A 72,089-nucleotide genomic window follows, 5' to 3' on the forward strand; every position below is an offset into this window, starting at 1 on the left:
AGGATTAAGACTTTTTAATAGAAGTAATTTACAAATCTGTTGAACTTTCTGGAGCCAGTTGATATATAAAAAAAAGGTTTTTTTCCTGGAATACCCCTTTACGTTAAGACTCAATGCTTGTCTTATGGTTCAGACATCATCCCAAGGGTCTCTGAATGGTAGTTTTTTTTTTTTTTTGGCTTTGTAACTCTATCGCACAGCAACGGAACGACATGATATAGTAACGTATGACTACAAATACAATTAACCCTATTGCAATAATTATGAGCCCTTTTAACAGAAGATATTCCTAAACCAATCAGGGAGACAGTTTAACCCCTTAAGGACCAGACCAATTTTATTTTTGCATTTTTGTTTTTTCCTCCCTGCCTTCTAATAATCATAACTCTCTTATATTTCCATCCACAGACCCGTATGGGGGCTTGTTTTTTGCATCACTAATTGTACTTTGTAATTAAATCACTTATTTTACCATAAAACGTATGGCACAACCAAACAAATATTATTTATGTGGGAAAATTGAAAAGAAAACCGCAATTTAGCAAATTTTGGAAGGTTTTGTTTTCACGCTGTTCACTTTCCGGTAAACATGACATGTTTTCTTTATTCTCTGGGTCAATATGATTAAAATGATACCCATGATTATATTCTTTTCTATAATTGTATCACTTAAAAAAATCTCAAACCATTTTAACAAAATTAGTATGTTTGAAATTGCCCTATTTTGACTACCTATAACTTTCTCATTTTTCCGTATACAGGGTGATATGAGGGCTCATTTTTTGCGCCATGATCTGTAGTTTTTATCAGTGTCACTTTTGCTTAGGTTTTACTTTTTATAAATTTTTTATAAAAATTTTTTAGAATAAAATGTGACAAAAAAGCAGCAATTTTGGACTTTTTAATTTTTTTTACGTTTACGCCGTTCACCGTACGGGATGATTAACAATATATTTTAATAGTCCAGATTTTTACGCACGCGGCGATACCAAATATGTGTTAACATTTTTTTTCTTATGCTTTTTTGGGGGTAAAATGGGAAAAACTGACGTTTTACTTTTTTATTGGGGGAGGGGATTTTTCACATTTTTTTTTACTTTTTTGTTTTACCTTTTTTTCCTTTTTTTTGCAACTTTTTATGTCCCCACAGGGGACTATTCATTGCAATCAGTTGATTGCTAATACTGTTCAGTGCTATGCATAGGACATAGCACTGATCAGTATTATCGGTCATCTTCTGTTCTGGTCTGCTTGATCTCAGACCCGAGCAGAAGACCCCAGGAGACGGCTGGAGCCAGGTGAGGGGACCTCCGGCCGCCATTCTGGATTATCGGATCCCCGCGGCAGAGCCGCGGGTGATCCGATCATCCATTCAAAGTACCGCACTGCTGCAGATGCCGTGATCTGTATCCGCGATCGCGGATGTCTGCCATTACCGGTGGGTCCCTGGCTGCTGATAGCAGCCGGGACCTGCCGGGCATGACGCGAGCACCGCTCCGGTGCTCGCGATCATGCCGGCGCGTAAATGTACGTCATGGTGCGTTAAGTACCACGTCACCATGACGTCCATTTACGTCCATTCACGTCCATGTGTCCCTGAATGAGTGTAGAATGACGTGTGATTGATGCTACTGACTATTTGCTTATAGACCAAGCATTATACACTGCAAGGCCTGGGACCGCTACTAGTGAGATTCTTAAAGGGGTACTCCGCTGCTCAGTAGTGATGAGCGGCAGGGGCCATATTCGAATTCGCGATATTTTGCAAATATATTGACGATTATTCCTCCTATGTTTGCGAAATTCGCATATTCGCTATGTTCGTTCACTTTTTTCGTCATTATGAATATATAGCACGATATTCTAAATATTCGCGAAATCACGAAGTGCCGATATTCGTGCCCAACACTACTGCTCAGCGTTTGGGACACACTGTTCCGAATGCTGGAGCCGCCGCCGGCAGCTTGTGATGTCATAGCCCCACCCCCTCATGATGTCACGCCCCACCCCCTCAATGCAAGTCTATGGGAAGGGGCGTGGCAGCCGTCACGCCCCCTCCAATAGACTAGCATTGAGGGGGCGTGGTGTGATGTCATGAGTGGGCGGGGCTATGACATCACAAGCTCCCGGCTCCTGCGTTCGGAAAAGGCTGTCACGCCCCCTCCCATAGACTTGCATTGAGGGGGCAGGCGTGAACAGGGAAGCCCACACACAGCATTCACAATTCGTTCTGGACGCTGGCTAGCGGAGTAACCCTTTAATTGTTCACACCTGGGTATATCATTCGGGTTACATGTCATTTCATAGCAAAGTTACCTTTTGTTACATTAGCTCAGCGCAATGAAGCAGGGAAGCAGCCCATGCGCAATGAAATGCGTTGCATGACGAAAAATAAAAATGTATCCTACCTTTCCTGATGCGTTGGTCCTGGTCAGCGCCGAAATATTCCTGCATTTGTTGTGAAGTTTGTTCGTGCTCCTGTATATACCCTTGGCAGGAAGGCTGCACATAGGACCCAATTATACCTCTACATACGAGTACCATTGTTGTGTATGAGGTCACACAACCATCTCTGGCAAGCGGGTTCAATACAGATTTGCTCATCTGCTTGGAAGTTGTCACAATATGGAGCGCTTCTCTTTTGTTTTCTACCCTAGTCTCATCAGACAGGGTGGATCCTTAAAGGGGTTATCCAGGAATAGAAAAACAGAGCTAATTTCTTTCAAAAACAGCTCCACGTCTGTCCCCAGGTTGGGTGTGGTATTACCACTTGGCTCCATTCATTTCGATGGAACGAAGCTTCAGAACCACACCCAACCTGGAGACAGACGGGGTGTGGTTTTTGAAAGAAAGAAAGCTCTGTTTTTCTATTCGTGGATAACCCCTTTAGATGAGCAGTCTTTCTTTGATCAGAGTAGTGAGAAGACATGTGTCCTCCTGTCCCATACCTCATGGTAGCAGGCCTCAAGTCCAGTCATCTTTCAGCTGTTCCAGAGTGACTGTACACCCCTTACACTGATCCCGCCACCAACATAATTATCCACATCACACTTCTGGCGTCACGAACATTCCACATATCCGTGTCACTGTAGTCTGCATTTCACGTCACACTATAAAGACTGATCATGGATCATACACTCTGCCGCCAACATCTGGTATCAAACGTATCATCCAGTATTACATTCCTATACTGGAGCAGGATGACACTGTGGGAAAGATCATCCATGATGGGATTAATGTGTTTGGTATGAGGTATGAGCTCCCACCCTTGATCATTTGTTGAGTCCAGCCGCGTGAAGAGTAAGACGGGTCAGACATGGCGGCTCATGTGTACTGGTAACCACAAATGCCATAGCACTAGATGCCTAAGGCTGTGTTCATATACGTCCGCCATCTGGCATAGGTAAACTCAAATCTCGATGCAACTGATGCCGCAACTAGTGACAAAGTGCATCAGTTGTGTAGCATCCGGCGTCCATTGTTTCTGGACACCAGACAGGGGAGTGCAGCAAGATTCATTCCCCTGTCTGGTGTGCCCAAACATCCGGCATCAAAATTGAGACGCTGAATGATTGTGAACTGTCCCATTCAAATTAATGGGATCAGTTCTAGCATCAGTTTCCCTCCAGTGCACGCCGGACATATCTGAACCCAGCCTTACCTGATCGGTAATGGAAAAGACCATGGACTTCAGTTCATTAACAACATGAGAAATGTTTACACTAAAAAGTTTTATTAAAGGGGTACTCCGCTGTTCATTAAAGGGTTACTCCACTGTTCATTAAAGGGGTACTCCGCTGTTTTTGAACAAACTGTTCCGAACGCTGGAGCCGGCGCCTGGAGCTTGTGATGTCATAGCCCCGCCCCCTCATGACGCACGCGCGCCCCCTCAATGCAAGTTTATGGGAGGGGGCGTGACGACTGTCACGCCCCCTCCCATAGACTTGCATTGAGGGGGCAGGGCGTGATGTCATGAGGGGGTAGGGCTATGACATCACGAGCTCCAGGTGCCGGCTCCAGCGTTCGGAACAGTTTGTTCCAAACGCTGAGCAGCGGAGTACCCCTTTAATTGTCACACGTAATGTGTCTTATATTTGCCACAAACCATATGTAGGCTGCAGGATGAATTGTCTAAAAACAGGTATCCGCAGATACATAGGAGACATTTCTAACCTCAGCCTCACTGGAATTGAATAAATGATTCCCCTAGGAGAGGTAGTGACATCCATAGGAACCTTCTCACCAGGGAGGCCATCTGGATGTTCATTTTGGCCACATGATGTCTATCGGGTCCTAAGACACAATTTGATTCTTACTGATCACTGATCTATAATATTTTTCAGTACAGATCTCTCTCTAGATGGTATATGATGTGTTACGGTTTATGCCTAGGGATCCGATCTATAGAAAAATATGATCCAAAAATACACTTTATATGATGGCCGCCATCAGAGCCACACGCGCTTAAAGGAGTGACGAGGACACGTACCCGCAAGGAAAGCTCTAAAACATCCCTGAAGAATTAGAATGGAGGAAACGCGTAGGACAATGAGCAAAGACGTGTGAATACCCATCAGACCGAAATGCAGCGTTCTTCACAGCAGGATAAGCTAAGTGGATATTACGCTTGTGGAATATGTGCAATATACCAAAATAAGAGACTGTGTGCAATGTATGAAGTCATAGAAGTGCAATAAGGACTACATGCTGTCAGGATCGGCTGGCTGGAGGTGGATCCTCTGTGCCAGAGAGGGATTGGCGTGGACCGTGCTAGTGGATCGGTTCTAAGTCACTACTGGTTTTCACCAGAGCCCGCCGCAAAGCGGGATGGTCTTGCAGCGGCGGTAGCAACCAGGTCGTATCCACCGGCAACGGCTCAACCTCTCTGACTGCTGAGATAGGCGCGGTACAAGGGATAAGGCAAGAGCAAGGTCGGACGTAGCAGAAGGTCAGGGCAGGCAGCAAGGATCGTAGTCAGGGGCAACGGCAGGAGGTCTGGAACACAGGCTAGGAACACACAAGGAAACGCTTTCTCTGGCACAATGGCAACAAGATCCGGCGAGGGAGTGCAGGGGAAGTGAGGTATAAGTAGGGAGTGCACAGATGAACAACCTAATTACAAACCCATGTGCCAATCAGTGGCGCACCGGCCCTTTAAATCGCAAAGACCCGGCGCGCGCACGCCCTAGGGAGCGGGGCCGCGCAAGCCGGGACAGCACAGACGGGGAGCGAGTCTGGTAAGCGGGTCGGGATGCGCACCGCGAGCGGGCGCGTCCCGCATCGCGAATCGCATCCCGGCTAGGGACATTATCGCAGCGCACCCGGTCAGCGGGTCTGACCGGGACACTGTGAACAGGAGAATGCTGTGAGCGCTCCGGGGAGGAGCGGGGACCCGGAGCGCTCGGCGTAACACATGCAATATTACAGTGTGCAATATATAGGTGCTATTTAAGAAGGTGCAATATACAATTTGTTTAGCACAACAAGGACTAATGTGCAATAAATACTGGTGCAATATACACTAAATGCAATAAGTATGGACAGTGCAATATTATCCACAGTTACAGGATATGTATAAATAGGTGCATTATCACTACATAGGAGACTATCCTTAAGACGCTACATCCACATCCCGACTTTAAAAATAAAACCAATAAAGCACTGGTTACCTACAAAACTGCACCGACCTAAGGCTACAGTCTGAATACAGGCCTATGAATGTGAACAACGTCCTAACAAAAGACGCACATGCACGCTAATACTGCTATACTGGACTGGAGCTAATTTTGCACTATTTAGCACATTCCACTTCATCCACAGCTATTGCAATACTGGACACCGCAGCAGACACGCAATAGGCTGAAGAGTTTGCCAGTACAAGACACTATACGCATGAAGAAACTGCACCTGCGTTACTGATGGGACAATTAAGAATAAATATGTGTGATTTTTAAACAGTGTTAAAAGGTTCCCTTACTCTGCATAAGAATTTGTGACCAATCTGGGAGACCTCAACAATACAGTGACCCCCCGACTTATGATGCCCCGACATATGATCATTTCAACATATGATGGCCTCTCAGAGCCCATGGTATGTTGAAGGCAGCCTCGACATATGATGCTGCTGTGTGTCGGGGCCATCGTACAAACAGCTGACATCTGACAGCGCTGACAACTTCAGTAACTGACAGATAGTTGTTTAATGTCCCCGTGTGCCCCGTTCTCCCTCCTGTTACTCACATGCTGTCCTGCTAACTCATACAGGCTTCCACTGTGAGCTCTGTGTAAGCCCCGCCCCCCAGTGCAGCCATAGCCAATAGCAGGCAGCATCTTGCTGCAGGCATCCAATGAGCTGCTGGCTGCCCTCCCCTTCCTTTCCTATAGAGCTGTAGTCGGCAGGATGGTAATGGAGGACATTCTGTCCCCCCTGAAGGTATTTAAAGAACTGTACAGTACTGTATGCGATGTCACACATCACATACAATACATATACACACTATACACCCCATACATCAATGTTTCCCTATCAGTGTGCCTCCTGCTGTTGCAAAACTATAACTCCCAGCATGCCCAGACAGTCAATGGCTGTACATGCATGCTGGGAGTTGTAGTTGTGCAACAGCTGGAGGCACCCTGATTTGTTAAACACTCCCCATACACTCCACATACAATGGTCATCCCAGAACCAATTAGCAGTTTCCCATAGAGATATGTATTCAACATACAATGGTTCCGAGGCCCCAGAACCAATTACCATTTTTACATAGACATATGTACTCGACATATGATGGTTTCAACATATGATGGTTCTCCTGGAACCAATTAATATCATATGTTGAGGGACCACTGTACTAAGGTTATATATAACTGGTCAGTGTAATATATATATATATATATATATATATATATATATATATATATATGTCTGCTGTTTATTCTTTGTGCTATATTTCATGTCATGGTATTTTACACAACTTTTACATCATCTTCTTGTGGCCACTGGGAAATTAGCGATCATCATGGATTCCTTGTAAGCAGCTTCTCAAGGTGATGGATGACCAGGTCCTTTCATGGAGCTTTTATTGAAGTGTATAAGTTGGCTAGTACGAGCCAAACAAAAGAAAAATAGCCCAATCAGGCACAGAATGAACATCAAAATACCAATATAAATGCACAAAAACATAGTGGTAAGGCCACAATATAAAGAATCATTAAATACAGAGACCTAATTATAAAATCAGTCACAAAAGAAAAATATGTGGTGTCCCGGTACTGTACCTTGTGTTGTAAGTCCCCAAAGTCAGAGTATCCCCGTCCTGATAGGAGTCTCTTAATGGGATAACCCCTAGTCGCCTCTTCCTTCTTTAATTTAATGTGTACATTTTATATATTTTATATTATAAAGGTTACTTCCAGGACCTTAGGTCATGTGATCTACAGTACATGTGCTATGCTAAGGTTAACCCCTTAAGGACCAGGCCCATTTTGGCCTTAAGGACCAGACCAATTTTATTTTTGCATTTTCATTTTTTCCTCCCTGCCTTCTAAAAATCATAACTCTCTTATATTTCCATCCACAGACCCATATAAGGGCTTGTTTTTTGCGTCACCAATTGTACTTTGTAATTAAATCGCTTATTTTACCATAAAACGTACGGCGCAACCAAACAAATATTATTTATGTGGGAAAATTGAAAAGAAAACCGCAATTTAGCAAATTTTGGAAGGTTTTGTTTTCACGCTGTTCACTTTCCGGTAAAAATGACATGTTTTATTTATTCTCTGGGTCAATATGATTAAAATGATCCCCATGATTATATTCTTTTCTATAATTGTATCACTTAAAAAAAATCTCAAACCATTTTAACAAAATTAGCATGTTTGAAATTGCCCTATTTTGACCACCTATAACATTCTCATATTTCCGTATACGGGGCGTTATGAGGGCTCATTTTTTGCGACATGATCTGTAGATTTTATCAGTATCCCTTTTGCTTAGGTTTAACTTTTTATACATTTTTATAAATTTTTTAGAATAAAATGTGACAAAAAAGCAGCAATTTTGGACTTTATTTTTTATTTTTTACGTTTACGCTGTTCACCGTACGGGATAATTAACAATATATTTTAATAGTTCAGACTTTTATGCACGCGGCGATGCCAAATATGTGTATTAATTATTTTTTTTACGCTTTTTGGGGGGTAAAATTGGAAAAACTGACGTTTTACTTTTTTATTGGGGGAGGGGATTTTTCAAATTTTTGTAACTTTTTTATTTGACATTTTTTTACAGTTTTTTTTACACTTTTTATGTCCCCATAGAGGACTATTCATAGTAATCCTTTGATTGCTCATACTGTTCATTACTATGCATAGGACACAGCACTGCTCAGTATTATCGGTCATCTTCTGCTCAATCTCAGACCAGAGCAGAAGACCCCGGAGACGGCCGGAGCCAGGTGAGGGGACCTCCGGCCGCCATGCTGGATGATCGGATCGCCGCGGCAGCGCTGTGGGCGATCCAATCATCTGTGCAAAGTACCGCACGGGATCGCGGATGTCCGCAATTACCGGCAGGTCCCTGGCTGCTGATAGCAGCCGGGACCTGCCGGGCATGATGCGAGCACCGCTCCGGTGCTCGCGACCATGTCGGCGCGTAAATGTACGTCATGGTGCGCTAAGTACCACGTCACCATGACGTACATTTACGTCCATTGTCGTTAAGGGGTTAAGGACCTTCCAGGACACGTGATTGTGTCACATGATGTAGCACAATCCTTTGTAATAGGACTGACAGGTGTTGGGAACCAATAAGCTGTGAGCCTGCCCCTTGCCCTATAAGGGCGCTGTATCCAATCCTCGCTCTCTTGTCCTGCTCTTTCCCCGGGATATGACAGCGAGCGAAGTTCTGTACAAATCTAAAGACAAAATTAGGCCTGAAGCCTTTCTCTTCAGCATCTTACTAACCGTGAGTCTACATAACGCAATTCAGCTAAATCTAAGTGACTACTGAACTAAATCAAACCCCTAAATTCAGTGGAACAGCGTAAAGCAAATCCTCAAAGCTTATTCCCTACAAGGTCCCAAACACCTGTGAGGAGCCTAAGTCCGGTCCTCTGTAAAGACTGTTTGCTGATTGCATCCTGCATAAAATCTGCAGTAAAGCTCATTTCCGTTTATTACAATTCCGGTTGTGGACAATCCTTTATTCCTCCCTATCGTTCCTGGGACGGGTGGTGGTATGATATATATGAAGAGGAGCCTTCACCCTGGCGTCACGACAGTTAAGGGTTAATGCTACGTCCTTTCATCACTGCACAGCTACACCCTACCTACCCTACACCCCCAAGCTACCACAAATACATATACAACCAGTCTCTCCCCCATTAAACTTGAAAAAGGAGGAGGGTACAGGGCACATTAATACAGGGAAAACAACTGGGAAAAGGCCCTTACTAGAGGGAACTCCTACACCCGGACTGATGTCCTGCTCTTAGGTCCTAATCAAGAGGGGGGGGGATGGTCAGCATGGCAGGGAGCAGATAAACAGTGTCTGCTGGATACAACTATTAGGGCTCATTCACACTAGATAATCTGACAGAGATTCTGTGGTGGCCCAGTGCAGGAGTTGTACCCCTGTACCCTTGCTGCCCTGTCAGGCAGACTCCATTCCTTGACCCCGGGGCCCCCTGTACTTATGTCTTATGTATCCCCTTATGTGCCTATGTTATCTAGTATAATGTATATAAAGTGCTATATACCAAAGGTCTACACAGGGACAGTTACCAGCCAGGTACAGAGAATAATAGCGCCTTTGTACAAAAGTTATTTGTCCTTAGTATACAAACAGTCAGTATAGAATAAATAATTCTAATGTAAGTCCATGTACAGATAAGTCAGTGGTGTAAATGTCATATCTAGTCAGGACTATAGCTAACCAGTCTAAATAGTCAGTCCATAAATCATCAGTAATGTCTAACGTCTGACTACAGGGGGGGCCATTTATATGGATACACCTTAATAAAATGGGAATGGTTGGTGATATTCACTTCCTGTTTGTGGCACATTAGTATATGTGAGGGGGGGGAAACTTTTCAAGATGGGTGGTGACCATAGCGGCCATTTTGAAGTCGGCCATTTTGAATCCAACTTTAGTTTTTTCAATGGAAAGAGGGTCATGTGACACATCAAACTTATTGGGAATTTCACAAGGAAAACAATGATGTGCTTGGTTATACCGTAACTTTATTCTTTAATGAGTTATTTACAAGTTTCTGACCACTTATAAAATGTGTTCAATGTGCTGCCCATTGTGTTGGATTGTCAATGCAACCCTCTTCTCTATATACTGCTATATACTACTATATACACCACAGGAGAAATGCTAGCACATGCTTCCAGTATCCGTATACACTGCTATATACTACTATATACACCGCAGGAGAAATGCTAGCACAGGCTTCCAGTATCCGTATACACTGCTATACACTACTATATACACCGCAGGAGAAATGCTAGCACAGGCTTCCAGTATCCGTATACACTGCTATATACTACTATATACACCGCAGGAGAAATGCTAGCACAGGCTTCCAGTATCCATATACACTGCTATATACTACTATATACACCGCAGGAGAAATGCTAGCACAGGCTTCCAGTAGCTGTATACACTGCTATATACTACTATATACACCGCAGGAGAAATGCTAGCACAGGCTTCCAGTATCCGTATACACTACTATATACTACTATATACACCGCAGGAGAAATGCTAGCACAGGCTTCCAGTATCAGTATACACTGCTATATACTACTATATACACCGCAGGAGAAATGCTAGCACAGGCTTCCAGTATCCGTATACACTGCTATATACTACTATATACACCGCAGGAGAAATGCTAGCACAGGCTTCCAGTATCTGTATACACTGCTATATACTACTATATACACCGCAGGAGAAATGCTAGCACAGGCTTCCAGTATCCGTATACACTGTTATATACTACTATATACACCGCAGGAGAAATGCTAGCACAGGCTTCCAGTATCTGTATACACTGCTATATACTACTTTATACACCGCAGGAGAAATGCTAGCACAGGCTTCCAGTATTCGTATGCACTGCTATATACTACTATATACACTGCAGGAGAAATGATAGCACAGGCTTCCAGTATCCGAATACACTGCTATATACTACTATATACACCGCAGGAGAAATGCTAGCACAGGCTTCCAGTATGCGTATACACTGCTATATACTACTATATACACTGCAGGAGAAATGCTAGCACAGACTTCCAGTATCCGTATACACTGCTATATACTACTATATACACGAGAGGAGAAATGCTAGCACTGGCTTCCAGTATCCGTATACACTGATATATACTACTATATACACCGCAGGAGAAATGCTAGCACAGGCTTCCAGTATCCGTATACACTGCTATATACTACTATATACACCGCAGGAGAAATGCTAGCACAGGCTTCCAGTATCCGTATACGCTGCTATATACTACTATATACACCGCAGGAGAAATGCTAGCACAGGCTTCCAGTAGCTGTATACACTGCTATATACTACTATATACACCGCAGGAGAAATGCTAGCACAGGCTTCCAGTATCCGTATACACTGCTATATACTACTATATACACCGCAGGAGAAATGCTAGCACAGGCTTCCAGTATCCGTATACACTGCTATATACTACTATATACACCGCAGGAGAAATGCTAGCACAGGCTTCCAGTATCCATATACACTGCTATATACTACTATATACACCGCAGGAGAAATGCTAGCACAGGCTTACAGTAGCTGTATACACTGCTATATACTACTATATACACCGCAGGAGAAATGCTAGCACAGGCTTCCAGTATCCGTATACACTGCTATATACTACTATATACACCGCAGGAGAAATGCTAGCACAGGCTTCCAGTATCTGTATACACTGCTATATACTACTATATACACCGCAGGAGAAATGCTAGCACAGGCTTCCAGTAGCTGTATACACTGCTATATACTACTATATACACCGCAGGAGAAATGCTAGCACAGGCTTCCAGTATCCGTATACACTGCTATATACTACTATATACACCGCAGGAGAAATGATAGCACAGGCTTCCAGTATCCGTATACACTGCTATATACTACTATATACACCTCAGGAGAAATGCTAGCACAGGCTTCCAGTATCTGTATACACTGCTATATACTACTATATACACCGCAGGAGAAATGCTAGCACAGGCTTCCAGTATCCGTATACACTGCTATATACTACTATATACACCGGAGGAGAAATGCTAGCACAGGCTTCCAGGATCCGTATACACTGCTATATACTACTATATACACCGCAGGAGAAATGCTAGCACAGGCTTCCAGTATCCGTATACGCTGCTATATACACCGCAGGAGAAATGCTAGCACAGGCTTCCAGTATACACTGCTATATACCACTATATACACTGCAGGAGAAATGCTAGCACAGGCTTCCAGTATCCGTATACACTGCTATATACTACTATATACACCGCAGGAGAAATGCTAGCACAGGCTTCCAGTATCCGTATACACTGCTATATACTACTATATACACCACAGGAGAAATGCTAGCACAGGCTTCCAGTATCCATATACACTGCTATATACTACTATATACACCGCAGGAGAAATGCTAGCACAGGCTTCCAGTAGCTGTATACACTGCTATATACTACTATATACACCGCAGGAGAAATGCTAGCACAGGCTTCCAGTATCCGTATACAATGCTATATACTACTATATACACCGCAGGAGAAGTGCTAGCACAGGCTTCCAGTATCCATATACACTGTTATATACTACTATATACACCGCAGGAGAAATGCTAGCACAGGCTTCCAGTATCTGTATACACTGCTATATACTACTATATACACCGCAGGAGAAATGCTAGCACAGGCTTCCAGTATCCGTATACACTACTATATACTACTATATACACCGCAGGAGAAATGCTAGCACAGGCTTCCAGTATCTGTATACACTGCTATATACTACTATATACACCGCAGGAGAAATGCTAGCACAGGCTTCCAGTATCCATATATACTACTATATACTACTATATACACCGCAGGAGAAATGCTAGCACAGGCTTCCAGTATCCGTATACACGGAAGCCTGTGCTAGCATTTCTCCTGCGGTGTATATAGTAGTATATAGCAGTGTATACAGATACTGGAAGCCTGTGCTAGCATTTCTCCTGCGGTGTATATAGTAGTATATAACAGTGTATATGGATACTGGAAGCCTGTGCTAGCACTTCTCCTGCGGTGTATATAGTAGTATATAGCATTGTATACGGATACTGGAAGCCTGTGCTAGCATTTCTCCTGCGGTGTATATAGTAGTATATAGCAGTGTATACAGCTACTGGAAGCCTGTGCTAGCATTTCTCCTGCGGTGTATATAGTAGTATATAGCAGTGTATATGGATACTGGAAGCCTGTGCTAGCATTTCTCCTGTGGTGTATATAGTAGTATATAGCAGTGTATACGGATACTGGAAGCCTGTGCTAGCATTTCTCCTGCGGTGTATATAGTAGTATATAGCAGTGTATACGGATACTGGAAGCCTGTGCTAGCATTTCTCCTGCAGTGTATATAGTGGTATATAGCAGTGTATACTGGAAGCCTGTGCTAGCATTTCTCCTGCGGTGTATATAGTAGTATATAGTAGTATATATGGATACTGGAAGCCTGTGCTAGCATTTCTCCTGCGGTGTATATAGTAGTATATAGCAGTATATAGAGAAGAGGGTTGCATTGACAATCCAACACAATGGGCAGCACATTGAACACATTTTATAAGTGGTCAGAAACTTGTAAATAACTCATTAAAGAATAGTTACATTAAAATCAAGCACATCATTGTTTTTCTTGTGAAATTCCCAATAAGTTTGATGTGTCACAAGACCCTCTTCCTATTGAAAAAACTAAAGTTGGATTCAAAATGTCCGACTTCAAAATGGCGGCCATGGTCACCACCCATATACTAATGTGCCACAAACAGGAAGTTAATATCACCTACCATTCCCATTTTATTAAGGTGTATCCATATAAATGGCCCACCCTGTATTTTCCTGTCCATCGTGTACAGGGTACTCTTGTGGCCAGAGAGTTCTCCTGGTAGTCTAGGTAACACGTACAGTAACAGAGCTGCTGTGTATAGGTAAAATGTTCATGTTTTGTCAGAAAAATTTGTATTTACTGTTATAATGTTCTGGGAAGAAGTAGCTATAGCCAAAGGTCCCCAGTAGCAAAGGCATTCAGGTAGAAAGCCTCCAGCAGCCCGATCTGAGTTCATCCTTATTCTCCAGTATGCAGTTGCAAGTCCTAAAAATTTCATATGTTTCATAATCCCAGTTCTAATCACCCTCATCAATTGAGCATGTAAGGACATTAAGAGAATTGCCAGCCCTGAGAAAGACATTTGTGAAATGCCCCAGAAACTGTTTGTTGCTATCACCAAGCCTCAGTGGCCACTTCATGTTGTCCGCCCTCCAGGACTGGGCTCCGAGGACGGCTGTTGTTTTTATAGAGGGGGAGTTTGTGATGGCCCAATACAGTTGCAACCCTGCACCCTTCCTGCCCTGTCCTGCAGACTCCATTCTGTGACCCCTGGGCCCTCCCTGTGCTTGTAGAAATGTGGAAAAGGTAGTTCCCCTCAATAACAGCGCTTGTCCGTGGATGGATATATATGCATTTATTAAGACATAAAAAGCAACGCGTTTCAACCCTGGACAGGGGTCTTCATCAGGCATAATATACAATAAAAAAAGGTACTCACTTTTATAAGATGACAAATTGAAAAGGGATGACCACTTCGGGAATGCCGGAGGAGCCGTGTGCAAAAGCCACGCGTAATTTAAATAAAATGTCTTGCAGCAATTTGAATTAAAGCCCATAAATATAGGGCTCAAAATACATTAATAAAGAACTAGCATAATATATACAGAAAGTGAACGGAATTCATTCATTTATAGAAATAGGAAAAGTACCGAGTGCTATGATGAAAAACCTCCAGTAGATGGCAGTGTTAAGAACAGAAATGAGATGCTTGACATGTTCATGACTACCGGGAAGCTGGTGTGCAGGGAACTACCGGGAATCCCTCACACACCCAAGAGTAAAACCATCATTAACCAGTGCATTTCCAAACCTGGTACTTCAGTTCCATTTTTACAACTATCTCCTTCTCCACCCCCCAAGCTTACTTCCATTCCGCCTCTACATAGTGATCTCATTGATCTTTTAGATATTTCCATATGTCCCACTCCCATCGAGCCTTTTCCCCTATACCTCTTCAAACATGGCCCAGATCAGATTCTGTAACAACAGTAACATCACCATTATTGACAATACTGATAATCACACTTTTATTGTTCCATTCATCAGGAACCCACAACATCCTGTTATGGGGCCTAAAATACACCCACTTTTTTTAGGGGCTCGCCCGAAGGTCAGCCAACGCATCACACAGTTCTTCAGTCCCAGGAGCCAAAAAAGAAAAGACCCTGTGGACATAGAGGGGGCCAAAAAAGGAAGAAAAGAACGAGTTCAAACACAGCTCCCTCCGGAGTAAATGAAGTAGCCCCCCGCGTCATTAATAATTCAGATAATATCACTAAAATAAATGTAGTTCATATATATAACATATTAAATCAACAAGAAATTACTCTATTACAGAGGGGACTATCTTTTTGCCCATCATCAACAGTTCATCACTTCCAACTATTTCTAGATTTTCAAAATTGTATAAGAAAATTGACCCTACAACGTTTTTTTCATTAAAAGAGTCCACCGACTACAAAGGCATAACCAATGTAATAAGGGGGAACTTGTGACGTACCGGATGTTTCATTGGATATCTCAGAGTCCCCTCATACCAGACACCAATCAGTTAAAGGGGTATTCCAGGCCAAAACTTTTTTTTATACATCAACTGGCTCCGGAAAGTTAAGCAGATTTGTAAATTACTTCTATTAAAAAATCTTAATCCTTCCAATAGTTATTAGCTTCTGAAGTTGAGTTGCTGTTTTCTGTCTAACTGCTTTCTGATGACTCACGTCCCGGGAGCTGTGCAGTTCCTATGGAGATATTCTCCCATCATGCACAGCTCCCGGGACGTGACATCATCATTGAGCAGTTAGACAGAAAACTTCAGAAGCTAATAACTATTGGAAGGATTAAAAATTTTTTATAGAAGTAATTTACAAATCTGTTTAACTTTCCGGAGCCAGTTGATATATATATAAAAAAGTTTTTGCCTGGAATACCCCTGTAAATTGCCCTCTAGATTTTATCCTATTTATAAACAAGGACCGCACATTGAAGTTTTCTCAGACCTCGTCCTGGCTGATTTTAACCCCTTAAGGACACATGACGTACTGGAACGTCATGTGTCCGCTCCCAATCTATAACGCGGGGCCGCGGCGTGGCCCCGCGTCATAGCGGGTCGGGCCCGGCCTCTAACAACGGGCGGGACCCATGGCTAATAGCGCGCTGCATTGATCGCAGTGCCGCGCGCTATTAACCCTTTAGACGTGGCATTCAAAGTTGGACGCCGCATCTAAAGTGAAAGTGTGCCGGTTAGCTCAGTGGGCTGTTCGGGATAGCCACGGCAAAATCGTGGCATCCCGAACAGCTTACAGGACAGCAGGAGGGTCCCTACCTGCCTCCTCGCTGTCCGATCGCCGAATGACTGCTCAGTGCCTGAGATCCAGACATGAGCAGTCAAGCAGCAGAATCATTGATCACTGGTTTCCTATGAGAAACCAGTGATCAATGTAAAAGATCAGTGTGTGCAGTGTTATAGCCTCCTATGGGATAACAATGATCAGTATAAGAGATCTGTGTGTGCAGTGTTATAGGTCCCTATGGGATAACAATGATCAGTATAAGAGATCAGTGTGTGCAGTGTTATAGTCTCCTATGGGATAACAATGATCAGTATAAGAGATCAGTGTGTGCAGTGTTATAGTCTCCTATGGGATAACAATGATCAGTATAAGAGATCAGTGTGTGCAGTGTTATAGTCCCCTATGGGATAATAATGATCAGTATAAGAGATCAGTGTGTGCAGTGTTATAGGTCCATATGGGATAACAATGATCAGTATAAGAGATCAGTGTGTGCAGTGTTATAGTCCCCTATGGGATAATAATGATCAGTATAAGAGATCAGTGTGTGCAGTGTTCAGGTCCCTATGGGATAACAATGATCAGTATAAGAGATCAGTGTGTGTGCAGTGTTATAGGTCCCTATGGGATAACAATGATCAGTGTGTGCAGTGTTATAGGTCCCTATGGGAGCTATAACATTGCAAAAAAAAAGTGGAAAAAAAAGTGAATAAAGATCATTTAACTCCTCCCCTATTAAAAGTTTGAATCACCCTCATTTTCCCATTAAAAAAAACACAGTGTAAATAAAAATAAACATATATGGTATCGCCGCGTGTGGAAATGTCCGAATTATAAAAATATATTGTTAATTAAACCGCACGGTCAATGGCGTGCGCGCAAAAAAATTCCAAAGTCCAAAATAGTGCATTTTTGGTCACTTTTTATATCATGATCAATAAGTCCTATCAATGCAAAAATGATACCCTTAAAAACTATAGATCATGGCGCAAAAAATGAGCTCTCATACCGCCCCATACGCGAAAAAATTAAAAAGTTATAGGGGTCAGAAATGACAATTTTAAACGCATTAATTTTCCTGCATGAAGTTATGATTTTTTCCAGAAGTGCGACAAAATCAAACCTATATAAGTAGGGGATCATTTTAATCGTATGGACCTACAGAATAAATATCAGGTGTAATTTTTACCGAAAAATGTACTACGTAGAAACGGAAGCCCGCAAAAATTACAAAACAGCGTTTTTATTTCAATTTTGTCTCACAATGATTTTTTTCCCGTTTCACCGTAGATTTTTGGGCAAATTGTTTGACGTCATTACAAAGTAGACTTGGTGGCGCAATAAATAAGCCATCATATGGATTTTTGGGTGCAAAATTGAAAGAGTTATGATTTTTTAAAGGCAAGGAGCAAAAAACGAAAATGCTAAAACAGAAACCCCCCCGGTCCTTAAGGGGTTAAAAAGATCACTTCAGATAAAAAATTTTTTTTAACAACATACAGAATATCACTATTGCTGACTCCGAACTAAGCACAAACCCAACAATAAGAACAAATGGAGTCGTTATGAGAAGCTTAAAATGAATAGTTTATTGGTATACATTAAAAACCAAACACACACATGAATGATGGGGAAATAATACATCAAGAAATGCGGCATCACCGGACACCCTGCACCAGAGATGTAAATCATGGGGCATAAATCATACTATGATAGTGATATAGGTGAATGTGTATGAGCACCAGTCAGCACCATTGGTCATCTCAATACAGATGAATATACATGCATATAGAAATAAGGTGCTAATCATATAAAATACCCAAATTAAAGTGCATAAAATGATAAATGGCAATGTAACAAAATGATACCCACACAGGACCGGGTGGTCACTACAAGGCTGCAGGGGCCGGGATGACGCCACTCCAACGCGCGTTTCGGCACGCTGACCTTCATCCGGAAGTGAATGAATGAACATGTGTATTCAGTAGTGTGAATGGTGTGTCAGAATGCCATTAAAAACAATAGGAGGCTGCTGCACTATATTTTTAACCTCTTAAGGACCAAGGGCGTACAGGTACGCCCTTGGTCCTGCTCTCCTGATATAACGCGGGGTTACACAGTAACCCCGCGTCATATCGCGGCGGGCCCGGCGTCATAGTGAAGCCGGGACCCGCCTCTAATAGCGCGCAGCGCCGATCGCGGTGCCGCGTGCTATTAACCCTTTAGCCGCGCGCTCAGAGCTGAGCCGCGTGGCTAAAAGTGAAACCGAAAGTGGCCGGCTAGCTCAGTCGGGCTGTTCGGGATAGCCGCGGCTAATCGCGGCATCCCGAACAGCTGACAGGACAGCGGGAGGGTCCCTACCTGCCTCCTCGCTGTCCGATCGCCGAATGACTGCTCAGTGCCTGAGATCCAGGCATGAGCAGTCATGCGGCAGAATCGTTGATCACTGGTTTCTTATGAGAAACCAGTGATCAACATAGAAGATCAGTGTGTGCAGTGTTATAGGTCCCTATGGGATAACAATGATTAGTGTGTGCAGTGTTATAGGTCCCTATGGGATAACAATGATCAGTATAAGAGATCAGTGTGTGCAGTGTTATAGGTCCCTATGGGATAACAATGATCAGTGTGTGCAGTGTTATAGGTCCCTATGGGATAACAATGATCAGTGTGTGCAGTGTTATAGGTCCCTATGGGACCTATAACACTGCAAAAAAAAAGTGAATAAAGATCATTTAACTCCTCCCCTATGAAAAGTTTGAATCACCCCCCTTTTCCAATAAAAAAAAAAACACAGTGTAAATAAAAATAAAAATAAACATATGTGGTATCACCGTGTGCGGAAATGTCCGAATTATAAAAATATATCATTAATTAAACTGCTCGGTCAATGGCGTGCGCGCCAAAAAATTCCAAAGTCCAAAATAGTGCATTTTTGGTCACTTTTTATATCATTTAAAATCAATAAGATAGGATCAATAAGTCCTATCAATGCAAAAATGGTACCGTTAAAAACTTCAGATCACGGCGCAAAAAATGAGCCCTCATACCGCCCCATACACGGAAAAATAAAAAAGTTATAGGGGTCAGAAGATGACAATTTTAAACGTATTAATTTTCCTGCATGTAGTTATGATTTTTTCCAGAAGTCCGACAAAATCAAACCTATATAAGTAGTGTATCATTTTAATCGAATGGACCTACAGAATAAAGATAAGGTGTCATTTTTACCAAAAAATGTACTACGTAGAAACGGAAGCCCCCAAAAGTTACAAAACTGCGTTTTTTAAAAAATTTTGTCGCACAATGATTTTTTTTTCTGTTTCACCGTAGATTTTTGGGCAAAATGACTGACGTCATTACAAAGTAGAATTGGTGGCACAAAAAATAAGCCATCATATGGATTTTTAGGTGCAAAATTTAAAGAGTTATGATTTTTTAAAGGCAAGGAGCAAAAAACGAAAATGCAAAAACGGAAAAAACCCCGGTCCTTAAGGGGTTAAAGGAGAACAGAATACCGCTTGGAAAATATGTAGTGTGAATGTGTGCTGTCTACGGGGTGGATAACGTGAAATTAACACTTCGTGATGACGCCAGGGCACCGTTAGCCTATACACGGTATGAGGTTGAGACAGCTTCTCCTGGGCCAAACGCAGGGCAATAAATACTCCCATACAAAGTTACGGATAACTGTCTTTACTGAAGCAGGAAAGATGATGATTCCTTTGCATTATAGATTGCTGTAAAGGGAGTGCAGAGTAAACTTTGGAAGCCTGTGGCCTTGCTGGGACTTGTAGTTACTCGTACTGTGCTGTATGGAGACTGACTTATGATGAATGGCAACCCACACTGACTTTGGTGCTGCAGACTTTGGTGCTGCTTACCGCTAGACTTTGACGTTCGCCGGAGCGTAGGGGATTTTCCTTAGAAGATGTGCGGCTGCAGGTTTAGACTTCTTAATAGCTTGAGGCTCCTCAGATCACCTCACACTTCTCTCTGATTTCTCCACACTGTACCTCAGGAGGTCAGCTCACAACTCTGACTGGAACTAATCTGGGGCTCCTCCTCCCTACACTATATACAGGGCAATTTGGAGGATTCCCATTGGGGCAGATAGGTCACCTGATTCACTCTGCACCTTCTCTGCAAACAGAAACAGTAACATGGAAAATACTGGAATAACAACAATGGCATAATAAAAATACAATATAACGAGTCCTGAGTAGTGGACACAAGACGGACGCTGGAAGCAACATCTGCCTGACAGGATGGGCAGAATACAGTATTCTGTACTGGGCCACCAAAAAGGAGCCCTAACTCCCAGCAGCATAAGGCTGAGTCTTTTAGACCTAAAGGACTTGAGTTTCTTTTTGCATTTCAGAGAGTAAATAGACAATGTAGGACTAAAACTCCCAGTGTGGTCTGTTTGTGTCAGCCCTCTCCACCCAAGGTTCAGAGTTAAAGGGGGCACAGAGTTAGAGAGACCACACTGGGAGTTGTAGTCCTACATTGTCTATTCACTCCCTGAAATACAAAGTTATCCTATGAATCTTCAGCTCCAGTAGAACTTAAAGTCTTATGAAGAATGATGGTTTGTATAGGTTCCCTATAGCAATTAACCCTTAAAAGACACAGGATGGACCTATAGCCCCCTGGAGTTTTAAATGTCTATGAAGCTGTGCTCGCTTCATGTGTGGTAAGTAACGGCTACGTGGTTAATGCCGATAATTGTGTCTAAACAAAGAAAATACAGCTGCTGGGAGGCTCATCTGACCCCTGAAGCAATATCACGGGGGTCCAATGAGTTAAAATGATGTCTGGAGATCACTCACCTTCCTCCTTACATCAGATTGTCGCTTCTATGATACAGTGCTGAACTCCTAAAACATAATGTTAAAGATCCTGCCTGGTAAACTATGTAAATATAAAAAAAATAAAAAATGCCATAAATGCATTATATATCAGAAAAAAATTAACAAAAAGCGATCAAAAATTCCTTTCAACCTGTCCTGTCCCTACGATCTGTCAAATGTTTTTTGGGAAATGACAGGTACACTTTAAATACTGGAAAAGAAATTTAAAATGCTCACTACATTCCTTAATAAATTCCTTTAATAAACATTACAAAATGGGGTCACTTGTCCGGGATTCCGACTGTACCGATACATAAGGGGTTGTGTATATGTCACATGGCACCCTGAAACCACTCCCGCAAAATCTATACAAAAAAATGGCGCTCCTCCTCTTCCGAGCCCATCTGTGTGCCCAAACTGCAGTATATGGTCACATATGGGGCACTGACAGACTCCCCGCACCCCAGACAAGAGGGGATAAGGGGAAGCCGTGTCGGCACATTTGCGCGGCTCTTCATTGTAGTTTGCAGGAGTTGGGAAGTGCTTTGTTGTCTCCACGACTGGAGGTACATGCATGTGAGACCACCGGTCACCTCATCTCTTCTTTTCTGGAAGGCTGGAGACCACCGTCTCACCATAAGTGGGTGTCTCAGGAGTAGAACCCGCACATATCAGACTTCCATGGAATACACTGTGATCTGTTATATTTGTCTACATGTTGATTTGTACTCCCCCCTCCCCTCCTGCTAAAATTATTACCTAAACTGACGTAGAAGGAGAAGGAGGAGAAAGTGAAAGGGTGAAATCCCATCCGCCCTGTACAGTCACCAGAAAAGAGAAGAACAAAGAACCTCCAGCCGGAGCCTCCACCATAATCTGCTGTGTAAGTAATGATCCTCATTGTCTGAGTTGCTTCACTTGTCTTATTAGTAACTGGTGTGTGCGGCCATCAGGTTCCTCTCCTCCCTCCCATGCCCCGTGGCATTCCTGCTTTTACTGGTTCCTCGATGGCAACTTGGTTAACGCCTACTAGTTGTTCGCAAGGAACACTTTTCGGTCCCTGAGTAGCTTCGGCGAAAGGGAACATTGTACCTGGAACCTTGCAGGTGCCTTTTGGCCCGGAGGCGAAGGGTTTGCTTTGTTGGGGGCCTCTCTCCTGTTGCAGAAGGGCTTGCGATGGTCCGCATCCTCGTGCACGTTTTTTTGTGTGAACACTTGCACTTGGGTGATTTGAAAGCACGTACCCCGGCTTTTAATTAAAAATAAAATAAAAATAGTAACTTTTATTTATTTATTTAGCCTACACAGGAGCAAACAATAGTTTTTTGGCTGATCTCATCATTTTAGCAGGTTAAAAAGTTCTTATTCTATGGCTGCAGTTTGCCCTGTGTAACAACTGCAATGTAAAAAAAAACAACATACAACCTTTTAACCCCTGTAACATCGCCATACAGTTTAGTTTCACTTTCACCTATCCTGGTATATTATAGTCTGGCCACTAGATGTCAGTGTAGTAACCTCAAAGAAGAACTCCAGGAAATGTTTTTTTTTTTCTTATATAGTGGAGCATAGACTACAGTTATAGAATAATATAGAGGTGTTTGTGAATTACGTTTCCCTGATTCAGCTGATGTGCCAGTTATGTGTTTGAGACCAAACTTGAATGTGTCATGCTGCCTACATTTCCCATGAATCCTCTGGCCTTGTAAACAGAGGGGTTGGAGTCTCATCACTGCAATTCATCGTAGGCTGGGTTCACACTACGTTTTCTCCCATACGGGAGCGCATACGGCAGGGGGGAGCTAAAACCTTGCGCTCCCGTATGCCTTCGTATGCGCTCCCGTATGTAATTCATTTCAATGACCCGGCCGGAGTGAAATGTTCGGTCCGGTCGGCTCATTTTTGCGCCGTATGCGCTTTTACGACCGGACCTCAAACCGTGGTTGACCACAGTTTTAGGTCCGGTTGTAAAAGTGCATACGGCGCAAAAATGAGCCGACCGGACCGAACGTTTCACTCCGGCCGGCTCATTGAAATGAATGACATACGGGAGCGCATACGGTGACATACGGGAGCGCAAGGTTTTAGCTCCCCCCTGCCGTATGCGCTCCCGTATGGGAGAAAACGTAGTGTGAACCCACCCTAAGGCTGCTTTCACACTATAAAGTTCACCCGTTAATATACGGCCGTCAGAAAAATAACGCTATATGTCTGCCCCCCAGCACATCTATATACATATGCAGCCGCCGGCGCTATGAATGAATAGAATATCTATCACGATCATCTGGACGGCGGCTGCTGAATGCGTTCTGATAGATATACTTGTCACATATAGCGCTGCAATAAAAAATTAAGACAAATGCGCTGGCGGGGTCACATTATGCGCTGGCGAGGGGTATAGATATATACATATATATGTGCTGGCGGGGGTCATATTTTTGTGGTATCCCGGTACCGTATTGCATACCGTACCTTGTATGGTGGTCCCCAAAGTCAGAGTTACTACGTTCAGGTAGGGTCCCCCAGGTGAAACAGCCCCTAGTCGCCTCTTCTATAATGCTTAAATGTGTATATTTAATAATGTATATATTTAATATAATGTATATTAATATGCTTACCTTGTAAGCGTCGCAGGACCTTTGGTCATGTGACTATATTAATTCCTCTATGGTATGTTGGAGGTCCTTTGGAGGTCCTTGGGTCACTTGTTTACCCATAACCCTTTGTAAAGGTGATTGACAGAAGTATTGGACCAATTAGCTCTAGTCCAGCCCCTGCCCATAGAAGGGAGCTGTAGCCAATTATCGCTCTCTTGGGTTGCTGCTCTCGTGGATGCCGGACTAGCAGAACGGATCTGCGCAACTTTCAAAGACAAGCTAGGCCAGAAAACCTGCTGGCCTCAGCCTAAACAAAACCTTGAGTTCTAAACTAAATCCCCGCTAAAGCTAGCGTGACTTCTGGACCGAAACTAAAGCCCCTAAATCCAGTGGAACAGCGCTTATCAGTCTACGGACTCTAAAATGCTTAAGGCCCCAACCACTGTCAATCTCTAAGAGACTTTATATGTATAGAGACTGTTCCGGTAATGAAGCTTGCGTAAAATCTTCAGTAAAGTTCCAACTGTTTTCAGCAAACTCTCCGGTTGTGGACATTCAATTATTCTATACCTCCCTATCACTCTTGGGAAGGGTGGCGGTAGGACAAGCATTACAGAAGAACCCTCTTCCTGCCGTCACGAATAGAAAGGGTTAACCAGACGCCCTTTAGTCACTGCACAGCTACACCCCATATACCCTACTCCCCCAGGCTATCACATAGCTTTTTGGCATCCTACGAACAGGATACTGGTGGGTGCCTCTAGCTGTTGCTACCAATTAAAGTGTACTCCCCCTATGTAAAAGATTTTACCAATGTGTTACGGAGCACCATCTAAGTGTACAGAATTTTGTGTATGGTGCCGCGTGCAGAGAGCACACGCGAAAAGTAAGGGGGGAGGCGAAAATTTATTTGCTGCAGAAATGTGTAAAGTGAGAAGTGAATGTATGCTACGATCCTCTGGTCCGGTCAGCGATGCAAGAGTTAACCTGCTGCCGGAAAAGCGCGTGAAGAAAGCCCGTGATGCGCCACGACCCGTCCCTGGGCGTGGCTACCAAGTAAATGTATCGCAGCCGAAAGGGAACTTAAATTCCTAGTTGTTGTTTCCGGGGGGACCGGAAGTCGGGGCTGAACCGATGACGTCCTTCCGGCCAGCAGCCGTCTTGGAGAAGCCCATTATAAAAGGAGCCCTGCACAGCGACCTCTTTAGTCTGCACAAGGAAGAGACGGAGAGTACAGACATGGCAGAGAGCAGCGTTCCACGTGGCGTGCGCACCAAGATGGCACCGGAACAAAGGAAAGTTGCAGCGGTCGCAGCCCAACTGTTCCACGACCTAGCTGACCATCTGCAGCAGTTATCGTTGGATGAAGAGGGGGCCTGTAATCTTCCCCCATTGCCTGACGATGACGACAACTGGCCGGATACCCCTCCAGGGGAAATCGCTGGGACACCTGGAGCATCTTCACCGGTGAGATTGTCCCCTCACCACCGGACATGGGGTTCATGGGCTGAGATCCTGACGGAGGAGTCTTCTGTAAGTACACCATCAGAAGCTGCATTCTCTTCCTCCACCAGCCCTGAGCCAGAAATACCCCTGTCTGCTTTGCCAAGTGCACGACCGCGCTCCCCAAGATTGCCTAAATGGACCTTTGGGGATGAACCCGAAATGATCCAGTACATGCATGATGTTCTCCAACCCCTGCCTGGGAAGTCCCTTCCACCGGTCCCTAAGGCACAGAGGGAAAGGGCCCGTCAGGAAGCCAAGTTAGCTGAAGTGATGGCAAAGTTAAAGGCCGACACAGAGAACTTTATGCCCCCAAGCATGTTCATCTGCCTCATGAGGAGAGGATCCGCTACCAAGAAAACACCAAAGAAATGGAGGCACTCTATATTCGCATGTGGGATCATCCCCGAGAAGGGGAGAAGCCCTTGGAACGTCGCAGAGCAACAGTGGCCAAGTTCGACACGGTACCCTCATTGCCACACCGGCTATACCATCCTCGTAAACTGTCGAGCTGTCCAGAGGCCATACATCAACAAAAAGTTCCATTCCTTGGAGGTGGGTGAGATAGTGGAGTACACCCCCATCCAGGGCCTGCGAGGAGAGTGGGCTGCCCCAGTCACCAGACCAGCAGCTCAAACCCAGCTTCCTTTCAAGTATTTTCCATCTACTGATTGGGCGGCGTACCCCTTCCAGCTGAGGCCGAAATGACCTGCTCCTGATGCCTCCACCTACTAGTCTGAGGAGGAATTTCTACAGCAGCAGCCACTTCCTTCTGCATCCTGCAAAGTGCCCAGGCCTACTCCTACCAAGGAGGTTTGACCTAAACTGCGGGGAACCAGCCACTGTACCTAGGCCTACTCCTGGCGCGGAGGTTTGGCCTGCCCACCAGGTACCAACGAAAGTGCTGCGGCCCACTCCCGACGAGGAGGTGGGGCCGACTCAACCAGCACCAACTATAAATCTTAACCCTACAGTGTCACACTCTACCCTCACTAAAGTGGTGTGGGAAAGCCACATCAATTCTTTGCATGCTTGTGATCTTGAGAGGGGTAGAGGCTCCAGGAGAGGAGCAGGACGTCATCGCAAGAGTTTCGTCTAAACTGTGACACTTATCTATTCTTAAAGTTTTGTCTTCACAGACTTTTCTGTAATGTTCAAGAAGTGTGCCTAGCAGGACTATGCTAAGACTGTTCTAGTTGAAACCGTAACCATCAAGCTTTTGTGCCTGGTCCTTAGACCAAGAGACTCCTAGCGGTAGGAAATTCGTAAGTGTGTGCCCGGCTAAACAGCGCTAGCCGTGATATTTGGACTCTTAGTGCAGGTGGACAGATGATCCTTGTGTGCCTGTTTACGTGTAAATTCCGCAAAAGTAACGTAATATTCCTTGCTCTAATTGCACTTATCAGGTGAATGCACCTGAACCCTGTTGGAGTGTTTAATAAATATTTGTGCTAAGGTAACTCAATGTAAATGGTTATTGTACACGGAAAAAATAGCCTTGTGCATGTGTACACAAAAAGAAAAATGTAAATAATAGGCGTTGTAGTAGTTGCTAGTAGGTGGCTCTCTCAGCTCCCCTGGGAGTAACATTTCCGTCACCCACCACTAACACCATCTCAAAGGTCTACACAGGGAAAGCTACCCTTAAGGTATCAAGACTGACCTTTCATGTAGAACTGTGCACATAGTACCTCAAACTAATCACTTAAGTGTACTTACACTTAAACTTAGTACACCAAACAACAAAAATATCTCACACTCAAGTAAAGGCTTTAGGAATTGTAGCTTATGTAATTTTCCAATTCCTGCCACTGTTATGTACACTAACTGTTCTCTTCTTTCTCTTACGCGTGCGAGATGCCCTGCCCGGCCAGTAGGTGCTCTTGCGAGCTAAAAAATAATACACGTAATCAAAAAGGTAACTAAGGTAAGGTTTATCTGTTCTGTTCTAGGGATAAGAGCGTGTAGCCAATGGACCCTAGTAGCTAGTTTATTGGTAGATAGCCTCAGGCAAGCCAGTAAAGCCCTCAGTGTACTAAACAGGTAACTAATATGGCAAAAATGTCTAGTGAGATTCAAAAATGTCTAGTGAGGTTCAAAAATATCTAGTAAGATTCAAGAATGTTAAGTAGGATGTATCTCATGTATAATAATTGTCAGGATCCGGACTGGTATGCGGAGAGGACACTGGTGGTGGATCCTCTGTGTCAGTGAGGTGATGGCGTGGGCCATACCAGGGGAACGGAATCTAAGGGGTTACTGGTTTTCACCAGAGCCCGCCGCAAAGCGGGTTGGACTTGCAGCGGCAAGTAACCCCCAGGTCGTTCCACCCGATAGCGACTCAACCTCACTGACAGCTGAGACAGACGCAGTACACAAGGACTAGACAGAGGCGAGGTCAGACGTAGCAGAAGGTCAGGGCAGGCAGCGAGGTTCGTAGTCAGGGGCAACAGCAGAAGGTCTGGGTACATAGGCTTGGGAAAACACTATTACGCTTTCTCAGGGCACAAGGCAACAAGATCCGGCAGGGAACGGAAGGGGAAGCAGACTTAAATGCACATGGAACAGATGGAAGCTGATTAGACTGATTGGGCCAGGCACCAATTAGCGGTGCGCTGGCCCTTTAAATCTGAGAGCCCCGGCGCGCGTGCGCCCTAGAGAGCAGGGCCGCTCGCACCGGGACCCAGCAGGAGATCGGGACAGGTGAGTGGGACGGGATGCGATCCGCGGACGGGCACGTCCCGCTAGGCGGATCGCATCCCCGCCGGGCACAACAGAGCAGCGTCTCCGGTCAGCGCTGCTGACCGGAGCGCTGCAGGGCAGAAGATGCCGCAAGTGCTCCGGAGGAGGAGGGGGACCCGGAGCGCTCGGCGTAACAGTACCCCCCACTTTGGTCTCCCCCTCTTTTTGGAGCCAAGAAACCTGGCAATGAGGTCCTTGTCTAAGATGTTGGCTTCAGGCTCCCAGGATCTCTCCTCAGGACCGCAATTCTCCCAATCCACCCCAATTTTTTTTTTTTTTTTACCTCTGACCACCTTGGAGGCGAGGATCTGTTTGACAGAAAAGACATCAGAGGAACCGGAGACAGGGACAGGAACAGGAACCTTAGGAGAAAAACGATTAAGGATAACAGATTTAAGTAACGAGACATGAAAAGAGTTAGGAATGCGGAGAGAGGGAGGGATATTCTTGTCAGCGGGACGGAAGCATCAGCTCTGATATTCTTGTCAGCGGGACGGAAGTGTATCTCGAAGTTGAAGCGGGCAAAAAACAACGACCATCTAGCCTGGCGAGGATTCAAACGCTGAGCGGACTGGAGGTAAGACAAATTCTTGTGGTCAGTGTAAATGACAATGGGGTGTTTGGAACCCTCCAAAAGATGTCTCCACTCCTCGAGTGCTAACTTGATGGCCAGGAGTTCACGATCTCCAATAGAGTAGTTCTTTTCTGCCGGAGAGAAAGTCTTTGAGAAAAAACCACAAGTAATGTTCCGTCCAGTAGCTTTTTTTTGTAGAAGAATGGCTCCGGCTCCGACTCCGACTGAGGAAGCATCTACTTCCAGGAAAAATGGTTTCAACGGATCAGGTCTGGACAAAACTGGTGCAGAGGCGAAGGCAGCTTTGAGACGTTTGAAGGCCTCATCCGCTTGTGGAGGCCAAGACTTTGGATTAGCATTCTTCTTAGTCAGAGCCACAATAGGAGCCACAATGGTTGAGAAGTGGGGAATAAACTGTCGATAATAGTTGGCGAATCCCAGGAAACGTTAGATAGCACGGAGTCCAGAAGGGCGTGGCCAATCCAAAACCGCCGACAGTTTATCTGGATCCATTTGAAGCCCTTGGCCAGAGACTAGATAACCTAGGAAAGGAAGACTGTTGCATTCAAAGAGACATTTTTCAAATTTAGCGTATAGGTGGTTTTCACAGAGTCTTTGGAGCACTTGACGGACATGACGACGGTGTTCCTCTAAGTTAGAGGAAAAAATCAAGATGTCATCCAAGTAGACCACAACACAGGTATACAATAAGTCCCGAAAGATCTCATTAACAAAGTCCTGGAAGACTGCAGGGGCGTTACAGAGCCCAAAGGGCATGACTAGATATTCAAAATGTCCATCTCTGGTATTGAAAGTGGTTTTCCACTCATCACCTTTACGGATGCGAATAAAATTATTCGCGCCCCTTAGATCCAGTTTGGTGAAGATACTTGCTCCACGTAGACGGTCAAAGAGTTCGGAGATCAAAGGCAGGCGATAGCGGTTTTTGATGGTAATCTTGTTTAAACCACGGTAGTCAATACATGGGCGTAAGGATCCATCCTTTTTAGAAACAAAGAAGAACCCCGCTTAAGCAGGGGATAAGGATTTCCGAATAAAACACCTCTTTAAGTTCTCCTGGATGTACTCCATCATGGCTTGAGTCTCTGGGGCTGAAAGAGGGTAAATCCTGCCACGGGGCGGAGTGGTACCAGGAAGAAGGTCAATAGGGCAATCATAAGGCCTATGTGGAGGTAAGACCTCTGCTTGCTTTTTGCAGAATACATCTGAATAGTCCTGGTAAGCCTTGGGAAGGCCCGGTAAAGAAGAAGCCGCGGGGGGCCGTACCAGGGGACCGGAATCTAAGGGGTTACTGGTTTTCACCAGAGCTCGCCGCAAAGCGGGTTGGACTTGCAGCGACAGGTAACCCCCAGGTCGTTCCACCCGATAGCGACTCAACCTCACTGACAGCTGAGACAGGCGCGGTACACAAGGACTAGACAGAGGCGAGGTCAGACGTAGCAGAAGGTCAGGGCAGGCAGCGAGGTTCGTAGTCAGGGGCAACAGCAGAAGGTCTGGGTACACAGGCTTGGGAACACACTATAACGCTTTCACAGGGCACAAGGCAACAAGATCCGGCAGGAAACGGAAGGGGAAGCAGACTTAAATGCACATGGAACAGATGGAAGCTGATTAGACTGATTGGGCCAGGCACCAATTAGCGGTGCGCTGGCCCTTTAAATCTGAGAGCCCCGGCGCGCGCGTGCCCTAGATAGCGGGGCCGCGTGCACCGGGACCCAGCAGGAGATCGGGACAGGTGAGTGGGACGGGATGCGATCCACGGACGGGCACAACCGCTAGGCGGATCGCATCCCCGCCGTGCACAACAGAGCAGCGTCACCGGAGCGCTGCAGGGCAGAAGACGCCGCGAGCACTCCGGAGGAGGAGGGGGACCCAGAGCGCTCAGCATAACAATAATATCATCCTGTTACAAAATTCATGAACCAAGTAATCCTGTTCATGAGTTTACCAATGTATATGCTTGTACCTCAAAAAAGTTAAATAACCTTATAGTGTTTATACAGCCTGACTAATGGTCGTTTGAAAAGTGATGCCCAGGACTGTCATGAAGCAACCTTCACTTCGTCCCTCTGTCTTAGGGGACAGACGTCGAGGCCGACTTATCTTAAGTAAGGTGGTTTGTGGTGTCCCGGTACCGTATTGTATATTGTGCCTTGTATGGTGGTCCCCAAAGTCAGAGTTACTACGTTCAAGTAGGGTCCCCCAGGTGGGAGAGACCCTAGTCGCCTCTTCTATAATGCTTAAATGTGTATATTTAATAATGTATATATTTAATATAATGTATATTAATATGCTTACCTTGTTAGCGTCGCAGGATCTTCGGTCATGTGACTATGTTAATTCCTCTATGGTATGTTGGGGGACCTTTGGAGGTCCTTGGGTCACATGTTTACCCATAACCCTTTGTAAAGGTGATTGACAGAAGTATTGGACCAATTAGCTCTAGTCCAGCCCCTGCCGATAGAAGGGAGCTGTAGCCAATTATCGCTCTCTTGGGTTGCTGCTCTCGTGGATGCGGGACTAGCAGGATGGATCTGCACAACTTTCAAAGACAAGCTAGGCCAGAAAACCTGCCGGCCTCAGCTAAACTAAACCGTGAGTTCTAAACTAAATCCCCGCTAAAGCTAGCGTGACTGCTGGACCGAAACTAAATCCCCTGGAACAACGCATATCAGTCTACGGACTCTAAATCACTTAAAGGGGTTATGCGCTGCCCTGCCTTTCGGAGCTCCGCTCACAGCGTCCGGAAGTTCATTACTCCGAACGCTGTGTGCGGGATTCCGTGTTCGCGGCCGCCGGGCGTGACGTCACGCCCGGCCCCTCGTGACGTCTCGCCTGCCCCCTCGTGACGTCACGCCCGCCCCCTCTACCAAAGTCTATGGAAAGGGGGCGAGACAGCGGTCGTGCCCCCTTCCCATACACTTTCGTTGAGGGGGCTGGCAAGACGTCACGAGGGGCCGGGCGTGATGTCACGCCCGGCGGCCGCGAACAGGGAAGCCCGCACACAGTGTTCGGAGTAATGAACTTCCGGACGCTGTGAGCGGAGCTCCGAAAGGCAGGGCAGTGCACAAGCCCTTTAAGGTTCCCACTACTGTCAATCTCTAAGAGACTTTGCATGTATAGAGACTGTTCCGGTTATGAAGCTTGCATAAAATCTTCAGTAAAGTTCCAACTGTTTTCAGCAAACTCTCCGGTTGTGGACATTCAATTATTCTATACCTCCCTATCACTCTTGGGAAGGGTGGCAGTAGGACAAGCATGACAGAGGAGCCCTCACCCTGGCGTCACGAATAGAAAGGGTTAACCAGACACCCTTTAGTCACAACACAGCTACACCCCAGACAGACAGCCCAGAAATCTCAAAGAACTGGAAGTACACAGAAAGATTATCAGTACACAGAAAGATTATCAGTACACAGAAAGATTATCAGTACACAGAAAGATTATCAGTACACAGAAAGATTATCAGTACACAGAAAGATTATCAGTACACAGAAAGATTATCAGAATTAGGGTTATTTAGTTTAGAAAAAAGAAGGCTTAGGGGCGACCTAATAACTATGTATAAATATAAATAAAGAGATCTCTCCCATGATCTATTTATACCCAGGACTGTATCTATAACAAGGGGGCATCCTCTACGTCTAGAGAAGGTTCCTACACCAGCACAGACAGGGGTTCTTTACTGTAAGAGCAGTGAGACTGTGGAATTCTCTCCCGGAGGAGGTGGTCATGGTGAACGCTGTAAAAGAGTTCAAAACGGGTCTGGATGCATTTTTGGAGAGTAAGAACATTACAGGTTATGTATACTAGATTTATAGGGACAGAACGTTGATCCAGGGATTTATCCTGATGCCATATTTGGAGTCGGGAAGGAATTTTTAACTCTATTATGAGAGTTTTTTTTGCCTTCCTCTGGATCAACTCAGTAGGGACTCATTAGGGATATAGGTTGAACTTGATGGACTCTGGTCTTTTTTCAACCTCATGAACTATGTTACTATGTTACTTTTGTAAGGAAGAATGGGCAAAGATACCTCAAACAAGAATGGAAAGACTCTTGGCTGGCTACAAAAAGCGTTTACAAGCGGTGATACTTGCCAAAGGGGGCAGTACAAGATATTAACTCTGCAGGGTGCACAAACTTTTGCAGATGCCATTTTTTTGTTTTCTGTAACTTTGAAAGTGTAAATGATGGAAATTAAATTCTAACTTTTGTTGACATATTATAAGAATGTCTAATCTGTAATTTGATGCCTTTTGGAGATTTTTCCATCTTTCCTTGGCTTCTTTATGCACATTAATACAAATTGTTACCTGGGGTGCCCAAACTTTTGATCCCCACTGTATATAGCACTCTAGGCCCCCCCTGAAGCGCTGTATATCTTGCCCCCCCTCACAACACTTTTAATATACATATGTCCCCTCACATTGTCCATTTTAAAAACCCCACCGGGAGCCCTGAATGGCTCCTCAGTATCGGCCATTCAGGGCTCCCGGCGGGAAATTTAAAAATTAAAGTAAAAAATACATTGTGATCACTGGGTTGCGGACCATGCCGCCGGCTCCCCTGCTTAATAACTTCTGATCGATCGGGTATCCGAAGTGAGACCCGGTGCGATCTATCCTTCAGCCCCTGTACTACAACCCTCATCATGGAACAGAGTCTGTTCCATGATGGGGGTAGTAGTACAAACACTAATGTAACCAGCACACTCCAGCAGCCGGGAACTACTACTCCCATCATGGGAACAAGACTGTTCCATGATGGGAGTAGTAGTAGTCCTGGCTGTGGGAGTCTGAAGGCAGTTCATGACGGATGTTATAATGGGTCTAAACGGATGAATATGCCCGTTATTTGGATAGACATTATTCAGCCATTAGCATCCATTAATTCACCCGTTATTAAACGTCCCTTAACAATACATTATAACGTACGTTTATTAACGGGTGAACTTTATAGTGTGAAAGCAGCCTAATAATACAACCTGGTAACCAGAAACCTAAACTGTTGAGATTCATAAGTGGGTTGGGGTCAGTTCAAACTACATGCAGTATTTATACTTTTTCTTATTAAAGATCTTGTTAATATTGCTATGAGGAGAAAGTAATATGACCTACTTGTTACCATTTCTGATCAGTTTTTGTATCTGTCTCAGGTGACCACGTGTGGACCAGGCTGGGGTTTAGCTCCATATAACTCTCAGGTATGTGTCACTGTCCTCTCAGTTACCACAATGGTCTCTGGTAACAAGAGTCCAAAACTCTTCTCAATTTAACCATTTAGGTAACTTAAGGTGATGTGACAGACAGACTGCTTCCTTGTCTCTTCCTGTAAATGATGTAGGCTCAGTTAGTACTGCCTTCCTGTCTCTTCCTATAAATTATGTAATCTCAGTCATTACTGCCTTCTTGTCTCTCCCTGTAAATGATGTAGGCTCAGTTAGTACTGCCCTCCTGTCTCTTCCTATTAATTATGTTATCTTAGTCATTACTGCCTTCTTGTCTCTCCCTGTAAATGATGTAGGCTCAGTTAGTACTGCCCTCCTGTCTCTTCCTATAAATTATGTAATCTCAGTCATTACTGCCTTCTTGTCTCTCCCTGTAAATGATGTAGGCTCAGTTAGTACTGCCCTCCTGTCTCTTCCTATAAATTATGTAATCTCAGTCATTACTGCCTTCTTGTCTCTCCCTGTAAATGATACGGGTACAGAAAGTTTTACTTCCCCATCTCTACCTGTAAATTATACATGTTTAGATAATGTTATTTCCTTGTCTCTCCCTGTAAATGTTGTAGATACAGCTAGTACTGTCTCCCTGTCTCTCCCCATAATTGATAAAATTGGTTAAAAAAAGAAAGAAAAAAGAACTAAGGCAAAGCCCCTTATAGGGGGATCCTTCCAGATCAGAAAACCCCACAATAACCAACTAATGGCACATTCTCACCTTTCCATGTTGTGGAGTGTCAGAACAATAATGCCCATGTCTATAGCCTGGATCCGGGATCTATGGGGGAGATTTATCAAGACCTGCGCAGAGGAAAAGTTGCCGATAGCAACCAATCAGATCGCTGCTTTCATTCTTAACAAGGCCTCTGTAAAATGAAAGCAGCGATCTGATTGGTTGCTATGGGCAACTTTTCCTCTGCGCAGGTTTTGATAAATCTCCCCCTATGTCCTTATGGAGCTGAAGCCTCAATGGAATAGAGCAATGTCACTAGAGGACGACAATATTAAAAGGTGATGTTTTAAGACGTTATTGTCACCTTTTAATATTATCAAGTGTCTAGGACACAAAGTTTCTAAACTGTGAAGTGTCAATCAAATAAGCCAACGGGCGAACTCCACCATCTCTGCCATTCACCCTCCCGGCCTTTCACATCTGCTGCTATCTCCCCTCTGCAAGTGGCTCCACGCTTTAGACATGTGCACTTCTCCATGCACGCTCAGCTGACCGGAGCGTCAAGATGCGCCAACATAGCAGGTAGAGAGCCCTGCGCAGCGGTGACGCCCAGTCTGACGGACCTTCAGAATCATCAGTCACGTTACCATCAATCTAGGCTAAGGAAAGCGGCATACAACGCCAAGGCCATCAGTCTCGTAACCCCAGATTTATCAAAATGTGTGAGAGAAAAAGTGGAGAGATTTTCCCACAACAACCAATCACAGCTCAGCTTTCACTTTACTAGATCTCGTTAGCTGAGCTGTGATTGGTCGCTGGGGGAAAATCTCTCCACTTTTTCTCTCACACAGTTTGATAAATCGGGGCCATAGAGACGGCAGATACCAAGACCGCATCTGGGGGAGTGGCGCTCGTCACCAACCTAATTTCTATTGCTACCTACTTTCATAGGAGGATGTCATCTATATTATACACATTGCGGACACAAGCGCTCTATGAGGTACAGTAGTCCCTCAAGTTACAATATTAATTGGTTCCAGGACGACCATTGTATGTTGAAACCATTGTATGTTGAGACCATAATTCTATGGAAACCTTCTAATTGGTTCTGAAACCCCCAAAATGTCATCCAAAAATAGGAGAAAGTGAGGATTAAAGAAAAATAAGTAGATAACTAATACAGATAAAGCAAATCCTTACATATAAAAGTAAGAAAGATCTGATGGGAGCTGTAATCACTGTCTATTTCCGTGTTTCTCAAGCAGGGTGCCTCCAGCTGTTGCAAAACTACAACTCCCAGCAGGCCCGGACTGCCGAAGGCTGGGAGTTGTAGTTTTGCAACAGCTGGAGGCACCCTCTTTGGGAAACACTGGTCTATGTAGAGGACAGGAGCTTCTTCAGGGTCCTGTACAGTACACAGTGTCCTAAAAAAGTAACATGGAGCGGCCCTCACCTGGTGTCCAAAGGAGCAGGTAACCCTGGTACAGAGTACAGAACATGTAATACCTCCCTGTACTGTAGGGGGTGCTACCAGACACCAGTCAGTGCATACACTTCAGTAATACAGGTAAAGAGTACAGAACATGTAATACCTCCCTGTACTGTAGGGAGCGCTACCAGACACCAGTCAGTGCATACACTTCAGTAATACAGGTAAAGAGTACAGAACATGTAATACCTCCCTGTACTGTAGGGGGCGCTACCAGACACCAGTCAGTGCATACACTTCAGTAATACAGGTAAATAGTACAGAACATGTAATACCTCCCTGTACTGTAGGGGGCTCTACCAGACACCAGTCAGTGCATACACTTCAGTAATACAGGTAAAGAGTACAGAACATGTAATACCTCCCTGTACTGTAGGGGGCGCTACCAGACACCAGGCAGTGCATACACTTCAGTAATACAGGTAAAAAGTACAGAACATGTAATACCTCCCTGTACTGTAGGGGGCTCTACCAGACATCAGTCAGTGCATACGCTTCAGTAATACAGGTAAAGAGTACAGAACATGTAATACCTCCCTGTACTGTAGGGGGTGCTACCAGACATCAGTCAGTGCATACACTTCAGTAATACAGGTAAAGAGTACAGAACATGTAATACCTCCCTGTACTGTAGGGGGCTCTACCAGACACCAGTCAGTGCATGCACTTTAGGAATACAGGGGTTTTACCAATGAATTGTCCATTCTAATTGGTCGGGTCTTCCAGCCATTGACACGTTTCGCAGATTCCATAGCATTGTATGTTGAGTCCGGTTTCAAGTTACAATGGTCCAGAAAAGACCATTGTATGTTGAAACTATTGCATGTTGAGGCCATTGTAAGTTGAGGGATCACTGTATATAGAGGTAGCACTAATTTCTGTATCATCCACTGGACATAAGAGATATATGAAAATATTCCTAGGTAAAAACAGACTATTTGTATAAGAACTATGCAAAACTAAACAGTGTTGTTACAACGATTACAAACAATGAACTATTTTGAATGTGTTAATAAATACAGATTGTTACATTTTATCTTTTCCTGCACTTTATACAGCTGCAATGAACTGATATAGAAGCTTATAACTCGTTACTTTTCTATAACATTTGTAAAATGGTGACATATTAACCAACTTTATATTAACGAACAGTCAGACATTATTTTAGTTTTATGGTTGTTTTATATGTGTTTTATCCTGATTTCTATTTATAGAGATACCGGTAAGTTGATGTGGGTCACAAGCACCCTGGGGTTTCTCTAGACCTGTATATTTATATAATAAAACGGAGTTATATATTACTGTGTTCCATATCCATTCTTCACCTGAGCGCCAATATATTTTTGATCATAAATAATAATATATAGACAATAAATACTTCTCGCTTTCTTAAAGGAAATCTGTCATCAGAATCACCCGCATTAAACCTGTTACACAGGCTTGTAGTGCGGGTGATCCTGATTAAAACGCTCCTTACCTGGTTAAAAATGGTTCAGCGCTTCTTAAGATATCTATATTTTTAGTTTTTTGTTATTCCCTGGCTTGGGACTCAGTGGGAGGTGTTATCATCTGGGACTCGGCCACACGTCATTGTAGCTGGGCGGAGCTGCCGCCCGGCTCATGAATATTCAAGAACTTATCCCCCTGGTCTAATTCTTCTTTCTCGGTCTGTTTGTGAATAAATACACCCCCCCAGTCCCTCCCTTCCTCCCACCCCCGGCTTTTCACTTATGCAGCCCGTCTTCTTACTTGTATAGGGCCGCAGCTTGAGTGAAGCCGGGGGGAGAACGCCGCTTCCGGGTGTACGGAACGCGGCGCATGCGCGGCCCTCCACACCAGACCGAGAAAGAAGAATTAGACCAGGAGGATAAGTTCATGAATATTCATGAACCGGGCGGCAGCTCCGCCCAGCTAGAATGACGTGTGGCCGAGTCCCAGATGATAACACCTCCCACTGAGTCCCAAGCCAGGGAATTACAAAAAACTAAAAATATAGATATCTGAAGAAGCGCTGAACCATTTTTAACCAGGTAAGAAGCGTTTTAATCAGGATCACCCTCACTACAAGCCTGTGTAACAGGTTTAGTGTGGGTGATTCTGATGACAGATTTCCTTTAAGAACATTATGTAGGTACAGATAGTACTTTCTACCTCTTTCTTCCTGTAAGGAACAGATAACACTGCCTTCTTGTCTCACTGACAATTATGTACTCAAAGATAGTACCTAGTCTCATCCTATACATCATATCATCCTATACATCAGGGGTCTCAAACTCAAATTATCTGGGGGCCACTGGAGGTAGAGGCTGTGCCACATGTGTCCCTTACATATAATGCCCCCATCATGTGCCCCTCACATATAATGCCCCCATCATGCACCCCTCACATATAATGCCCCCATCATGTGCCCCTCATCATCCACCAGCAACACCCCCCACCAGCAGTAGCACCCTCATCATCCACCAGCAACCCCCCATTCTTCCTACCCCATGTGGTAATAGCATGAGCTTAAGGATGATGGGGGGTGCTACTTCTGGGGGTTTCCCACATTAGGTAGGCAGCAGGTTCCCCATATTAGGTAGGCAGCAGGTTCCCCATATTAGGTAGGCAGCAGGTTCCCCACATTAGGTAGGCAGCAGGTTCCCCACACTAGGTAGTAGCAGGTTCTCCACATTAAGTAATAGGAGGTTCCCCACCTTAGGTAGTAAGAGGTTCCCCACATTAGGTAGTAGCAGGTTCCCCACATTAGGTAGTAGCAGGTTCCCCACATTAGGTAGTAGCAGGTTCCCCACATTAGGTAGTAGCATGTTCCCCACATTAGGTAGTAGCAGTTTCCCTACATTAGGTAGTAGCAGGTTCCCCACATTAGGTAGTAGCAGGTTCCCCACCATTAGGTAGTAGCAGGTTCCCCACATTAGGTAGTAGCAGGTTCCCCACATTAGGTAGTAGCAGGTTCCCCACATTAGGTAGTAGCAGGTTCCCCATATTAGGTAGTAGCAGGTTCCCCACCATTAGGTAGTAGCAGGTTCCCCACATTAGGTAGTAGCAGGTTCCCCATATTAGGTAGTAGCAGGTTCCCCATATTAGGTAGTAGCAGGTTCCCCACATTAGGTAGAAGCAGGTTCCCCACATTAGGTAGGCAGCAGGTTCCCCACATTAGGTAGCATTGTTGTTCCCCCCGACTCTCTCACACACACAAACACACATATACACACTTGCCTGTCCTGAGCTGCGCTTCTCTCCGCCGGAGGCCTGACGAGTGACGTCACTTACATCCTCCTGTGCGGGTCTGCGGAGGCATGTCACGTGAGCGACGTCCTTCATCAGACTCGGGCCGGCCAACCGTAGACGGGGAGGAGGAGGGCGGGGTAAGTGAAGCCTTCCAGCCTGAAGAAACCACCGGCCTGGCGCCCGGAACTGCATGTCCCGGGCAATACAAATCACACATCCCTGGTGTGGGCCACAAACTTTTGTTCCACGGGCCGCAAATGGTGCCTCCCTGTTTCATCCTATATATGATATTATCCTATACATTATATAGACACTGACAGTGCTGCCTCCCTGTTTCATCCCATACATGATATTATCCTATACATCATATAGGCACTGAGAGTGCTGCCTCCCTGTTTCATCCCATACATGATATTATCCTATACATCATATAGGCACTGAGAGTGCTGCCTCCCTGTTTCATCCTATACATGATATTATTCTATACATTATATAGACACTGACAGTGCTGCCTCCCTGTTTCATCCTATACATGATATTATCCTATACATTATATAGACACTGACAGTGCTGCCTCCCTGTTTCATCCTATACATGATATTATCCTATACATTATATAGACACTGAAAGTGCTGCCTCCCTGTTTCATCCTATACATGATATTATCCTATACATTATATAGGCACTGACAGTGCTGCCTCCCTGTTTCATCCTATACACGATATTATCCTATACATTATATAGAAACTGAAAGTGCTGCCTCCCTGTTTCATCCTATACATGATATTATCCTATACATTATATAGACACTGAAAGTGCTGCCTCCCTGTTTCATCCTATACATGATATTATCCTATACATTAAATAGACACTGACAGTGCTGCCTCCCTGTTTCATCCTATGCATGATATTATCATATACATCATATAGGCACTGACAGTGCTGCCTCCCTGTTTCATCCCATACATGATATTATCCTATACATTATATAGGCACTGACAGTGCTGACTCCCTGTTTCATCCTATACATGATATTATCCTATACATTATATAGACACTGACAGTGCTGCCTCCCTGTTTCATCCTATACATGATATTATCCTATACATTATATAGACACTGACAGTGCTGCCTCCCTGTTTCATCCTATACATGATATTATCCTATACATTATATAGACACTGAAAGTGCTGCCTCCCTGTTTCATCCTATACATGATATTATCCTATACATTATATAGGCACTGACAGTGCTGACTCCCTGTTTCATCCTATACATGATATTATCCTATACATTATATAGACACTGACAGTGCTGCCTCCCTGTTTCATCCTATACATGATATTATCCTATACATTATATAGACACTGACAGTGCTGCCTCCCTGTTTCATCCTATACATGATATTATCCTATACATTATATAGACACTGAAAGTGCTGCCTCCCTGTTTCATCCTATACATGATATTATCCTATACATTATATAGACACTGACAGTGCTGCCTCCCTGTTTCATCCTATACATGATATTATCCTATACATTATATAGGCACTGACAGTGCTGCCTCCCTGTTTCATCCTATACATGATATTATCCTATACATTATATAGACACTGAAAGTGCTGCCTCCCTGTTTCATCCTATACATGATATTATCCTATACATTATATGGGCACTGACAGTGCTGCCTCCCTGTTTCATCCTATACATGATATTATCCTATACATTATATAGACACTGACAGTGCTGACTCCCTGTTTCATCCTATACATGATATTATCCTATACATCATATAGGCACTGACAGTGCTGCCTCCCTGTTTCATCCCATACATGATATTATCCTATACATTATATAGGCACTGACAGTGGTGCCTCCCTGTTTCATCCTATACATGATATTATCCTATACATTATATAGACACTGACAGTGCTGACTCCCTGTTTCATCCTATACATGATATTATCCTATACATCATATAGGCACTGACAGTGCTGCCTCCCTGTTTCATCCCATACATGATATTATCCTATACATTATATAGGCACTGACAGTGCTGACTCCCTGTTTCATCCTATACATGATATTATCCTATACATTATATAGACACTGACAGTGCTGCCTCCCTGTTTCATCCTATACATGATATTATCCTATACATTATATAGGCACTGACAGTGCTGCCTCCCTGTTTCATCCTATACATGATATTATCCTATACATTATATAGACACTGACAGTGCTGCCTTTCTGTTTCTAATTGATTGATATAGAAACCACCTCCATTTTTCTCTGTAAATTATGACGGTTTAGATAGTGCTGCCTCCATTTCTCCTTATAAATGATGTAGGAGCAGATAGTGCTACCTCCTAGCAAGGAATGCTGGGAGATCTCAGCTCTAGCACCTAAAGAATTGTAAATATAGTTTTGGATGATACAAACTTTAACCAGGTGACCTCTTGCCCCAGTCAGCGGCGCCTCCTCACACAGAACGCATCTCCCTGACTACGCGTCCGCACCACGTGACGCGTGTGCTGCAGTCCTAGTAACCAGCATTTCCGCTGGGTGCTCCGGCTAGACCGGGCTCCGGTGCGCACAACAATTCTTAAACTCCCACACTTTCTGTTATACTGGCACTACAGCCTCACAACACGTTACTACTATATCCCACTAACCATATATTACCTGGCATGTCTATTATGAGCTCTATTGCCTATTTTTCTCCTATTACTGTATTCCTCTGTGGCTCCTCCCCTTTATTTTTGGCACCAATTTCAAGTGTATATAAACCCTGTATGTATCACTATGTAGCAGTACTGATCTGAAGAAGGGGTTGCTGTCCCTTGAAACGCGTTATCCTGCTTGCATCTGTATATTTTGCCTAATAAACAGATCCAACTTCCTCATTTTCTGGCTGGATCATTTCTGCACATACATTGGATTATTTTTCGACTGGACCACAGCAGCGCATTCTCCAAAGGGTATTGTTCGCTTCTTTGTCCCACATAAAATTGGTCTAAGATGTACAACAATAGGACAAACATTTAAAAGAATATAAAGTAATAAGAGATACAAATCCAAATCCACAGGGGCAGGAAGGGGGGGGGGGGGGGGGGGATCTGGTCAGGGTACATCAGATTCATGTATACATTGTCACAGGTACAAAGATGTGTAAACAGTGGGGAAACACAACAAAATGCCCAGAGTGAATAAATCAATAAACCAGAAAGGGGTTAAGCCCTGGATAATAGCCCCATGATAAGGTGCATAGAAACTGAATAGATTTCACCTGTAGAAAATTATTGAAGGCTAGAACTGAAGACCCAACAAAAAGTGAATAAAGTAAAAAGTAAATTGTTGTAATTCCTTGTAGATCTTGTCTGTAACTACTGAAATTATAAACTCGTGTTTCTCTTTATTACATTACAGGTCAGCCAAGGACATTGATCAGAATGGCTTTAGTAATCCCATCTCTAGGACGTCCCTTCACCCTTGGGATGTTGTATGATGCTCGTGAAGAGAAGATTATTCCAGGTATCTCTATAAGCAATATATATAGTCATTCCCATCCCAGAGAATAATGAGTTGTTGGTTGGTTGTGGTCTGCTGGGTTCAACTCATCCCTTAGAATTAAGAATTTGCAGTATAAGGTGCAGTGGAGAACCACTGTGCCGAGAAAATGGCTTCCTTTTCTTTCTTAAGATTGGCAGCGGTCCCAGAGGTTAGGTTCCGCCCCCCCCCCTCACCCCACCTCCACGACTATTCAGAAAGTAATGACCTTTCTTAGTTTTATGGTATTATTTTCTGGGTTGGTGTAACCTATTTATAGAAGCATAAGCTGCATCAAATAGTGTGTGGTCTAGTGATTATATATATATATATATATACAAAATATTATACAAAAAAAAAAAGGACAAACCACTATAAAGACCAAAAGGTAAATATAAAACAATGTCTTTATTCTTAAAATGACATACAGTTCAATAAAATCACATATATGACACGGAGGGCATAGAAGAAATGGGTACCGGGGAGAGGGGTGATACTCATTGGGCTGAAAAGACAAATGCCCTAAAATTGCATAAAAAAATAAAAGGGATAGATAACCCAACAAAGGAAAAGTATATAAAACAATAGTGGTGGGTTACATGAGATATATTATCATCACAATGAGAGAACTGTCCCATAGGTTACTGTAATTGCGGGATCATGTATCCAAAATAATCACCAAGGATATACCATATAAAGTGACTAGTGCACTACAGATTGCAGTGTATAGCAGTAACTGACCACAGGAAAAAAGCATGCAAAGTATACAACACACAATAGTGTTACCCCAACCCCAGTTACCACCACAGCTCCGACGCATTTCGCCATCCAGGCTTTCTTCTACCCATTTCTTCTATGCCCCCTGTGTCATATATGTGATTTATAGAACTGTGTGTAATTTTGATAATAAAGAAATATTGCTTTATAGTTGTTTTCTGGGTTGAGTAAACCCTTTTAATGTCTTATTTTAATAAGAATTGTGTAATACTTCATTTCACCTCTGGGGGTGCTGCTGAGGAATTGAGCATCTACTGCAGGAGTCCCCCACAGATTACAGATAATAGTTGAGGGTCCCAGCAGTGGAGTTTAATAGTTATTTCATAGTAGTGCTCAGAGAGTCATCATACAGTCTCCTCTACTCTAAGTAATATATAATGTTCAATGTTTTCTCTTTATGGTCTCAGGTATCACTCTATGGAACAAGGATGATCTGGAAAACAATCTTTCCACAAGGCCTCACAATAGCACAGACTTTGAAGTTCTGACCTCCGACTCCTTCTATGATAAGTCGTCTGCTCTGGATCTCTCTGGAGAATTAAAGATCAGTGTGTTGAGCGGCATGGTCAATGTCGGCGGATCTGGAAAATTCTTGAATGATACAAAGGAATCAAAGAAACAAGCCAGAGTCACACTGAAGTACAAGAGGACCACCAGGTTTGACCAATTGTCTATGAAACATCTCTCCTACAAGAACATCACCTACAAAGAAGTGTTTAGCAAAAAGATAGCAACCCATGTGGTGACTGGTATCTTATATGGTGCCCAGGCATTCTTCATATTTGACCAGAAAGTTACCAACTCTGAAGAAGTTAAAGATGTTCAAGGAAAACTTACAGGAATGGTGATGAAGATAGGAGAACTAAGAGGAGACGTGAGGATGAATGACACCGAGAGAGAAGTCGTCCGTCACTTCAGCTGTAAGTTTCAAGGGGACTTCGCTCTGGAAAGAAACCCGACTACTTATGAAGAAGTAGTGAAAATCTACACCAGCCTCCCAAATCTAATCGGGGAGAATGGGGAAAAGGCTGTGCCTATACAAGTCTCTCTGCACCCCTTGAAAGATTTGGACTCCAGAGCTGCCCGTCTGGTCCAAGAGATAAGTGATCATCTGGTGTTCACAGCCGAGGAGATCATGCGGGAAATGTCAGAAGTCATCATGGAGTGCAATGATATGATGGGACATCCGGCCGCCATGACTTTCCCAGCTCTCGCTAACAAAATCAGACAGTTCAAAAAACTTTTCGAGCACTTTAGGATTATGTCCCAGAGAAAGTTGTCCCAAGTTCTGTCCTCTGTACGTGGTGGGTATATGGAAGAGTCTAGTCTGGAGGAATTTCTCACCGGGAAAGAAAGATCTCCATTCAGCGACCAGAAGATCAGAACATTTCTGGACAGAAGATGTCGGGAGATGGATTACGTCTATTCATTATTAAAGCAACTGGGGAAATTCAAGATTGTGACAGAGCAAAGAGAACTGATAGAAGAAATTCTTGATCCAAACTATTTTTGTACAATGTGCTTTAACTTTGCCCTGGAGTATAAGGACTTGTATCTCTTGCACTTAGAGTCCTGGCTTCATGAGGAACCAACGGATTATCAGGAGATCTCCAGTGATGGGGAAACTGAGGAATGGTTTAAAGAAAATGTGACATCAATGACTGCTAAGAACCTTGTGAGTGGTTTATTTAGACCTGAAGAGTATACACATTACAAGAGGTTGGTGACTTCTGTTATGTGCAGTAAGGCTCCTGGAATCTCCTTACATCATTATTATAGCAAAGATCCTGTGACCAACTATTGTACCTGCAGTAAGTGAATCCCTAATAATTGAGAGCTCTGCTTCATCTATCAGACTGATTTCTGTGTAGTCCTTGTGCAGACATATAAATGGGATTTCATTACGCGAGGTCCTCCTTTTACTTGTATACACGTATGTGCAGTAAACCTGAAGAATGCCACTTTGCAGGAGATACCTGGGCCTTGTAGTTCCACAGTTGCTATGGTTACGGGTCTGAGGGTTTCCTGCAGATTTCCTTCCTGTAGGTGAATAGGGTAATATGAATAAACATTCTCCGGGATCTATAACCTTCACCTTCTTAGTTGCACATATCAGTTGTTTTTTGTAGGTTAAACCTTAAAGGGGTACTCCACTGCTCAGCATTTGGAACAAACTGTTTTGAATGCTGGAGCCGGCGCCGGGAGCTTGTGACGTCGTAGCCCACTTATGACATCATGCCCACCCCCTCATGACATCAAGCCCCCTCAATGCAAGTCTATGGGAGGGGGCGTGATGGCCATAGACTTGCATTGAGGGGGCATGGCATCATGAGGGGGCAGAGCTATGATGTCACAAGCTCCCTTCGCCGGCTCCAGCGTTCGGTACAGTTTGTTTCAAACGCTGAGCAGCAGAGTACCCCTTTAATAGAGTACTGCAGCGCTTAAAGGAGACCTCCAGGATAATAAAAGTATGTAAAATCTACTCCATTAGGTAAAGTTATATAAGTTTGCAGTACACTTACATTATCCCTCTTGCACTCTTTGTCTGTTCCCATGCTTTTTTTTTTGCTCCGACAGGAAGTGTTATAGGTGCATTCGAACTTTGATTTTCGACCACCATTCATTCCTATTGCGGCGGCCATCTTGTGGTCGAAGTTTCAGCTTTCCCGGCATACTGCGGGACAGTTCTATGCCTCCTGTCCCCGAAGTCAGCCACTCCCAACTTTTGAATATAAATTTTTGCACAGCCGTCATTGGCTGAGCCCTTCTAGCTTACTCCCCGATCCACAGTCCAATTGTAGTGCTGCCGCAGCGCAGCCGCAAAAGGCTCAGTGCTGTTACATCAGTGTATGAGTAGTTAGCCAACCAGCATTCACCCCACACGCATGCGCTGTGTAAGCTAACAATCTCGCAAACTTACAGACTTCGGCCGGAGCTCTGCGCCTGCGCAATTCATTCAGCGCAGAAGAGGGTGGGCTTACATATTAAATAGATGGGAGTGAGCAAGGGCAGGAGGGCGGTGAAGAGATTACAGGAAGCTAAATCGGGGACTCATGGGACATGGCGGCCATATTCATGATGTCACAGGCACTTTCGGCGGCGATTTTGGAAGAACGGCAGGACCAATTTTTGTGAAATAAAGTTTCATGAATAGGTGAGTAAATTATCGTTAATATGAGAGGAAGTTATTTTTTGATTTTTCCATACTGGAGTTATCCTTTAACATATACAGGTCAGGTTGAGTAAAAATAAAATGTATACCCGTGTCTATGTTCTGTGTCTACGTTCTATGTCTAATGCACTGGCGTTGTGTTCTGTGCCTGCATTAGGCTCTTGTGCCTGACAGAAGTTCAGTAGTTCAGAAGTTAGTCTGTTGTCGTCCCCTATAGGCTTCTATTGTGCTGCCATATCGGGTACAATGTGTCATGGATGTCCCAGGGCGCATTGTCACCCTCCCAAGTCCCCTGTTCAAGCACCTAATGAATATTCAAAGATTCCTCACAGAACAGCCCTGATTGGCTGCTCATTTAGTCTGTAACTGTTCTAGGTGCGTGCAGGAGATTGCACCTGTGTAGAGTAACTATGGTGCCCTACAGAATACTGCTGCAGGAGCAGGGAGGGAGATCCAGGTCTATGTATATGTGTGATCATGTGTATGTAGCAGAGCTGAGTGTGTGATCATGTGTATGTAGCAGAGCTGAGTGTGTGGTCATGTGTATATAGTAGAGCTGAGTGTGTGATCATGTGTATGTAGCAGTGCTGAGTGTGTGAGTGGTCATGCATACACACGATCAGATACTCAGCTATGCTACATGTACATAATCACACACTCAGAAGGAGATACCACCACCAGGTCTATGTATATGTGTGATCATGTGTATGTAGCAGAGCTGAGTTTGTGATCATGTGTATGTAGCAGAGCTGAGTGTGTGATCATGTGTTTGTAGCAGAGCTGAGTGTGTGGTCATGTGTATGCAGCAGAGCTGAGTGTGTGGTCATGTGTATGTAGCAGTGCTGACTGTGTGATCATGTGTATGTAGCAGAGCTGAGTATGTGATCATGTGTATGTAGCAGGGGTGAGTGTGTGATCATGTGTATGTAGCAGTGCTGAGTGTGTGGTCATGTGTATGTAGCAGTGCTGAGTGTGTGAATGGTCATGCATACACATGATCAGATACTCAGCTATGCTACATGAACATAATCACACACTCAGAAGGAGATACCACCACCAGGTCTATGTATATGTGTGATCATGTGTATGTAGCAGTTCTGAGTGTGTGGTCATGTGTATGTAGCAGAGCTGAGTGTGTGGTCATGTGTATGCAGCAGAGCTGAGTGTGTGGTCATGTGTATGTAGCAGTGCTGAGTGTGTGATCATGTGTATGTAGCAGAGCTGAGTGTGTGGTCATGTGTATGTAGCAGTGCTGAGTGTGTGGTCATGTGTATGTAACAGTGCTGAGTGTGTGATCATGTGTATGTAGCAGTGCTGAGTGGTCATGCATACACATGATCAGATACTCAGCTATGCTACATGTACATAATCACACACTCAGAAGGAGATACCACCACCAGGTCTATGTATATGTGTGATCATGTGTATGTAGCAGAGCTGAGCGTGTGGTCATGTGTATGTAGCAGAGCTGAGTGTGTGGTCATGTGTATGTAGCAGAGCTGAGTGTGTGGTCATGTGTATGTAGTAGTGCTCAGTGTGTAATCATGTGTATGTAGCAGTGCTGAGTGTGTGATCATTTGTATGTAGCAGAGCTGAGTGTGTGGTCATGTGTATGCAGCAGTGCTGAGTATGTGATCATTTGTATGAAGCATAGCTGAGTGTGTGATCATGTGTATGTAACAGTGCTGAGTGTGTGATCATGTGTATGTAGCAGTGCTGAGTGTGTGAGTGGTCATGCATACACATGATCAGACACTCAGCTATGCTACATGTGTCAGGTTCCGGACTGGTATGCGGGGAGGACACGTGAGTGGATCCTCTGTGTCAGTGAGGCGATGGCGTGGGCCGTACCAGGGGAATGGAATCTAAGAGGTTACTGGTTTTCACCAGAGCCCGCCACAAAGCGGGATGGACTTGCTGCGGCAGGTAACCCCCAGGTCGTTCCACCCGATAGGGACTCAACCTCACTGACAGTTGAGACAGGCGCGGTACACAAGGACAAGGCAAGGCGAGGTCAGACGTAGCAGAAGGTCAAAGCAGGCGGCAAGGTTCGTATTTAGGGGCAACAGCAAGGGTCTGGATACACAGGCTAGGGATACACACAAAACGCTTTCTCAGGGCACTAAGGCAACAAGATCCGGCAAGGACAGGAAGGGGGAGTGGGTTTTTATGTGTTGGGAAGTGATTACACTTGATTGATACACTTTAAATTTCAGAGAACCGGCGCGCCCGCGCCCTAGAGAGCGGGGCCACGCGTGCCGGGACGGGACAGAAGGAGGACGGGGCAGGTGAGAGGATTGGGATGCGACCCGCGGGCGGGCGCGTCCCGCCACACGGATCGCATCCACACCGGTGATACTAGAGCAGTGCTCCCGGTCAGCGGGTCTGACCGGGGCGCTGCACGCAGGAGAATGCCGAGAGCGCTCCGGGGAGGAACAGGGACCCGGAGCGCTCGGCGTAACATTACCCCCCCTTGGGTCTCCCCCTCCTTTTGGAGCCCAAGAATCTGCGGACGAGCTCTTTGTCAAGAATGTTGGCCTCAGGTTCCCAGCACCTCTCTTCTGGACCACAATTCTCCCAATCAATTAAAAAAAATCTTTTACCTCGGACGACCTTGGAGGCGAGGATCTCTTTGACAGAGAAGACATCAGAGGAGCCATAAACAGGAGCAGGAACAGTGACCTTGGGAGAATAACGGTTAAGTATGAGAGGTTTGAGAAGAGAAACATGGAAAGAGTTGGGAATACGAAGAGAAGAAGAAAGATGGAGCTTGTAGGAGACAGAATTGATTTGATTTTTGATTTTAAATGGCCCGAGGTACCATGGACCAAGCTTGTAGCTAGGGACACGGAAACGGATGTATTTGGCAGAGAGCCACACTTTGTCACCGGGGGCAAAGACAGGAGGAATTCTTCTCTTTTTATCAGCATGTCTCTTCATGCGAGATGAGGCCAGTAAGAGCGACTTTTGAGTTTCCTTCCAGATAAAGGAGAAGTCTTGTGTCAATTCGTCTACGGCAGGAACACCAGAAGAAGTGGGAATGGGGAGGGGGGAAGTGGATGACGGCCATAGACCACAAAAAATGGATATTTGCAGGAAGAATCTGGTTCACTCTTTCCACTTGTCCATTGGATTGAGGATGATAAGCAGAAGAAAAATGTAATTTGATTTTTAATTGACTGCAGAGTGCGCTCCAAAATTTTGAGACAAATTGAACCCCTTTATCAGAGACGATATGTGTGGGAAGCCTGTGGAGACGAAAAATTTGCAGAAAAAATAGTTTTGCCAATTGTGGTGCAGAAGGAAGACCTGGAAGTGGGACAAAATGAGCCATTTTGGAAAAAAGATCAACGACTACAAAAATGACAGTGTTACCATGTGAAGAAGGTAGGTCAGTGATGAAGTCCATAGCAATATGGGACCATGGCTGTTCAGGCACAGGCAGAGGAAGGAGAAGACCAGGTTTGTCATGTGCACACACTGTACAGGCCCGTACGAAATCGGTCACATCTTTCTCCAGAGAAGACCACCAATAGTTTCTGGCAATTAACTGTATGGACTTTTTGATTCCAGCATGACCAGCCAGATGGGAGGAATGACCCCATTTGAAAGTCTGGAGGCGAAGACATGGAGGAACATAAGTTTTTCCCGGAGGAATTGGCACCAAAGAAGCAGGAGCAGAGGAGATCAGACACTCTGGAGGTATGATGTGCTGAGGAAGAGCTTCGGATTCTGAGGCATCGGTGGAACGGGATAGAGCATGGGATCTGACATTCTTGTCCGCAGGACGAAAATTAATTTGAAAATTGAAATGGGCAAAAAACAACGACCATCTAGCCTGGCGAGGATTTAACCACTGGGCGGATTGAAGATAGGATACATTTTTATGGTTTGTGTAGATGGTGATGGGATGAAGAGATCCTTCCAGAAGATGTCTTCATTCCTCAAGTGCAAACTTAATGGCCAATAGTTCACGGTCTCCTATGGAATAGTTTTTTCAGGAGGAGAAAAAGTTTTGGAGAAAAATCCGCAAGTGACGTTTTTTCCCTTTGCGGTCTTTCGAAGAAGGACAGCTCCGACTCCGACTGAGGAGGCGTCAACCTCAAGAAAAAAAGGCTTCAGAGGATCTGGCCTGGACAAGACTGGTGCAGAGGCGAAGGCGGCCTTAAGGCGATTGAAAGCTTCATCCGCTTGGGGAGGCCAGGACCTCGGATTCACGTTTTTCTTAGTCAGTGCCACAATAGGAGCAACGATGGTAGAAAAGTGGGGAATGAACTGACGATAGTAGTTGGCGAATCCGAGAAAGCGCTGGATAGCACAAAGTCCAGAGGGGCGAGGCCAATCCAACACTGCGGAGAGTTTGTCAGGATCCATTTGAAGACCCTGACCGGAGACTAGGTATCCCAGAAAAGGTAGACAGCTGCGTTCAAAAAGACATTTTTCAATTTTGGCGTATAGATGATTTTCACGAAGGCGCTGGGTCACTTGACGGACATGGAGCCAGTGCTCCTCTAGGTTGGAGGAAAAAATTAGGATGTCATCTAAATAGACAACAACGCAAGTATACAGTAAGTCCCGAAAAATTTGATTAACAAAATCTTGAAAGACTGCAGGGGCGTTGCAAAGTCCAAATGGCATGACAAGATATTCGAAGTGGCCATCTCTGGTGTTAAAAGCGGTTTTCCACTTATCACCTTCACTAATTCTGATGAGCTTATAAGCGCCCCTAAGGTCAAGTTCAGTAAAAAATTTTGCTCCGCGTAGACGATCAAAGAGTTCCGAGATGAGAGGTAGAGGATAGCCTTTTTTTACTGTGATTTTATTAAGGCCACGATAGTCTATGCAAGGGTGTAGAGATCCGTCTTTTTTGGCAACGAAGAAGAATCCAGCCCCTGCTGGAGAAGAAGATTTCCTGATGAAACCTCTCTTTAGATTTTCCTGAATGTAATCGGCCATGGCCTGAGTCTCTGGAGCGGAGAGAGAATAGATTCTGCCACGGGGCGGTGTGGTGCCAGGGAGCAAGTCAATAGGGCATTCGTAGGGTCGTGGTAAGATTTCCACCAGCTTCTTGCAAAAGACGTCAGAATAGTCCTGATAGACCTTTGGAAGGCCTGGCACTGGTATGGCGATGGGGACTTGGCTGGTGGGTACAAACTTAAGGCAACGTTTGTGGCAAGAAGAGCCCCAAGTTTTAATGTCACCAGTGGTCCAGTCGAGGGTAGGAGTGTGACGCTGGAGCCAGGGCAAGCCAAGAAGAATCTCAGAGGTACAGTTAGGCAATACGAAGAATTCAATTTTATCTTGATGGAGAGCACCAACGGTCATGAGCAGGGGTTCAGTGCGGTAACGCACGGTGCAGGACAGATTTTCTCCATTTACAGACGAAATGAAGAAAGGTTTGATGAGACTGGTAACTGGAATATTGAATCTGTTGATGAGTGAGGCTTCGATAAAGTTTCCTGCTGAACCTGAGTCCAGTGCAGAGAAGGAAGAATTAGCGGATAGTGAAATCCGCACTGGTATAATCAGACGTGGAGAGGATGAATTCACACCTAGCAATGCCTCTCCCACGTTAACTAGATGCGTGCGTTTCCTTGACGCGGAGGACGAATAGGGCAGTCCTTTAGGAAATGTTCGGTACTAGCACAGTACAGGCACAAATTTTCATTTCTGCGGCGAGTCCTCTCTTCTTGGGTCAGGCGGGACCGATCCACTTGCATAGCCTCCTCGGTGGGAGGCACAGGAATAGGTTGCAGAGGACTCTGGAAGAGAGGTGCCAAGCGATGAAACCGCCTGGTGCGAACAAGATCCTTTTCCTGACGGAGCTCCTGGCGTCTTTCAGAGAAACGCATATCAATGCGGGTGGCCAAGTGGATAAGTTCAGACAAGGTAGCAGGAATTTCTCGTGCGAACAGAACATCTTTGATGTGGCTGGATAAACCTTTCTTGAAGGTCGCGCAGAGGGCCTCATTGTTCCAGGCAAGCTCAAAGGCGAGGGTGCGGAACTGTATGGCATATTCGCCCACTGAAGAACTCCCTTTGAACGAGATTCAGAAGAGCCATCTCGGCTGAGGAAGCCCTGGCTGGCTCCTCAAAGACACTGCGTACTTCGGAGAAGAAGGACTGGACGGAAGCAGTGGCAGGATCGTTGCGGTCCCAAAGCGGTGTGGCCCAGGACAAGGCTTTCCAGACAATAAACTGACCACGAAAGCCACCTTAGACCGTTCTGTGGGGAACTGGTCCAACATCATCTCGAGGTGCAGGGAACATTGGGACAGGAACCCACGGCACAGCTTAGAGTCCCCGTCAAATTTCTCATGAAGAGACAGGCGGACTCTAGAGGTAGAAGTGGCAGCTCGTAGTGGAGGAGATGCTGGAGCGGGCGGAGGAGATGGTAGAGGCTGTGGAGGCAGAAGCTACTGGAGCATGGCAGCAAACTGCGATAGCTGTTGTCCTTGTTGGGTGATCTGCTGAGACTGCTGGGCGACCACGGTGGTTGCGGTAAGTGAGACTTGGCAGTGGCACCTCAGGGGGATCCATGGCCGGATCTACTGTCAGGTTCTGGACTGGTATGCGGGGAGGACACGTGAGTGGATCCTCTGTGTCAGTGAGGTGATGGCGTGGGCCGTACCAGGGGAACGGAATCTAAGAGGTTACTGGTTTTCACCAGAGAGAGCGGGGCTGCTCGCGCCGGGACGGGACAGAAGGAGGACGGGGCAGGTGAGAGGATTGGGATGCGACCCTCGGGCGGGCGCGTCCCACCACACAGATCGCATCCCCGCCGGTGATACTAGAGCAGCGCTCCCGGTCAGCGGGTCTGACCGGGGCGCTGCACGCAGGAGAACACCACGAGCACTCCGGGGAGGAGCAGGGACCCGGAGCGCTCGGCGTAACAACATGTACATAATCACACAGTTTTGCTGCATACACATGATTGGTTGGGAAACACTGTATGTATGTGTGTGTGTGTGTAGATAATATATATATACACACACACAACAGTGTTTCCCAACCAGTGTGCCTCCAGCTGTTGCAAAACTACAACTCCCAGCATGCCTGGCTAGCCTTTTGCTGTCCGGTCATGCTGGGACTTATAGTTTAGCAACAGCTGGAGGCATTCTCATTGGTAACTACTAATATAGAGGGAAAACAAGACATTGGCCCTACCTAATTAACTATTGTGAACCTGACATGTTTTCTCCGGTCCAGAAATTGTGTCTGTGCCCGAATTTGCGTCAGAACTGAAAAAAACCCGACTAACTCTCTATTTTACTGAGAAACCCGAAAAAAGTGGCGTGGTGTCTGGAAACGTGGGCGTGGTCACCGAAAATGGGGCGTGTTCCGCCATTTTCACAAAAACCCCAACATATTTACTAAGGTTTCCATGGAAAATGTAGTGGATTTGAGCTGAGAAAAACCCTACAGATCAGAGCGAGTGTAAAAAAAGCAAAATGTAGGGAAAAGTGCAAAGTAAATAGTGTGGAAACAAATTGTAGGGAATTAAAACCTACAAAGAAAACTACACAACACTCGCAGTAAATCAGGGCCCATGTGTATGTTTACATAGATTGTATTTCATTGGAGCAGGAGGAGAGGGCGGTAATCAGGTGGGTGGGGATATGCATATGGGAGGGAGCTGGGGGCGTGATCTATTTATAATTTCATGAGTGGGGAGAGGAGGGGGGAGGACAGGAGCTAACAGGAAGTAGAACTTAGGCATTGTGGGAGCTGTAGTTTTTTATACTTAGCTCCACACTGGATGCCCGGAATGGCTGAACCGAGTCACCTTGCTGGATAGCTATGTCCAAGAGCTATAATATGACGTCAAGTTGTTTTTTTTATGTCTAGCGCTGCATATCCCCTTTGATCAGTTTTTTTTTTTAGGCCAAAATCCGATCACATGTTCAGAAGCTTTATTACTATTACTATTATTATTATTATTGATTAATATTTTACCATTTGTAGGTAACACTTTATATTGCAAGAAAGTATTTCATGTAACCAACTTATTGTTTTAAACTTTCAATAAAATCTTTGAAACAAAAAAACATATTGTCATACAGTGCGTAATACTGCTATATAGCACCATACTAAACTAAACTGCATGTAAACTTATGTGTAAAATTGGTGAAATTACTGGACTAAAATTTCAGACAAGTCAGATGAACCTGATAGTTCTATTGGGACCAGTCAACTGTGTAAAGTATATGGTGGCCTCCCGACTACCCCGACAGATGAGGAAAGAGAAGGGACGGGGACTCATCCCCCTTTTATTCTTAGAGAAGTCACCACCAGAGCTGTCTGGCAGCGGCTTACCCATCCTCACTCCACTGAGAACACATGGAAGCTCAGCCACCCTTAACACAATGCAACAAAACAAAGGGTCCCAGTATCTCTTCATGGTGGGGGACAGCTGTGCTGTTATGTTCCCTCTATAAAGACCCTGGATCTGTATACACCGGCCTCCATCACTTCTCTCAGTAAGTGCACATCTGTCTTTATTCTCCTACAGTTCAATAGGTGCTATATAAATCCCCATGCAGTGAGCTCCCTCTAGTGGTGGCAGCAGATGGACTGAAGATAAACTAACATCCACATGTGCAGCATGTCACTGTGAACCCTTCAGACCTTGGTTTGGATGACGCTTTATGGTGCCTTGTTTTCATGTGTTTTGTGCCCTTTGTACTTCTGCACCTTTTCTGGCTGTAAGTAAGAGGTTAACCCTTGCCTTACATGTGGAGACTCTAATATATATGTGGTGGCTTAGTGGAGACTCTAATATATATGTGTTGCCCTGTACCCTTGCTGCCCTGTCAGGCAGCCTCCCTTCTGTGTCCCCTGGGCCTCCTTGTACTTATCCCCCCCCCCCCTGTACATATGTTTTGCTGTATATTGTGATATATAATGTGTTGTTACTTTAAGAAATGTACCATTTGATTATTACCCAGGAGGTATAAGTGACCAGGTAATCCAAGGGGTGAATCATGGGCTCCCTGCTAGTCTCCCCCATATAAGCCCTGGGTGGCGCTCGCTCTCTTAATTCCTGAGTCTTAGCTGAGGTCAAGTTGAGTCCTAGTGTGTGTATCCAGAGTCATAGGAGCCTCAAGTCCAGTCTGCAGCCACAGTCAATTGCAAGTAATGCTTTGTCAGTCAAAGCAACTGTCAACCAGCAACTGTCAAGTCAGCGTGGTCTGCATTAAATTGTCCAGTCCTACTACAAGTCCCAGCAAGCCCTTAAAGGGGTTCTCCGGTGCTTACACATCTTTTCCCCTATCCGAAGGATAGGGGATATGATGCCTGATGGCGGGAGTCCTGCCGCTGGGGACCCCCGGTATCTTGCACGCTGCACCCCGTTTGTAATCAGTCCTCGGAGCGTGTTCGCTCTGGGTCTGATTACAGGCGACCACCGGGCCGGCGGCGTGTGACGTCACGCCGCCGCCCCCGTATGACGTCACGCTCCGCCCCTCAATGCAAGCCTACAGGAGTGGGCGTGATAGCTGTCACGCCCCCTCCCGCAAGCTTGCATTGAGGGGCGGAGCGTGACGTCACACGGGGGCGGAGGCATGACGTCACACGCCGCCGGGCCGGTGGTCGCCTGTAATCAGACCCGGAGCGAACACGCTCCGGGGACTGATTACAAACGGGGTGCAGCGTGCAAGATCCCGGGGGTCCCCAGCGGCAGGACTCCCGCGATCAGGCATCTTATCCCCTATCCTTTGGATAGGGGAAAAGATGTGTAAGCACCGGAGAACCCCTTTAAGGTCACTGGTCACCTCCTTGGGCCCTGGCTGAACTGTATAGACTTTACCACCTGTCTACCCTCAGTAAAGCTACTGTTATCCGTAACTTGGCGTCAGAGTCATTATTTCCCCTGTGCCTAGCCCAGGATTCAGCGATATACCTTCAGGTGGTATCAAGGATAAACCATGCCCTGGCATCACAAACACAAGGGGTTAATGCCATCTGCCCCTAGGGTAATTTCATCTGCCCTGCATCACACCCCATTACCACATATACTGCAGACCCATTCTAGTCTGCTCTCTCCTTGTTGGGATTAGACTAGGATGGGTTACCAGCATATATTATTCCCCAGCCCCCCTCTCACATAACAGGACCCTACATACTCCCCAGCTCTCCCACCAAAACAAGACCCTATTTACTCCCCAGCTCTCCCCCATAACAGGACCCTACCTACTCCCTAGCCCCTCCCCCTCACATAACAGGACCCTACATACTCCCAAGTCCCCCCCTTCTCACATAACAGGACCCCACCCCCATAACAGGACCCTACATACTCCCCAGCTCCTCCCTCACATAACAGGGACCTACATACTCCCCAGCCCCCCCCTTAACATAACAGGACCCTACATACTCCCCAGCTCCCCCAACAAAACCGGACCCTATTTACCTTCCACCCATAACAGTACTATATCTTCCCCTGAGCAGCTCCAGTGACTATGGGCCGGCAGCAGGAGGAGGGGCCAGGAGCAGTGAGGAGGCAGAGAATAGAGGTGAGTGTCCTGTCTGTGCAGCTCTTAGTACAGACTCTGTAGCCCCCAGACCTCTGCTCACTGTATCAGCAGGTCAGTCTCAGGAACTGTGTGTGATGCTGCAGCTGCGGTACACAGAGGTCCTGAGACTCCTGACAGGCTGACACAGTGACTTCTCAGGACTCTGGCAGACTGTCCTCAGTCACTCACAGGGTACCAGCCTACCGGGAATTCTCCAGCTATCCTGGTAGGCCAGTCTGGCCCTGCTTCCTCCTCTATTCCCTCTTCTCCCTCCTCTTCTACTCTGTCTTCCCCCACCTCCTCTACTCCCTCCTTCTCTACTCCCTCTTCTCCCTCCTCCTCTACTCCCTCTTCTCCCTCCTCCTCTACTCCCTCCTCCCTCATCTTCTACTTCCTCCTCCTCTACTCCTTCTTCCTCCTCCTCTACTTCCTCTTCTCCCTCCTCTTCTATCCCCTCTTCTCCCTCCTACTCTACTCCCTCTTCTCCTTCCTCTTCTACTCCCTCTTCTCCCTCCTCCACCACTCCTTCTTCTCCCTCCTCCTCTACTCCTTCTTCTCCCTCCTCCTCTACTCTTTCTTCTCCCTCCTCCTCTACTCCCTCCTCCTCTACTCCCTCCTCTCCCTGCTCCTCTACTCCCTCATCTCCCTCCTCCCCTATGTCCTCTTCTTCCTCCTCCTCTACTTCCTCTTCTTCCTCCTCCTCTACATCCTCTACTTCCTCCTCTACTTCCTCTTCTTCTTCTTCCTACTCCTCTACTCTCTCATCTTTCTACTCCTCTACTCCCTCTTCACCCTCCTCCTCTACTCCCACTTCTCTCCTCCCCTCTACTCCCTCTTCTCCCCTCCCCTCTACTCCCTCTTCTCCCTCCTCCTCTACTTCCTCTTCTCCCTCCAGTAATTGAGCCCCCTCTTGTGCTATGTTTACACTGTATAATTTCTGCACAGAATTCAGCATGGAAATTCTACAGTAAATTTAGCAGAAATTAATTAATTAAATGACCTCAGGTATTACAATAATTTGCTGGTTTATGTGTCAATCAGGTCCCAGGCCAGAAGGATACAGCCTAATAGACACTGATAAAGCCCCATGTACTGCGTGTGGCCATCATTTTGGAGAGAGAGAGCTAAGAGGGGGAGAGCATTGAGGAGAGCCTTCACATACTCTAATCTATACAATTCCACCGCATTAACCTGTGGGCTGGTCTTACATAAGGACCTTCTGCCCTGGCAATGCCTGAAGAGCAGAAATCTGTTGGTGCACTACAAAACCCAGCCAACAGTGAACCAGGCCATAGGAACATCTAGAAAAATAAGCAAAGCAGTGTGCTGACCTGTATTTTATCAATATAAATTAAAAGCACTGTGAACGCAGCATCACCATCTCAGTGTTACGTGTAGTTACTTAGTGTGATAACGCAGAATTTTCCTATCTGTGTGTAACATAACGATGCAGTTAAAAGCATTGATAGGAAAAGTTGACCAGCTGGTAAGTGACAAATCACCACAAAAAGATAAAAATAACCAGAAAATCTTTTACAATGAAAGAAAATATCCGACTGATAAAGGAATTGTTGAACGGAGTAGAGGACAGAAATCCCCTGCCATGTCCTCTGTCAGTAAGAATGTTGGTGGCAGTGCCAGCACCAGTACAGGTAGCAGCAGCCAGGTGCCTGGTGATAGTAGTAGCAGCTGCATCAGCAAACAAAAGTTCTCACTGTTTTTCAGGGGTTGTATGGTTTCAGAGGATAGTACGTCCCTTGTGGACTGGTTGAATGGTACGGGGTCTTCTGAGAAGGAGGAATTAGTGTTCGACATTATGATGATGAACCAGCTGTCAGCAGATTCCTCATCATCTACAGTTACATGGCATGTTGGAAATGTCTGTCCTAGACGCTCTGTTGTTGAAGTGGTGGAGAGGGATGCTGTTGTTGAGCATAGCACTAGAGGTACTGGTGGTGGTAGGGATACTGTAAGGCATCATGGTGGATGTGCAGAGGGGGAACAAGGAGGCCACGATCACACATCAGAAGTTCTTACTGAGAGGAGTGGTGGGGATGATGAAGAGGAGTTTAGAGCGGAGGATGTCAGCTGGCCTTTAGGTCTGAGCAGCTCAGGAGAAAGTGTTGGTGACACTGGTGCTGGACCTAAAAGCATGAGGAAGAAAACCTTCTAGATCAGGGGCACAGTCAGGTGGTGATGTACAGGGGCATCGTTGGGTGGTGATGTACCTAGCTCTTTATGGTATCCTGCCATGTGGAAATTCCTTACTATGTTACCAGATGCAGGAAAGCAGGCACGGTGCGGTATCTGCACAGAGAAAGTGAGGCACAGGCAGGGTCCGAATTTAGGAATTAGGCCTCTACTTCAGCACATGGAGAGATATCACAAAGCCTGGCTAGAAGTATACCAAGTCCACCAATGCCTGCTGTCTGGTGGCTACAGCTACCACTACCCTACCACTGCCTGCGTTCCACTGGCTTCACTTACCACTATTCCCTGCTGTGCCAAATCATGTGGCGCAGAGGGTAGGCCACTCCATACAGTTGTTGGTGTGCAGCACAGTGCATGCCAGTAGCTATGGCTAGGGCCATTTCATTATTAAACATTTTAAAAAGTGATTTCCTTTTGTACAGACCTGTTGCAACTCAAACAAGGGAGAATTTTATATAATTATTTAAAATGTAAATGATGTATCCAAAAACAATTCTTTTTGTTAAAAAAAAAAAAAAAAAAAAAAAACACTGTATATATAAAAAAACACTTCTGTACTGTGGTTTCTGTTGCAACTCCCGAAAGGAGAATTTTGTATTGGCCATATTCAAATTCACGATATTTCGTGAATATATGGACGAATATTCGTCATATATTCGCTAAATTCCCATATTCGTAATATCCGCGTTTTATTTTCGCATATGCAAAAATTCGTGTATGCGAAAATTAGCATATGCGAAAATTAGCATAAGCGAAAATTAGCATATGCGAAAATTAGCCAATGCAAATTTTCGCATATGCACAAATTCGCACGCCAGTCTCATACAGTAGTTTTAGAGCCTTCTTTATACCACACAAGCTGGAAGCAGAGAGGGATGATCACTGTGATGTGTACTGTGAAAATATATATATATATATATATATATATATATATATTCGTACTTACGAATATATAGTGCTATATTTGCATTCGCATTGCGAATATTCGCGAGCCACACTAGTTTTTACACCGACATGCATCTACCAAAAACCAGGGATACTTTATCCACCCTCCATTGTCGCATCAGGGAGAGTGTTCAGCTCAGCAAGCAGCGTTGTCACCCGTAAGCGAACAGGATTGTCTGCCAACAATGTGGAAAATCTCACGTTTGTTAAAATGAATAATGCATGGATCAGAGAAGAATTTTTTAACTCCTGTGCCAGATGTCAATGATTAGACACCCCTGCTGCCTACTACAACTAGTGTTGGGCATGAATATTCGCATTTCAAATTTTATAGCGAATATTGCAAATTTGCGAATATTGTGAATATCTTCGCTATATATTCGAAATTACAAATTTTTACTTTTTTTCTGCATATTCCTTCTTTTAACTTGTGGGCCAACTAGATTGATGGAAATACACTTGTCAGAGGTTATCAACAACATCCCTAGCAACCAATAGTAAATTTGCCTACCCCCTCACTGTTTTCTTCTGCCAATATATACGAATATAAAGTACACGCGAAATTTGCGAATAAAGGACGAATATTCGTCTATATATTCACGAAATATCGCAAAATCGAATATGGCCAATGCCGCTCATCACTAACTACAACTCCCAGATGTCAGTTACCTCCTGCTGTCCTCTGGATACTACAACTCCCCCCAGTTCACCACCTCCTACTGTCCACTAGATACTACAACTCCCCCTAGTCTGCCACCTCCTGCTGTATGCTGGTTACTTTAACACCCACCAGTCTGTCACCTCCAGCTGTCCGCTGACTACTACCATTCCACCAGTTTGCCACCTCCTGCTGTCCACTGGCTACTAGTACCCACCAGTCTGCCACTTCCTGCCGTACCCTGGATACTACAACTGTCCGCTGCCTACTACAACCCCCACCAGTCCGCACCTCCTGCTGTCCACTGGGCATTTCAGTTTCCAAAAGTCTACCACCTTCTGCAGTACCTTGGCTATTACAACACCGACCAGTTCACCACCTCCTGCTGTCCGCTGGAAACTACACCTCCCACCAGTATGCCACCTTATGCTCATGTTTGTCTTATATTTGCTCAAATAACAAGACAAACATCCCCTTCACTTCTGCATCAGTTCTATACATTTCTATCCAGAATATCACATGTTTCTTGCCTCTCGATTGTGCTGTCATGATAGCGCCAATGTAATTTAAAGTAATTCCTCAACACCAGTTGCCATGACACATTGTCATGATTATGAATTGGCAGCAGCTTCCAGACATATAAATACAGGGAGAGAAGATGAATAATTCATGGTATGAGACGCTGCGTATACTTTACTTAAACGCTTCATTAATAAATCACATAAGTCTTTTCATATCACAGTCCTGAAGATCCTGTTAGCAAGGAAAGTGGGGAAGATTTTACACATTATGTATTCGTGCACCTAGGTTATCAAAACACGAAAGCGGTGTGATAAATTTGGCGCACATGCACATTTGTGGTATTTTTTTCTGTAAAGTTGTTGTAACCATGTTTTGTAAATGAAAATATTGCTGGTATTGGTTAGCAACATTTGGAGCCCTCTTCAACAAAATTTGCCACATTTGGAGAAAAGTTGCACATGATAAATCAGTCAAGCAACCACTGCAAAATCAGTCAAGCAGTTAAACAAGTTTGGCAAAATCACTTTAGGACATAAAGTCTTGGGTGCTGAGAGAAATTTAAACAACTGTGGACAAGTACAAGTTTGTTTAATACGCAGCTTACAACGCATTTCATGGGCCAATCCCGCTTCATTAGGCCTGAACAAGTGGGATTGGCTTGTGAAACGCGTTGTATGCTGGGTATTAAAAACGTTTTTCTTGTCCACGGTTATTTTGAAGTTCTCTCAGCGCCCAAGTTGTTGTAGGAAATTTGGATCTGCACAGCCACCCAGGGTAAGTGCCTGTTCACACGAAGACGAAGCGTTTGCTGAACCATAACGGTAGTGCACCATGGAGTGCTTTTTCTTTTGGTTTGCAACGTGTTGTGGGGTGTCACTGGGTTCTGATCTAGGGACTGAATTTATTTAGCATTTGTTCTATGGTCTAAAGTAATTTGTTTTAGCTTTGTGTGGAGTTTAAATGAATTTTAGGATCAGGTCTATTTATTTTGGGGATTGATCTATGGACTGAATTTCTTCAGGTGTTTGGTCTGAGGTCTAAACCCATTTTGGGACCTTGTCTTCTGACTAAATTTATTTAGGGGTCTGGTCTTGGGTCTGAATAAAATGTTTGGTTTGATCTAAAGTTTGAATTGTTGAATTTATGCAGTGGTCTGCTCTGGTTTATAGATTGGATTCATTTTGGGTTGTGATCCAGGGTCTGGTCTGTGGTCCCAATTAATTTTTTGTGGTCCAGTCTATGGTCTGAACTAATTTTGGGGTCTAATCTAGGGTTTGAATTCATTTAGGGATCTGATCTTAGGTCTGAGATAATTTGGAGGTTCTTTCAAGGGTCTGAATTAATATTGGGAATCTAATCAATGTTGTGAGCTAATTTTTGGGTCTGGAGTCCAAATTAATTGTTAATTGATTTAGGGGTCTGATCTATGTTCTTAATAAATTGTGGGATCTTGTCTGCCATCTAAATTTATTTAGTGGTCTGGGTTTGGTCTGAGATTTAAATTTATGTAGTGGCCCACTCTGGTCTGAATTCTTTTTGGGTTCTGATCTAGGGTCTGAAGTCACTTAGCAGTTTGGCATTTATTTTAGGGTTCGATCTGGGGTCTAAATGAATTTTGGAGTCCCATTTGAGGCGTAAGTACATTTTTGGGTTTAGTCTGGAGTCTGAATACATTTTTATATAATTTTAATGGTCTGAATTTTTGGGTTTGATATGGAAACTTTTTTTTTTGTGGTCTATGGTCTGAACTAATTTTGGATCTAATCTGGCATTTTAAATAATTGAGGGGTCTGATCTGCCGTCTGAGCTAATTTTAGATCTAATCTGGCGTTTAAGTTCATTTAGGGGTCTGGTCTGTGGACTGAGTCTAATTTGAGGTTTGAATTCCTTTAGGGGTTTGATTTGGTGTCTTAACTATTTTAGGGGTCTTATCTGGGTGTTGAATTTATTTAGGGGTCTGATTTGGAGTCTGAACTAATTATGGAGTTTGGTCTGCAGTCTGAATTAATATTGGAAATCTAATTGTTTGATCTTGAGTCTCAATTATTGTGGGTGCTGGTCTAAAGTTTAAATTTATTTTGGGGTCTATTCTGGGCTCTGAGTTAATTTGAAAATCTGGTCTGGGGTCTGAATTATTTTGGGCCTTTGCCTGCCCAGTATTATGAGCAAGTATTAGGTCAAAACAAACATTTGGAAGCACCGTAGATGTCTGGGACACAATAGTCTGATGATGGGATGTTGTATTTGATTAGGGATGTACATTTTTAGTTCAACTCAAACATAAAATGTACCCTAAATTTAACATGGAGTTACTAAATGTTCTGGACAGGGAGGCACTCAAAAGGTTTGCCACAGTAATATCTAGTGACATGCCGGATCCAGCTCTATACAGGGTCCCTATGACAACACTGAACCAGAACATCAGAACAGAGTGTTATCATGAGGACTTATAGTGGACCTGTGGGCAGGAAAACACAGGTGTAAGCAATCACATGACTAGATAGGCTTGGCAGGTCATCAGGATTCCACCTTTTTTATTTTCATGGTCCTTTCCTGTGCAGAGGTGTGAGTCCTTTTGTTATTATGCAAATGAAACAAAGGATAGGGGATAAGATGTCTGATCGCAGGGGTCCGGTTGCTGCTCCCCTCCCCCTCCACCGTGCACATTCATGGCGTTCTGAACATTATGTTGAGAATGCTGGGTTCCTGCAGCTGTGATTGTGACGTCATGCAACACCCCCACTCATAGAAATGAATGGAAGGGGCGTGGCGTCACTTCACAATCACAGCCTCCGGAACCCAGCATTCTGAACATAATGATCAGAACGCAGGGTGTGTGTATGGTGATCGCGGGCGTCCCAGAAGCTAGACACCTGCAATCAGACATCTTATCCCCTATCCTTCAAATAGGGGCTAAGATGTCTAGGGGCGGAGTACCCCTTTAAGTGCCCAGGGGGCATTACCTAGTATGGCAAAAGCCCAGATAAGTCTAAGCCATGTCCGCTTTATTACCGCATACTGTCCCATTTGCATCTGCCTAGCCCATTTAACTGACAGCCACTATATAAAGGGGACATGGGCTGGATTTAGACTGAGCTCTTGCCATGCTGGGGAACACCCCCTGGGCACTTGAGCCTCATTTGCATTATAACAAAAAGGCTTATATCTCTGCAATGGAAAGGAGTATAGAGATAAATAAGGTATGCCCGGAATCCTGGTGACCAGTCCTATTTAGCCATGTCTTAAATTACACCCATGTTCTCTTCCTGACAAGTAGATCAACTGCGGAACTTATCCAGTGGCCAATGGCCACGTGACCCGCCTGTCACCAGGATGGGCGCTCTTATAAGTTTTTAATCACTTGGCTATAACACATCTCATTCCGTCGCTCCTTCCAATAAATTACCTTCAATCTTCCCCGGTAATGAGCATTAGGCTTTTTTCTGAATGAAATTTCCGACCTTCTGCTGTTTTGCGCAGAGCCCAGAGAATCGCAACACGACAGGTTTTACATTAATGTAATCTGTAATAAATTGACTGGAGAATTACCTGTCTCCATCATAAGTTTGTGCCCTCCTCCTCCCATTCATCCATTTGTGAACAGATGGTTGGGAGATAACTTCATTACAATCTCTGGACACGTTGGAGGCATCGATACATTGTATATGTAAAATGATGTTATATGGAACTATGGCAGCGCACATTTATCGCTCCCAGCGGGACGCCATGGGATTAAAACATTGGAAAACACAGCCTCGCCATATGCTGCACTAGGCTGTTTACATCTTTAATAAAAACATCATGAAGCATGGCGTGTCTGGTTATACGGTCATATGTATCCGGCACTGTTCTGTGTATATTCAGACGAGTCTACGCCGGAGCTATAGGGGAGGCAGAGACCACAGCTGCACCCAAACCCTGAGGGGCCCCAACATATCTCATCCATACAACATTAAAGCTATTCCATTAATGGGATGTCAGTGCTGAGGAGCCCTGGTGGAGATCTTACCCCGGTGTCTTATATTAAATACAACATTTTATTCTTAAATAATATTTCCCCTTAAAACTAAAAGAATATCCCATAAATTAAAGCTTCCACGTCATCTTCTTCTGTTAAATTATATCCAATTTTTATAATTTTCCAAATTTTTTGCTTCTCAACTAACATTTTTTGTTGTGTAGATAACACATGGGGGCGCTGTTGTATTACAATTAATGAGAAGCTGATGCTGAGTTCACGGTGGCGAGCTGTGGTACTGCAAGCAAATAAAATACAACACCAATAGGTTAACTTTTTAAGTACCAGCAATATTTCAATATTTTGATTTGTTTTGCTCCTATTTATTCCAGAGCTCATGATCTTTCTTTTTTTCCTGTCTACAGACTTCTTTCTTTCTTTTGTATTCTTAGGAATTAATTTTCTCTTAGGCTCAATCATTATTATAAGGGCGTTGTTCATCTGCGTTTAGATAAAGGGGTTAGAATAGAAAAACTGCATCACACCTGTCCTCAGGTTGTGTGTGGTATTACAACTTGGCTCCATTCCCTTCAATGGAACTGACCTGCAATACTGCACTCAACCTAAGGACAGGTGTGGTGCTGTTTTTTGACACAAAAACAAAACAGCTGTTTTATACACATAGAGCCGTGTGGCAGAATCCAATAGTTTTGCCATACGGTTTTCATCCGCACGATTCAGACTGATAGTTTGTGTCCAATACAAGTTACATGCACCTTAAAGGAGATATCCAGTGCTGAAAAACTTATCCTCTATCCTAAGGATAGGGGATAAGTTTCAGATCGCTGGGGGTCCGACCACTGGGGCCCCCCACGATCTCCTGTACGGGGCCCCGGAAGCCTGCGGGAAGGGGGCGTGTTGACCACCGCAAGAAGCGGCGGCTAACACGCCCCCTCAATACAACTCTATGGCAAAGCCGGAGCACTCTGGTTGTAATCCAATCAATTGCACAACATCACCCATGTGCAATTGATTTGATCACAACCAGAGTAATATATAAAGGATCAGCTTCTTTAGTATACATACCTACTGAGTAAAGGGCCGTGTTCTACTTATAAGAGCCCTGAAACGCGTCTAGGTGTATGACTACATCACCGATATCTAATCACTCATCTATTTTGAAGGATTGCCTTCGGGTTAAACCAGCACTACCATCCAAGTCCAACATCCAGGCAGCATTGCCAAGCGCCTGAGACGTCACACGCCATCAGGATACCACGAGGTCTGCACTCGTTCACCGCTAGATTCCAACTATAGCGAGAGATCCCGGGAGCGGCTTGCATTCAAACTGGTCTGTGGAAGGCAGATCGCCGCGGTGACGCATGCCAGCGTCTTTCACCACCCGAGACTTGCGGACCTCACTATTCATCCTCAGGTGACGATACAGTGGGACTTATATCAGGCTGGTAACTATAACCTACTTGTTACGCCGAGCGCTCCGGGTCCCCGCTCCTCCCCGGAGCGCTCGCTTCTCTCTCGCTACCGCAGCGCTCCGGGCAGCTCCACTGACCCGGTGCGCTGCGATACCGTCTCCAGCCGGGATGCGATTCGCGATGCGGGTAGCGCCTGCTCGCGATGCGCACCCCGGCTCCCGTACCTGACTCGCTCTCCGTCTGTCCTGTCCCGGCGCGCGCGGCCCCGCTCCCTAGGGCGCGCGCGCGCCGGGTCTCTGCGATTTAAAGGGCCACTGCGCCGCTGATTGGCGCAGTGGTTCCAATTAGTGTGTTCACCTGTGCACTCCCTATTTATACTTCACTTCCCCTTCACTCCCTCGCCGGATCTTGTTGCCATTGTGCCAGTGAAAGCGTTTCCTTGTGTGTTCCTAGCCTGTGTTCCAGACCTCCTGCCGTTGCCCCCGACTACGATCCTTGCTGCCTGCCCCGACCTTCTGCTACGTCCGACCTTGCTTCTGTCTACTCCCTTGTACCGCGCCTATCTTCAGCAGTCAGAGAGGTTGAGCCGTTGCTAGTGGATACGACCTGGTCACTACCGCCGCAGCAAGACCATCCCGCTTTGCGGCGGGCTCTGGTGAAAACCAGTAGTGACTTAGAACCGATCCACTAGCACGGTCCACGCCAATCCCTCTCTGGCACAGAGGATCCACTACCTGCCAGCCGGCATCGTGACAGTAGATCCGGCCATGGATCCCGCTGAAGTTCCTCTGCCAGTTGTCGCCGACCTCACCACGGTGGTCGCCCAGCAGTCACAACAGATAGCGCAACAAGGCCAACAGCTGTCTCAACTGACCGTGATGCTACAGCAGCTACTACCACAGCTTCAGCAATCATCTCCTCCGCCAGCTCCTGCACCTCCTCCGCAGCGAGTGGCCGCTTCTGGTCTACGACTATCCTTGCCGGATAAATTTGATGGGGACTCTAAATTCTGCCGTGGCTTTCTTTCCCAATGTTCCCTGCACTTGGAGATGATGTCGGACCAGTTTCCTACTGAAAGGTCTAAGGTGGCTTTCGTAGTCAGCCTTCTGTCTGGAAAAGCTCTGTCATGGGCCACACCGCTCTGGGACCGCAATGACCCCGTCACTGCCTCTATACACTCCTTCTTCTCGGAAATTCGAAGTGTCTTTGAGGAACCTGCCCGAGCCTCTTCTGCTGAGACTGCCCTGTTGAACCTGGTCCAGGGTAATTCTTCCGTTGGCGAGTACGCCGTACAATTCCGTACTCTTGCTTCAGAATTATCCTGGAATAATGAGGCCCTCTGCGCGACCTTTAAAAAAGGCCTATCCAGCAACATTAAAGATGTTCTGGCCGCACGAGAAATCCCTGCTAACCTACATGAACTCATCCATCTTGCCACTCGCATTGACATGCGTTTTTCCGAAAGGCGTCAGGAGCTCCGCCAGGATATGGACTTTGTTCGCACAAGGCGTTTTTTCTCCCCGGCTCCTCTCTCCTCTGGTCCCCTGCAATCCGTTCCTGTGCCTCCCGCCGTGGAGGCTATGCAGGTCGACCGGTCTCGCCTGACACCTCAAGAGAGGACACGACGCCGCATGGAGAATCTCTGCCTGTACTGTGCCAGTACCGAACACTTCCTGAAGGATTGTCCTATCCGTCCTCCCCGCCTGGAAAGACGTACGCTGACTCCGCACAAAGGTGAGACAGTCCTTGATGTCTACTCTGCTTCTCCACGTCTTACTGTGCCTGTGCGGATATCTGCCTCTGCCTTATCCTTCTCTACTATGGCCTTCTTGGATTCCGGATCTGCAGGAAATTTTATTTTGGCCTCTCTCGTCAACAGGTTCAACATCCCTGTGACCAGTCTCGCCAGACCCCTCTACATCAATTGTGTAAACAATGAAAGATTGGACTGTACCATACGTTTCCGCACGGAGCCCCTTCTAATGTGCATCGGACCTCATCACGAGAAGATTGAATTTTTGGTCCTCCCCAATTGCACTTCCGTAATCCTCCTTGGACTACCCTGGCTTCAACTCCATTCCCCAACCCTGGATTGGTCCACTGGGGAGATCAAGAGTTGGGGGCCCTCTTGTTTCAAGGACTGCCTAAAGCCGGTTCCCAGTACCCCTTGCCGTGACTCTGTGGTTCCCCCTGTAACCGGTCTCCCTAAGGCCTATATGGACTTTGCGGATGTTTTTTGCAAAAAACAAGCTGAGACTCTACCTCCTCACAGGCCTTATGATTGTCCTATTGACCTCCTCCCGGGCACTACTCCACCCCGGGGCAGAATCTATCCTCTGTCCGCCCCAGAGACTCTTGCTATGTCGGAGTACATCCAGGAAAATTTAAAAAAAGGCTTTATCCGTAAATCCTCCTCTCCTGCCGGAGCCGGATTTTTCTTTGTGTCCAAAAAAGATGGCTCTCTACGTCCTTGCATTGACTACCGCGGTCTTAATAAAATCACGGTAAAGAACCGCTACCCCCTACCCCTCATCTCTGAACTCTTTGATCGCCTCCAAGGTGCCCACATCTTTACTAAATTGGACTTAAGAGGTGCTTATAATCTCATCCGCATCAGAGAGGGGGATGAATGGAAAACGGCATTTAACACTAGAGATGGACACTTTGAGTATCTGGTCATGCCCTTTGGCCTGTGCAACGCCCCTGCCGTCTTCCAAGACTTTGTTAATGAAATTTTTCGTGATCTCTTATACTCCTGTGTTGTTGTATATCTGGACGATATCCTGATTTTTTCTGCCAATCTAGAAGAACACCACCAGCATGTCCGTATGGTTCTTCAGAGACTTCGTGACAATCAACTTTATGCCAAGATAGAGAAATGTCTGTTTGAATGCCAATCTCTTCCTTTCCTAGGATACTTGGTCTCTGGCCAGGGACTACAAATGGATCCAGACAAACTCTCTGCCGTCTTAGATTGGCCACGCCCCTCCGGACTCCGTGCTATCCAACGTTTTTTGGGGTTCGCCAATTATTACAGGCAATTTATTCCACATTTTTCTACCGTTGTGGCCCCTATCGTGGCTTTAACCAAAAAAAATGCCAATCCCAAGTCTTGGCCTCCTCAAGCGGAAGACGCCTTTAAACGGCTCAAGTCTGCCTTTTCTTCGGCTCCCGTGCTCTCCAGACCTGACCCTTCTAAACCCTTCCTATTGGAGGTTGATGCCTCCTCTGTAGGAGCCGGAGCGGTCCTTCTACAAAAAAATTCTTCCGGGCATGCTGTTACTTGTGGTTTTTTTTCTAGGACCTTCTCTCCGGCGGAGAGAAACTACTCCATCGGGGATCGAGAGCTTCTAGCCATTAAATTAGCACTTGAGGAATGGAGGCATCTGCTGGAGGGATCAAGATTTCCAGTTATTATTTACACCGATCACAAGAACCTCTCCTATCTCCAGTCTGCCCAACGGCTGAATCCTCGCCAGGCCAGGTGGTCTCTGTTCTTTGCCCGATTTAATTTTGAAATTCACTTTCGGCCTGCCGATAAGAACATTAGGGCCGATTCTCTCTCTCGTTCCTCGGATGCCTCGGAAGTTGAACTCTCTCCGCAACACATCATTCCTCCTGACTGCCTGATTTCCACTTCTCCAGCCTCCATCAGGCAAACTCCTCCAGGAAAGACCTTCGTCTCTCCACGCCAACGCCTCGGAATCCTCAAATGGGGTCACTCCTCCCATCTCGCAGGTCATGTAGGCATCAAGAAATCTGTGCAACTCATCTCTCGCTTCTATTGGTGGCCGACTCTGGAGACGGATGTCGTGGACTTTGTGCGAGCCTGCACTGTCTGTGCCCGGGATAAGACTCCTCGCCAGAAGCCCGCTGGTTTTCTTCATCCTCTGCCTGTCCCCGAACAGCCTTGGTCTCTGATTGGTGTTACGCCTAGCGCTCCGGGTCCCCGCTCCTCCCCGGAGCGCTCACGGCGTCTTTCTCCCTGCAGCTCCCCGGTCAGTCCCGCTGACCGGGAGCGCTGCTCTGTCATGGCCGTTGGGGATGCGATTCGCACAGCGGGACGCGCCCGCTCGCGAATCGCATCCCAGGTCACTTACCCGTTCCCGTCCCCTGCTGTCATGTGCTGGCGCGCGCGGCTCCGCTCTCTAGGGCGCGCGCGCGCCAGCTCCCTGAGACTTAAAGGGCCAGTGCACCAATGATTGGTGCCTGGCCCAATTAGCTTAATTGGCTTCCACCTGGTCCCTGACTATATCTATCCTCCTCCCATGCACTTCCTTGCCGGATCTTGTTGCCCTTGTGCCTAGTGAAAGCGTTTTGTGTGTTTAAAGCCTGTGTACCAGAACTTCTGCTATCACCCCTGACTACGAACCTTGCCGCCTGCCCCCGACCTTCTGCTACGTCCGACTTTGCTTCTGCCTACTCCCTTGTACCTCGCCTATCTTCAGCAGCCAGAGAGGTGAGCCGTTGCTAGTGGATACGACCTGGTCACTACCGCCGCAGCAAGACCATCCCGCTTTGCGGCGGGCTCTGGTGAAAACCAGTAGTGTCTTAGAACCGGTCCACTAGCACGGTCCACGCAATCCCTCTCTGGCACAGAGGATCCACCTCCTGCCAGCCGGCATCGTGACAGTAGATCCGGCCATGGATCCCGCTGAAGTTCCTCTGCCAGTTGTCGCTGACCTCCCTACGCTGGTCGCCCAGCAAGCTCGTCAGATCG

General features: G+C 45.4%; 1 protein-coding gene across 1 annotated transcript; it reads left to right on the forward strand.

The window, feature by feature from the left end:
• Positions 1-22,343: 22,343 nt before the first annotated feature.
• LOC130272853 (stonustoxin subunit alpha-like) lies at positions 22,344-45,792 on the forward strand. Its single transcript, XM_056518816.1, has 4 exons — positions 22,344-22,456; positions 34,170-34,217; positions 43,063-43,167; positions 44,367-45,792. Exons 3-4 carry the CDS (start codon positions 43,086-43,088, stop codon positions 45,776-45,778), a joined length of 1,494 nt encoding a protein of 497 aa, XP_056374791.1. The 5' UTR covers positions 22,344-22,456; positions 34,170-34,217; positions 43,063-43,085; the 3' UTR covers positions 45,779-45,792.
• Positions 45,793-72,089: the final 26,297 nt, after the last annotated feature.

This window comes from Hyla sarda, chromosome 5, assembly GCF_029499605.1.
Source record: "Hyla sarda isolate aHylSar1 chromosome 5, aHylSar1.hap1, whole genome shotgun sequence".
Classification (NCBI taxonomy): domain Eukaryota; kingdom Metazoa; phylum Chordata; class Amphibia; order Anura; family Hylidae; genus Hyla; species Hyla sarda.

Excerpts from the sequence above, each read along its gene's own strand:
- LOC130272853 (XM_056518816.1), top strand. The coding sequence starts at position 43,086 with ATGGCTTTAGTAATCCCATCTCTAGGACGTCCCTTCACCCTTGGGATG. Across the intron at positions 43,168-44,366 it reads TGAAGAGAAGATTATTCCAG|GTATCACTCTATGGAACAAG; the intron begins GTATCTCTATAA and ends TTATGGTCTCAG.